Here is a 72089-nt window from a genome sequence, read left to right as displayed (position 1 = left end):
ACACTTAACCAAATTTTTGAACCAAAAACCTGCATATTTTTGCTCTCTGTCTGATCGATCGAACATTTTGTTTAGATCGATCTCAGTTCTTCATCTCACCATCTTTGACTTTGTTTGACTTTTTAATTTTAAAAATCCAAAAATATTTTTATTTTATTTTCTGTTTCAAAAATCCTAAAAAGATTTTATTTTATTTATAAAGAAAAAAAGGATTTTACTTTATTTTTTTCAAAAATCCAAAAATATTTTCTATTTTAATTTTTAATTTTTAATTTTTAATTTTAGTTTTTAATTTTTCAAAAATTTCAAAAATTCCAAAATACTTTGAAGAGAGATCATCACAGTTCGATCGATCGAACTGAACGGGAAAATTTTTTAAAAATAGAACTTGAGGGTCTCAAGATCGATTCATTAGATCGATCCAACCCTCCAAACCCTTGTCCCTCATTCTCATCACCACTGTGCACCCATCTTCATCATCTTCTCTGGCGAATCTCCAGCGAGATTCGGTGAGCGTTGACTTCTCTCTTCTCTCAGATTCCATCACCCCCTTCGTATCTTATCCACTTCTCTCATATTTTAGGTGAGATCTGAGATCCACTTTCTGACTTAAGCTTCTATTTTATGTATTCGTACTTTACATGTTAGATCCATGATATTTTGATGATGAAATCCACCATTGATGAAGCTTCAAACATTTTGTATATATATATTTGTATATATTTGTATATATTTGAGTTTTGATTTGTTTTGTGGGAGTATGGGCTTTATAAAGTGAGTAGAATTGAGGAATTGTTGTGTTGATGGGCCCACGACACTGTTCGTGAAGGCCCCGTGCCATCCACATTACAGATCTGTGACCTTTCGATTTTCATCTTCGTACAGTTTGATCGATCAAACTTCTGTCTCAGATCAATCTTGAGAGATCGATCGAACTCATTTTTTTTAGTTTCTCAGATCGATTGAAGTTTTGAGATCAATCTCACATTTTTTATGATCGATCGAACTTCACAGATCCCATACACACACTTCATTCATCATGTATTATGTTCATGCTATCTCATATATACCCAATGCCTGTGATATTCCACATTGGATGCATTTCACACTTATACTACTTAGCATGTTCACCTCCTATCACTTGTATAGATTCATGTCATATATGTTTTGTTTATCTTATTTGACATGCATGTTTCTATTTTGTGCTTTCAATTCTTTATTCTGGCACTGACTCCCCTTGCAAGTTTTAAATTATTTTTCATGCCATGACTAAGCACAAGACTGTTGCCAAGAGGCAACACGGGCCTCAAAGACGTATCAGACCTAGGATAGAGGAGTCAACAGAGCCCTCTCATATACAGGAGGAGCCATTAGAGCCTACTCCACCTTAGTCACCTTTTCATGAGGCTGAGGCTGATCATATTCCTTCTACTTCTGAGGCTCAGCCTGCGTTTGCACTATCTCCATCTCCATCACAAGATGAGGCTGAGCATTCACTATTACCATCTCCACCACACCAGCTAGCTCGAGAGTGTGACAGGCCCGCGCCTAGATATGCATATATGACAGTGGACCATGAGTTAGTTTTCGACACAGATTTCTTTTCCAGATCGGTGTTAACCCGGTCAGCTTATGATGATATTATCTAGAGGTTGTAGCTATTCTTGCCCCAGTTACTGAGCCAGTCTACCAGCGGCTAGTACGGATGTTCTTCCAAAACCTTCGACCGTCCCCACGTACCACGGCAAAGCTGGTCACTACCATAGATGGCCATCAGATTTCTATTACTGTGGACACAGTAGCTAGATCATGCCATTGTCCACACCGATGCCCTCCGGAGCTACAGGAGCTTTATCTTAGGCTATACAGGCCTTCTTATGCCGACATATTCTTGACAGGTCACCATGCCGATGGCGAGACTTTCGCCACCTGCACTTATCTTCCAGATGACCTATGGTTCTTTTATTCAGTTCTCTTTCGGAACATATATATGGCCGGGCACAAGATTCAGCGGCGAGGAGACTATCTGACAGCCCTCTACGCATTTTATACAAGCCACTGGGTATCTATCCCCGCGCTCATCTGGAGCGTGATGAGGAAGCTCTTCGATGAGTATATCAGCAAGGAGAAGCCCGGAAGGGCTAAGTCTCTCCCATTTGGTCACCTCATCACCCAGATAATGATTGATCAGCGCTATCCTTTCCGTCCTCAGGAGCACCCTGAGAGAGGTTCCTGTCACTTCTTGAAAAAGGACTGGGATAAGAGCTACAATGCTATTATCACCAGACTGTAAGACCATACAGTAGTGGCTGTAGAGGAGCTCGAGGCTGAGGAGGCAGAGGTAGCAGCAGCAGACCCCGCAGCGGACGATATACCAGTAGGTCTAGCTGCCGAGCACATAGACATTGATTTAGAGCGACCTGCAGATGACGCAGAGCAGCACTCTCCAGCTGGGTCGCCAGTATACGAGGAGGAGTAGACTCAGGATCTTTCTTCTGATTCATCCATACCTGAGGCTCCCAGTCAGACCCCTGGCTTTGGAGAGCGCCTTCAGGCTCTTGAGGATGCAGTGGTTGCTATGCGAGCTAATATTACCGCCCTCAGAGCTGATACTGTTGCCCACAGAGCTGATTTTGCTGCACTCCGCACGGATATCATGACTATGTTCTGAGATTTATCTAGGGATGTCCGCGAAGCATGCCCTGCCCGTCCTGCCTCATCCACCTAAGATTCCCAGTTTCTTCTATCTTTTCATACTACACCTCTGTGATCTATACTTCATTTTTGTCACTGTATATTATTTGCACCTGGATATGTCGGTTTTGCTCTTTTGATGTACTCTATACTTTATTTTCTTTATATATATTTTTGCTATGGATGTCATCTATTATGTTCTCATATCTATCTGTTTAACTCTATCAGGTGCATCACAGTGACTACAATGAGCGAGAATGCTACATAATTTTCAGGACCACCCTTATACCTCTCTCACTGTTTTATTTCATTTACACTTGCAGGTCCACTGTGCACATATTATCCCTTTTTGTTATCTGATGAATTTATCCGAGTGCCAAATTTTAGGACCATAGTTAATCCAAAGTTTGGGGGGGCCATACCACCCACTTTGGATACTTCAGTCCCAACTATTCTTTGCCTTAATTGCACCAGTATACTCTTTCCTTTTGTTCTCTTTACACATTGAGGACATTGTGCGGTTTAAGTTTGGGGGTAAGGTGTCTTTGTTGCATTCTACTTAAAGTTGACTTTTAAATGCATGATTGAGATTTGAGATTGATTAGCGATGATTTTGATCTTTTAAGGACTATATTGCTTAGAATTTAAAAATTGCTTGACTTGAAAGTCCAATACTCCTTGTATGCCTTATGGATGCCTTTAGGAGTAAATTTTTTAAAAGATTGATATCTTGCTTGCACTTGTGGTCCACATCATCTTGATTTTGTGATCGTTTTGAGATTCATTCTAGGATTCTACACTAGCACTAGCGCACACTAGCATTCATTTGTGGGGTACATGCTTTGTTGATTATTTATATCCCAATTGAGCTAGTAGTGCATTGAAAGCTTTCATTCTTGATAAAGGTGGATAACAACCCCTTTTCACTGAGTAGCCAGGATTCTAGCCTCATCAAGCACTGAACTTCTCGCGCCGAAAGGTGGAGGGCCCAAACTCTAGGTTAATAATTGAATACAAAAAAATAAAAAATAAAAAAAATAAAAAAAAATAAAAAGTTGTAAAAGCAATAAAAGTGAGGACTTCTCCCAAAAGATGAGAAGTGGGAAATGATTAGATAAAGGTTATTTTGATTTGTAGCCTAGTTGATTTGAGCTTGTAAGTCCGTAGGGGTGTTTGAACGCCTAATGCCCTAAAGCCATCTGGTTTGGTAGTCATTGACCTAACGCTCGATCTCGTGAATCGCTAGAAAGCTTAATAGATCAAAACACTACACCATGCTTCCATCTTTGATCCTATAAAATAAAAAATAAATCAAGTGAAAAGAATAAGCGCACCTAGAACAATAAAGCTTTAATAAAAATGTCCACTTTTTATCTTGATGATCGGTACAAGATTTGTGTGCTAGTTTGAGGGTAAGGGGTAAGGATGTGATTATTTCTTTAGTTGGCTAAGATAGCAACAAATTTGATGCCGGTCCACTCAAAAAGGATTCTAGTGTTGTTTTGATTTTCATAATCATTTTCTTGATATGTGGAGGACCATATTTGTTTGCTTGATGTTGAAATTTTGGGAGATTGCCTCGAAATGTTTGAAACAATGCATACTTGAGGTAGTTTTTTCCCAATACTTGTTTCCAATATTGGTACCCATTTTGAAAGAATAAGCTTAATGTTTGTGGGTATCATTTCTGGAAACCCTAACGAGACTTCATTTGTCCACTAGGGGTAACCTAGGGGTTTAAAAGGCTTGTTGCTTATGCTAAGTGCAATTGTGTTCCCTACGAAAGTGGCGTTATCCATTTATTGCTTTCTAGTTTGTAGTTGTTTAGTTATTCATTTCATTCCTTTACTTTCTAGTTCATTGCTAAGGACTAGCAATATTTAAGTTTGGGGGTGTGATGTGTAATGACCCGGTCATTTTCTTTCCTTTCATTTTCTCAGATTTTCATGGATATTTTTTTCCTGTTGATCTTTTCCTTTCTGAGTTCGGTTTCTTGTAACTTAGTGTCATCTTGAGTGCTTGGGGATAATTTTCGAGACTCTTTTCCTTGGATTGACGACTTCCTTTGAAGACCGAGTCATTTTCACATTTTCACTTTTGTGACACTTTTCACCTTTCGTCTTTTTCTCGGTTGTCACTTTGTTGGCATAACCTCACTTTTCGTGTTCAGATTTGATTCCGATTTTGCATGCATCCACGATATTTAAATTCCATGCTATGTGTATTTTCACTTTTGTAGAAAAGCATGCTAAGTGCTTACTTTTTTTGTAAAGGGTATAGATGCATGACTTTTTTGTAATTTTCTAAACTTTAGGGGTTTTGTGTAATTACTGTAAAGTAATTATTTAAACTTTAGGGGTTTTTGTGTAATTACTGTAAAGTAATTATTTTTCATCTTAGGAACCATTTTATAATTTTATTTGGGAGATATTTTCAAAAAGGATTTTTTTGCAATTTCTGGAAAGTGTGATAAGTGTCACACTCTCATTGGTCCACTTGTTGTGATGTGTGTGGAAACACTTTGAGGCCTTGGATGACGATATGTGGAGGGTAGAGATTTAACCACTTGTTGGCCTAGGATTGGTGCACTTGTTGGCTTGGATGGTTGACAAGTGTAGGTTGAGATTTAGCCTAGGATGGAGCCTTGGATTTGTGACAAGTGCAGGCTCACAATTTGATCTTGCATTAGTGTGTGTGTGTGTGAGGTAGTGTAAGAGCACATAGTGAGTGGAGGATCTCTAACCCCTCCACTCACATTTCATCTTCATCTTTTTTCATTTCCTCCCTCTTTTGTAAAGAAAACCCTAGCATCCATGGATGGAGCCTAAAGCCTTAAGCTTTGACCTTGATTTTTGAGAGTCTTCCATTGATTTCCAAGCTCGAACTTGGGAATACATTTTGTTTCCCTCATCTTCCTCTTCATAACCCTAGAAGGGTTTGCCATTTTGTGTTGTTTTTGCCTTGGATTCTAGAGAGACACTTCTCTAGTGAAGTAGGGAATGTTATAAGGTTATATGTTTGTTGTCTTGCATGTTTTTGATGCTTATACAACTTGTATGCATGTAGTGTATTAATTTGAGAAATTATGATTAATGGTAGTTTGCCTATAACTCATTTTAGACTTGGTAAATGGCATGGCCATGAGTTGATCTTTGATATATATTAATTTGGGTTGATTTAGATGAGTTTTCAAATCTAGAGATTAAATAGATTTAATTTGGTTTAAATTCTAGTAAATTGTGTTTTACTTGTAATCCATCTTAGACTTGATATATGGTATGACCATGACTTAGTGCTTAATATAAATTAATTTGAGATCATTTGGATAACTTTTGAAATCTAAAGATTTAATTGATTTAAATTAATTAAATTCTATTTGATGATATCTTGCTTATCTTGCACTTTTGATTTGATATATGTAAAGACCATGGTATGTTGCTTAACATATATTAATTTAAGGTTATTTGAAATCTAAAGAATTTAATCACCTTGTTTAATTAAATTCTATCTAATGGCTCCATGGGTCTATTGGTATTTTAGAGGTTGTTTCTATATTCAAATCATGGACTTGAATTTGTTATGTATTCACTTGGTTGTGTTTTGAGCATTGGACAACTTTGTTATTATATTTATATTCATGAGAATATGTTTTCTTTATAGAATATATTGATGCCATGTGTAGTGAATTGCACACTTTGTAACTGACATTATGTATGTCATTTTAGAATTAAAACTCTAAGGCATGGATTGTGTTGTTTCAACCTACTTGTGCATGGAAGGTGTTTTCATGCATTATATAAGTTATGTATAAGTTGTGAACTTATTTGGTTTAATTTTGGAATCTTGGAACATTGTTGAGTTGAGATGGCTAGGGTTTGGCTCTAGTACGGGGACGTGAGTCCTCTAAGTCTGAGATAGTGCGCACTTAGGGTGGTCTTCCCTGTGGGTTAGTGCCCAGAATAACCATTGAGGTCTCGGCAGAATTCCGAGCTTAGATGTCCAAGTCTTCCATTATTTGTTTTCGCATTCAATTCCAAGTTAACAATCATGTTTATATTGTAACTTGTGGTTTTAGTTATTGGCAATTTTGATGTTGTTAAGTACATCCATACTAAATTGATATATTTAGTTGCTTTCACACTTTTAGATTTCTAGTTGATAACTTAGAGAACCTATGTCTTGATGTGTGGTATTAGATATTCTAATTATGCTAAATTGTTATATTTAGTTGATGTTGCATTTTAGACTTCAAGTTATCAAAACCCAAAGGAAGAAAATACGGAAGCAACGTTTTAAAAACGGAAAAGAATGAATCTAGGAGCAAAATGGTCATTCCACACTAAAATGGGTGCCACCGTGCACACCATTGGAAAGATAATGAAATATTAATAAAGATAGACTCAAGAATCACTTGATTCGGGGTCCGGATGGCAAAGATATCAAGTTCTGAAGTCGAAGGAAGGGATACCCTATCCCGGTTCGAACCAAAAACAGACACTACCTTACTAAAACTTCAATAACCTGAGTCACAAGAAGAATCTAAAGCTCTAATTAGTACCATTGGAAATCTTATTTCGACGCGATCAATTTAGACTCAAGAACGGACTAATTCGGAGTTAAAATGAAGAAGTTATGATGATTTGAAGTCGGAGGTGCAGTGTTGAACCAAGACACACACACTCGTGAATAGTACCTTGAGCGCTCGAACAAGGACTTCGAGCACTCAAAAATTGCCCTAGGAAATCTGCCCAAAGTCCGAGCGCTCGAACTCCCCATTTAGAGCGCTAGAACTCCTGTAGGCTGCTCCTGAAATGTTGACTTGAAATGCAATTTTGAGGACTTTCTGGGCCTTTTTGAGAAAAATACAAAGAAGAAACTACCCTCAAAATCATGTTTTCTAGCCAACCATGCCAAAAGAAAACTTTATTTTTCAAGTAAAAATCCCAAAATGCCCTTATGCTCGGTTTAGGCTCAAAACGGCAAAAAATGTAAGTTTGCACCAAACATACTTTTGACCCCAAATACACTTCTAGGCTGAAACGAATATGCACGCAAACGTAATAAGTGATTTTGAGCGCGCAGGAATGGTCCGCAGCTCCCGAAAACGACCGACGCAAAATTCGACCCCCTGACGGCCAAAAAGGCGAAAATGAATTTGAAATGGAAATTTTGAAAACCAAAATTAGCAAATGGTTGGAAATTACCGTTTGGCCCTTGGCCGCACTTCATGCATGATTAATGAAATCCTACAGAAGAATCAAAATGGAACTCCCACACTCGATGCAAACATAGTGAGACAAAACTTAACATTTTTTCAATATTCTCATGATATTTCATGAAGTCAAAACTACATAGAATACAAATACATGTCATTGGCCTCCGGCCTCATCTTATACATGTCAAATACATTGTAAGGAGTGCACTCATGTACACATTACATGTTTAAATTCAAATATACATATTTTGACATATAAGGCTACAAATGGCTTTTCAAGCCAACCTTTACAAGAAATTAAAATCTTCAAGTCCACCAATCACCCGAGCATGACGAGAATTGCAACCTTGATTCTTGTACCTGAAATATGCCCCAGTATCGTAGAGGTGAGTAACACATAAAGCTACTCGTAGGAAATGAGCATGCATCGACCTACGTTTTACAAGTTTGCATGATTTAATTATTATGGTTCATTCCACCTAACGTCTATGTCAAAGGTGAGACTCAAGGAGCATCCTAGCTACCTAGGATCAATTCTAGCATCAATCACCTCATTCATGCAATTTTAACAACATAGGGTCATACTTACACAAAGCAACAACATAGGAGCATGCTTACACAAAGCAACAACATAGGAGCATGCTTACACAAAGCAACAACATATAGATTCTCAAGGTTATCAACTTGAAGTCTAAAATACAACATCAACTAAATATAACAATTTAGCATAATTAGAATATCTAATACCACACATCAAGACATAGATTCTCTAGGTTATCAACTAGAAATCTAAAAGTGTGAAATCAACTAAATATATCAATTTAGTATGGATGTACTTAACAACATCAAAATCGCCAATAGCCAAAACCACAAGTTAACAAGGTAAACATGATTGTCAACTTGGAATTGAATGCGAAAATAACTAGTGGAATACTTGGACAGCACGCTCAGAATTCTGCCGAGACCTTAATGGTTATTCCGGGCACTAACCCACAGGGAAGACCACCCTAAGTGCGCACAATCTCAATGACTTAGAGGACTCATGTCCCCGTACTAGAGCCAAACCCTAGCCATCTCAACTCAACAATGTTCCAAGATTCCAAAATAAGCCAAATAAGTTCATAACTTATACATATTACTATTACATAGTAACAAGTTAGCAATATAACTCTCAATTGTGCATAATAAGCATTTCATATCCATAATGCTACGAAATCCCAAGCCAAAAATATATTCATATAGAAACATACTCTCATGAATATAAATTTAACAACAATGCCCTTCAATGCATATAACACAATCTAGTGAATACATCACAAGTCTAACTCCGAACACAAAAGTGAGGTTATGCTAACAAAGTGACAAACGGGGAAAAGACAAAATAGGGAAAAGAACGAAAAGTGAATAGTATCGAAAAACGAAAAATGTGGAAATGACTCAGTCCTTAAATAAAGTTGTCAATCCAAATGAAAGAGTCTCAGAAACCATTTCCAAGCACTCGAGATGACACCCAGTGACGAGAAACAGAGCTCAGAAAAGAAAATTAAACGAAAAAAATTTATCCGTAAAATTTCAGAAAAAGGAAAGGAAGAAAATGACCGGGTCATTACACGAGAAGTTTGTCTCGGGTGACAAGGTATGTAGGTAGGACAAGGTGTCCGATAAACTTTTATGGCATGACCATTTGATTATCGAGGATCTTGTTGTGAGGATTTGTGTTTTAGGTATATGATAGTACACTTTATTGATTTGGTGACTCATGTATATGTGGTCGTTGAGAGAATTGTTGTTTAGTCATCTTGAGGTTGTTAAGTTTATTAATTGCCGAACAGTGTGGTTGGTAATCGTTTGTATGGATATGTGATGGTGTAGCTATATGTTAAATAGCAAGTGCTTCGTCTGATAGGGATATGTAGATTAGAGTTTGAGCTTGATTGTGAGATGGACGGGGTTCCTTGTCTAGGGTTTTATGTGTCTTTTAAAGGATGAGCTGAGTTTGGATGTTGTCATGTTTGGTGGTCTGATGATCATTCTTCTTTCGGACTTTGGAGCCTTGCGTGGCAGTGTAGAGTGGACCGATGTCCGTTTTGAGTTCGGTATAGAATCCAGCTGGTTTTGTGTTATGATGTAGTGAGTGATGAGTACCCTCATAGGCTGGTGAACATTGGGTTTTAGTGGCAGTGGTATGTGATTGCCTATTAGCGTCTAGTATCAAAGGCAATAAGGTTGTTGAGCTCTTAGTCCTACGGTTTGGTGAGGTGTTACTCGGGAATGTGTGTATCTGTGGGCCTCCTTCTTTAAGGAGGGTAAATTTCAAGGACAAAATCTTTTTAAGGAGGGTAGAATGTAATGTTTTTTATTTTTTCTATTTTCTGGGATTTTTTTTATTTTTTTGGGGTTATTTCCATTTTGTCTCGTTTTACGTGTCGAGCATCGTAGGGTGTGCCGGATGGGTCCCAAGAGTTGGTTGGGGCATTTCCTTGAGTTCAAGACTCTTAGAAATGCAATGATTGCTATTTCGGCATTTTTTCGTTTTTCAGGCCAAGAGTCCCAGGTGGGACCCATTACCGGAGTTATTGTGCACGAGGATTATGTTTCGGGTTTGTTACATTTCATTCATTATTATTTGATGCTTATATACATGGTTATATGTTTAAATGTGTTGTGGTATTATGTTTTAGTGTGTGTGTGTGTGTGTATATATATATATATGTTAAATGTTAATAAGATATTTTAGTAGCCGTGGGACCCGCAACTATTGTTAGTCATTACAAAGTCATTGCAAATGACCATATATGGTAATTATCAGACAATTTGTTCCTCTCTCTCTCACGTAACATGTGATGGCCCAAGTTTTTCAACCCGATGCGTTAGTGATGAACCGAAAGTTAACCCGATAACGGATCTGAAATATGAAAGCAAAAGATAAAACCAAGTCTCTAGGGATATAAATTTTCCCTAAGGCATAAGAGTGACCTTCCATGAAGTCATGAAACTCAAGGAAATAACCAGAAGTGGAAACTAGAATGAAAAGGTCAAGCGGTACCCTATGGCACCAATGACACCCAAGGGAACAAGATCTAGTTCAAATTAGACCGCGTGTGCCATTAAATAGCTTAAACAAGATAAACAAGATCTTATGGGAACAAACAAATGGAGTTAACATGCCTAGGCAACAAACCAAACCAAAACCCACAAGACTGCTCCATTTCGGTCAGCCGAAATGGAGCTTCGGTCGACTGAAGTGAGCCAAGAGATTAAGGGAAATGACCCTTCATTTCGGTCGACCGAAATGACAAACCAGTCGACCGGTTTGTGGCTCGAGACTAAAAATGGCTACTGGAATTGAATTTATACTGTGCAATTAAAACCCAAACAACCTATCGGTCGACCGAAATAGGTCAAAAATCTGAGAATGAACCTACTAAGCACAAAACTGAAAAGAAGACTTTTGAATCCCCCAAAGCATGATCAAATAGCATTATATGCAAGTGTGTGATGATGTGAACATACATGCAAGTGTAAAATAACATTTTAGACATGCTGAAACAGCCTATGGCATTATTACAATTCATTTACAACATTTAACTTGTCGAACCTCTAAGTTAGGAAAATTACATTTCATAGGCAAAACTTAAACATGCTAACACTTGCATGTCAACAAGAATGCTTCTAAAGAAACTTCAATTCTTCAATTCACCCAAAGCAAATGCAAATCTCTAATCTTGTTTCCTGTACCTAAAATATGCCCCAATAACTTTGGGGTGAGCAACATAAAGCTACTCGTAGAAAATGAGCATGCATCGACCTAACGTTTTACAATTTCATCACCTTAAGGTGAAACATGTTAAAGGGGCTCTTGCCACCTAACGGCTATGTCAAAATGAGACTTAGGGAGCATCCTAAGCTATCTTAAACCATTTCTAGCATATATCACATCATTCATGCAATTCAAGTAACATAGAAGCATGCTATACAAAGCAACAATATATAGATTCTCAAAGTTATCAACTTGACATCTAATATACAAAAATGACAAAGTGGGCCATGCCACCTAACGTCTATATTCCAAATGAATCTATAGGATCATTCCTAAGCTACATTTGAATAACAAGACGCAAATCACAATATCTATGCAATTTAACCAACATAGATGCATGCTATGCAAAACAACTAGATATAGATTCTCAAAGTTATCAACTTGAAATCTAAAATACGGAATCAACTAAATATAACAATTTAGTATAATTAGAATTTCTAATACCACACATCAAGACATAGATTCTCTAGGTTATCAACTAGAAATCTAAAAGTGCGAAATCAAATAGTGGAATACTTGGACATCTAAGCTCGGAATTCTGCCGAGACCTCAACGGCTATTACGGGGACTAACCCGCTGGTAATACCACCCCTAGTGCGCACTATCTCGACGGGGATAACTCATACCTCCCGCACTAGAGCCAAACACTAGCCATATCATAGAAATCATGTCCCAAATGACTCCAAAATAAATAGGTTAACAACTTATATACGAAATATATATACAGCACGAAACTACATTCCATGTACAAGTAGGTTAAAACCACATACTACATGCTCTAAATCCACAACTACTATAGGATGACAATGTCGAATCTTCAGAGTGCGATTCGTTACGCGCTATAATAACATTACATGTCGAATCTTCAGTGTGCGATTCGTTACACGCTATAGCAATATAATTCAATATTGAAAGCATAACTTATAAATCCATTACAAGTCCAAAATCATGCTTCAAACAGACTACCAATGTTATATACATGATTAAATCTTCAACGCAATAGAGACGGAAATTAATTACATAACCTAATTAATTTCTGTAAGTTTCAAGTCTCGATTTAATGATCCTTAATTAATACATGTTGCACAACATAGCATGGTCATTACATATACCACATGAAAAACTTAATTAGGTCATTAAAACAATATGATGGAATTTAATTAAAACAAGATAATTAAATTCCTAGATTCTAAAACAACATCGAATGGTCCCAATTTAACATATGCTAGTGTACAAGTCCTAGTCATCACAAATATTAAGTTAAAAACTTAATTAAGCCAACGGAACCTTTAAATAGATTTTAATTAATCATTTTAATTTAAATCTCTAGATTTTCATACTTAACCAAATGCTCTCAAATTAAAGTATGTTAAACAACATGCCAAGACTTAATTTAAAAGCATGCTACAAGTTAATTTCATGCAAGGTACGTCCATGATAATTAAACTTTCACAAAAGACAATTATTAAATAAGAAGTGCAATTCTTATTCAAATAATTCCAATTTAATATATGTTAACAAACATATCAAAACTTAATTTTCTAGCATGCCACAATTTAATTCTAAGTCATATAACATCATGAGAATTAAATCTTAATCATAGAAATTAATTAAATTAAATTCTAGATTTTAAACAAAAGCATGCATACAAGTTGTATAATCATGGGAAACACTTAATATAACACATAAACAATCCTAAAACATCCCCTACCTCAATTTGAGATGAAAATCTCAAAAGCAACCAAAATGAAAAAGCTCCGAATCCGACGATACTTCGGGGTTTTGTCGGGGACAATGCCGTGAACATTAAACTCCAAAGAGGACCTACCAAAATCCCAACTTGACCTCAAACCTGAACTCAAAATGTGGCAAAAAAAAAAGGGTTCTAATAAGGGTGAACGATGCGTATAGCCAAGACGAGCAATAAACACAAAGGCCCTACCATTTTTTGACAAAGGAATGAAACTTAAAAGAGGAAAGAGAAGGTGGCAGCCTCCCTTGGGCTGCCATGGGAGCTACTGGTTGTGCAAGGAGAGTGGGGAAGATAAAAAATAAAATATCTCATCCCCCTTCTATAGAAATCTCAAAAAGTGCCCCGAACGGGCCCCGCCGGGTCCGAAAAAGTAAAATTTGAGCAGATGTGCTCAAATGGCAAAACTCTATGAACAAAAAAGATTCAAAATGAGAAAATATGAACAACGGAAAAATAACGTCAAAAACCGAGTCCCGAGCAGAAAGTTATGCCCTGAACAAATTCGGCGGCAACCGGGGTTAGAAACCCTGAAACTGGAAAACAATGACCAAGAGGAAATTCTATGAGTACACGACTCGACGAAAAGTGAAAATGAATCCCGTATGAAGATCCAGGCTCCAGACAAGGTATTTTTGCAATAACTTTCGTTAATTGCACAACGGCCCCTCCAAAAAGTGAAAACTGCACTAATGACCCAGAATGAAAATATCTTCCAAAAATATTTTCTTAAAAACCCCTAAAATAAAATATCTTCAAAAGATATTTATGAAAAACACCCCAAGAAAAGAAAATAATTCCAAAGAACTATGCATCTAAGCCCCTACGGACACCGGGAGCAACTAGAGTACTTTTCTGCAAAAGTAAAGATACGTATTTCGTGAAAACCACTTAGGATGAAGATATGTGAAGTCAAAAACCAACTCCAAACACATGGAGTGAGGTTACGCCAACAAAGTGACAAACGGGGGAAAGACAAAATAGGGAAAATGACGAAATAGGGAAAATGACGAAAAGTGAATAGTGTCGAAAAAATAAAAAATGTGGAAATGACTCGGCCCTTAAAGAAAGTTGTTGTCTCGGAAATCACTCCAGAGCACTTGAGACGACACTAAGCGACGAGAAACTGAACTCAAAAAGGAAAAGATCAACGGAAAAAAAATATCTGTGAAAATCTGAGAAAGGGAAAGGAATGAAAATAACCGGGTCATTACATAGCAAGCACTCTATCTCTCTATTTTCTTCTTATTATTTTTTTGTTTTTCTACTATTACAAGCTTAGAGCCCTCTTTATTTTTAGAGATTTAGACTTTGCAATTGAAGGCAAAGTTAACGAGCTCGTCGAGGCCTTCGTTTTTATCGAAGCTGATCTTAGTTTGGAGCAGCTTACCATTTTTTAATTTTGGGGATTTTGGGCTAAATTGGGGTTTCTTGTGCTTTTGCTTTTCATTTGAGGTAAGGGTCTTCCTAATACCTCAAGTTTTTCCTTTTATTTAAGAAAATTCTACTTTTTTTTTTTTTTTTCATTAAGTAGTGTAAATTCAAGGATTATGAATTGAAATTGTGGTATGTGTATATTAGTACTGTGATTAAATGTTTAAGACATGATTTGTTTTCGTTATGTGTCAAAGGCATAATGTGAATTATTATTATTTTATATGAAGCATGCTTATAGTTGATTCTTGAGAAGGATGCTTTACTTGAAATGGTGTAGTGATAGATGCTATTGTTGTATTACATTCTAAAGTATGTTATGATCATAATTGTTTACTATGGAATGTCTTGTTTATGTCCATTAAATTGTACTTGCCATGTTGATATTATTTTGTTGTGATGAATTTGATATTAAAAGGATGTAACATGGCACATTGCATGACATGGCAAAAAAAGGGGAATTTTTTTTTAAAAGGATTTAGGAAAGGAAGTTTTACAAAAGAGAAGGTTTTTATTTAAAAAGGGAAGTTTTTTTTAAATGAATCAGATTTCGCGAGTACGGGGCTAGCTTGATCTTGAGAGAGCGTGTCCTAGTGTAGGGCATGAAAAAGTTGATACAAGGCCCGAAATGGTTGCCGGATTTGGAAGTTGGGCCGGTAGAGACCAAGTACGACAAGGGGTGTATTGCATTTCATATCATACATGGTATATTGTTGAAATGTATTATGTTGTTGGAATAAATGCTTGTTCGAAATGCAAATATTATTTTATGGACTCCCAATACATGTTCCCAATTTCTTTTATCCCTTTATGTGTTACGTGGCTCAAGGGAGTCCAAAGTTGATGCCTTAAGTGACTTCTACTGAGCCGTTGTGCTCACCCCTTATTTTTATCATTTTCAGAACATGGAAAGGAAGTGGCAGATGATGTTCCACCATAGGCCTAGTTTGGATTAGAAGATCGTTTTGCTATTTTTGTATCTAAGTCCTATTATTTTGTAAAACCTTAACTTGCTGTATTCAGTATCGTGACTTATAGACTTTTGTCATTGTAATTATGCCTCATTGACTGTAATTTAATGTAATTAAAGTACAATTCTTATATATGAGCATGGGACTATGTATAAGATATGCATTTCTATGTTTTTAAATGAATGGGATGTTACCTTGGACCATCATAGAGCTTGTATGTGACGTAGTTATGACATATTTACCTGGGTATGTTATGTAAATGGTGTCTTAAAATTGGAAAGGACGGTAATGCCCTTAGAAGACCTCGGGTTTGGGTAAGGATCCGGTTAGCGATTCGGACCCCTGGGTTCGGGTTATTACACTAGCTATCCCTGGGGTGAGACCACCGCTCATCCAACTATTTAGGGCCTAACTACCAAAATCTCGAAAACAAGGCTACCATTTGTCTTCTATCCATCACAATTCCATTAACTTGAAACTTCATCCTTTTCATCTTGCCCTTTTCACTCACACATTTTCTACCCAATGCGTGAGCTAAAATCCCTCCATGAATGCACCTAGCTAACATTAAGAAATGAATATGCCATTCAACAACATCAAAGCCACATTATATAAGTATGCTTTCGCCATAAAACTCTACAAGTTACTTCACATAATCAATTTACCAAATATCAACCATACTTATAAAACATTTATGCAATCATCTTTCATGTAAGATTGACATATTTGCATCATATAAGGCATGCTAACTATTTCCTCACATAATCATTTTAGCATAGTATTGGCACAATTTAACATACAATCATTCTTGTCACCTTTCCACATAGATGACATAAGTTATACACAACTAAACCTTATAAAGCATGACAATGACTTATACTTTCATATAATCAATCAAATTGTTACAACAAAGTAACCACAGCGTAGTATAACATAAAATCAACACATAAAAACTACTAAAAAAACCCAAGACTCCATGAATTAGACACCCCTACCTTAAATTAGGGTGAAAACCCTAATCCCACTTAAATCATAATGCTCATTTTGCGAAACCGGCTCCGTAGGATGAAAGAGGAAGCGAAGGAGAAAAGTTATTCCTCTTGAAGCAACCCCAAAAACTTCTAAGATTAGGTCGAAATCTCAAAGAGCCTCAACGGACTCCAAAATCACCTCATCATGTAGATCATGAGATGCTCTACAATATCTCTAACTAGCCCCTTTTCTAAGTCCTATCTCCAAGAAACCCGAATTCCCAAAGACGCTTAAATATTTAATTTATTTCTATCGGTGTATAAAGGAAAAAGAGAAGAACAACTTTCCCTTCTAGAGCAGTCTCAAAATCTTAGGTTAAGGGCCTCAAATCCAAGCTTATACATGGAGGTAGATATATGCACAAATATATAAAGAGAGAATGAAGGAGGAAGATGATGAATAGGGGCCAAAGTTTGCCAAACAATTCATATATATAGTCCAACACAAATTTCCTCTAATTACGTCATTTAACCCAAATTTTCGTAGCTAATTAGTCCCTTCCTCCATGCAACTTTCATGAAATTACACTAAGGCAACATCCCACCTAAAAGATAACAATAATGCCCTCCAACGGCTTTTCATTTAAGACCTAGCCATTTCCGAGCAATTGGGCGACCTTAGACCCACACGAGACCTCCCGGTCCAAAAATCAAAAAATGACCACAATGAACTCAAGTGAGTTTTCTAATGGTTCTAAACCCGAAAAACATCCTAACCAACTTTCAGAACACCCTGGCACACATCCCTGTGCACCACTAAATTAATATAAAAAAAAGGTAAAAAATTACTAAAAAATCTGGGACATCACAAGTTTTATTGGTGGGTGCAATGTTTCAAACTTTTAATCATCAATCTTGATTGAATGATTAATTTAATTTTTCCTCTACTTGCAATAATCAGTACTATTCTTGTAGTTGGAATGCAATGGGTGTTTGATAATTATATTTATGCTAAGTTCAGTATTGGCTAAATTGCTTCATCGGTATGTGGAGCCTGTATTTGTATGCTTGAAAATTTTAATAAAAGGTATTTATACACGTGAGAAATTTAATCGAATTAGAGAACATAATAGATAAAAACATCTATTATATGGAAGAAACAATGAAAAGGACATGACGATCATTTTTTACTTGATAACAAGGAGTTGGAATGCTAGAGGAGTTTGTTGGAGTGCGAATGACACCTCCCCTTGTTAATTAGGGAGCTTTTTTTTTGTTTTTTGTAAATTTTTATAAAATTATACATAGCGTTAAAATCATAAAACCCCCTTAATTACATAACACAAGTTTGTGCCCCCTCTTCCTTCCAAATCAAAGTTTGTGGCTCTACCCTTGAATGGAAGAGGTACAATGGACATGATTTGGGGTTTAAAAGGGAATCTTGGTCATTAAGGGTTTAAAATGGCATGCACGTGAGTGTTCCATCTATTTGATGGCAAACAAAAGGATTGTAGGTGATATGTAGATTCTTAAAACGTAATGGAGTTTTTAGATATTTTTCTTAGTCTAGGAGGTTATAATACTGAGTTTGAATTGTATAAGGGGGTTTTATGATTTTAACTATGGAAGTCAATTTTATCATTTCACATGTCAATTAACATCTCCAGAGTGGGAGTAAAATGATTGCTTTTTGTTAGTTATAGGAGATCACTTTTTGTTAGTTCTTGGGATTATTTATTAACATAAGAGGTTATGTGACGTTTTCAATTAGTACTGGGAAGTTTACGATTTTAATCCTTATATATATATATATATTTAGAGGCTATTTGCGGAGTTTATGTTTTTTTACACCTTTTCAGATTTTACCATTGTACTAAAGGTGGTTTGGTATTATGCATGACTCTTTTACTTTATTTATTTGTTCCTCATTAAATTGTCATCGTTGACATAAAAGATCATTTGAAACCTTTACAATGTGATGTCTGTCCTTATCCAAATAACAAAAAATCATTTGAATTTAATTTAGATTATGATTGGAATTATTATTTTTTGGATTGATAAAAAAGCGGACTGCCAACACACATTTCCTAGCATATGACAAATTATTTGTTTTTCTTTGGCATCCAATGATAGTTTTGGATTTGAATGCTCCTCTGGAGTGCTATGTCCGTACACCATTTTGTTGCCCGGTGGACCACTGTCACCACTTAGAAGTCAACTCATTTGTTTCTCACTGAAAATAAAAATTAAAGAAGGGTTACAATTTTAAAATTATATGGCGGACCAATGTCATCCCTTACAATACAATACCTTAGCATGATGAGCATGCAATTTATTATATATGTATAACTCTTTATTTTCTTTTCTTTTTTTCTTTTTTTTTAAAAAAAAAAAAAAATTCAAAGTCATTTTTTATATATATGTGAGAGTATTATTGGTGCTCACAGTTAAATTCTTTACTGTAAGTTGTGAGTGCATGAAAAATTTGTGAATGATGTGGTGTTAGGTTTTGGAGTACTAAATCAGTACCTTAAATTTGAAATTGGAAGAAATTTAATTCAACATTTTAACTAAATGGGTAAAGTTCGAAGACACCCCCTGAGGTTTGGGATAAGGCCATTCAGAGGAAAGTTTGTTTATTTTTGGACAATCACACCCCCTTGTGAAATTTGTCATCCAAACAGGGACTTAAAACATGTGAAAAACTCACTTTACCCTTCACTATTTTAATTATAAAATATCTAAATTCTTAAATGACCAAATTACCCTTTTCATATATATATATATATACACACACATACACACAAACAACCACAATAACCACCACCCCTAACCTCGACCTCGCCGGAGCTCTGCCACCGCCACCTCCTCGACCTCGCCGGAGCTCGGCCTCGGTTCGGCCAAACTCAGCCTTGGACAAGCGATTTGTTATCTTCTTACTCAAACCCAACAAAACCCAACACAACCACTATCACTTCTGTACTTGTTAAACCCAACACAATCACTATCATCACAAACCCAATTCCAGCAAATGAACAAACCCTTCTCAATTACACCGAAAAAAACAAACCCTTCTCAAACCCACCACCAAACATGTAACAAACCTCAAACCACCCCCACCGGCGAACCACCGCCACACCTCAACCACCATCACCGACGACGACTTCAAACACAACACTAACAGATCCACTGTTTTGAGCTTCAATCAATCGTCACTTCCAGTTGAAACGTCCCTTTTCTTTCCATTTCTCTTTCCATGGTTGCGGCCACTGTTTCAAGCCGATGAACCCTCTTTTTCATGGATGCGAAATTTCATACGGCAATGACATGATATTGTCTGGTGAGAACAGTAACTTCAATCCGATGATATTCCATGGCGGCATGCGTCGTCACCACCACCACCACCACCATGCCGATGGGTTCAAACACTACCACATGAGATTGATGATGAGGTGGTGGCGGCGGAATCCGTCTATCCCGACATTAATTCCGGTACCCCCACTCCTTCTATTACCGAAGAACAATCAATCAGGTTCACTAAAGGGGTTCTATTGCCTTCCTTTCTAGGTCCTGCTCTCATGCCTTTTTCCTCCGACTTGCATTTCATTTAAAAGCCTTTTTTCTTTACACAGGCCCCAATTTCTTCAATGTACATACAGAGAGAAAAGGGGAAGAGGGTGGGTTCGAGTTAGGTTTCGAGATAGGTTTGGGTTAGGGTTAATTAATTCAAGGGTATCTAAGTTAATTAAAATGTTAATTTTATATAAAAGGGTAATAAGGTCAATTCACCATCTTCAAGGTCTTTTTGTCCAGTTTTCAAACTTGAAGGGGTGTCATTATCCAAAAATAAGCAAACTTTACTCTGCATGGCCTTTCCCCAAACCTTAAGAGGTATCTCTGTACTTTACCCTAACTAATTATTCTGATTTCAAATCTAAACAATTGATTTGTTACTCCCAAATATAACATCATAGAAAATATATATCTTAGAAATGAGTAATACTACCCTACTGTAGACACTAAAATTTTAGTGGACTTTGATTTGGACAAATGGACCCATTAAATATGGGCCTAATGTTTAATTAACTTATTTAATTGGCCCAAGTTTGGTCCACTTAAATTATTTAATTAAGCCCAATCCAGATGGTTAAATAAAAAGAATAATTATTCCTAATAAAATATATTTGGAATAATTATTTTTAAGGATAATTATCATAATATATCCGGCCCGGCCCAGTTATGATATTTTCCTTATCAGAGAGGACACATGTCATCATCCTACAGATCCAAGAACCCTATAAATAGAGGCTTGGAGGAAAGGAGAAGGGGTACACAAAGTCAGAATTCAGAAATCTAGAATTCCAGAGAGAAATATAGAAACTCTCATCCCCAACATCCAAACCCAAAAACAAAGAACACCAAGCACATCAAATCGTGCCGTTCTTCATCAAATTTCGTGGTGATCAACAACAAGCACAGCAAAAGACGTGCCGTTCTTCATCAAATTCCACGGTGATTCAAGATCAAGCCTATGCAGCCCGTGGATCCAACTAACCAACAAAAAAAAGAGATTTAATCAGAGGATTAGTTCTTTCTTTTGTAAAGAATATTACAGAGGATTGTACCTCAATTTCTCAAATTAATAAAATTATATTAATTGTTCCATATTTTGTTTCTATTGCAAACTTACAAAATTTGTGTGTACAAATTTCTGGCACGCCCGGTGGGACATCCTTTGCCTCTCATCTCTTTCTCCTATCAGCAAGTTTCTTCTCTATCCGACTTTATGGCTCCCCCTAAGACTCAGACAGACAAGAAAGCCCAAAAGAACATCGCTACCACAAAGGTCGACGCCAAAGCCACCATGAAAAGTGGCACGAAGGCCAAACCAAGTGATAGAAGTACCTTGGCGGGCCTTGCACGTAGCAAGTCCCAGGCAATGGCTTCATCCAAACATCAGCAAGACTTGGTGAAAACCAATCCTGCAAAGCCGGCAAACGTGAAAACCCAACATGTCAAGAACCTTGACATTGTTCCAGAGGAGATTCCACCACCAGATTCACCTCATTCCATCCACGATGCTCGCTTTAGTGTCGGTTCACCCCCAGAGTCACCACGTCAAACTTCGGAGTATTCAATCACTTCAAGAAACGTTGACTCTCAAGGCCTATCATACTCAGATGCGGTCGCTTCTATGATGACTGGAGCTGCCACGGTGAAGGAACAACTAGCAACTATGTCTCATGCCATTGAGAACCTTACAAAGACTGTTGAAGAGAAGGACTTTCAAATCGCTACGCTAATGAACAAATTGGAAGTTCAGACCTTCGGTGAACCACCAGTACAATCTGGGCATCCTATATCTTCCACAGCACTGCCAACAGGGAATCGTGCAACTTTCACACCACCACCATCTGGGAATCCTACATCTTCCACAGGAATGCTGACAGAGATTCTTAATTCTACCGCACAAGGTACTCACATGGAGGACCCTAAACAGACGCCGGACCCCAAACAGACGCTGGACCCCAAACAGGTGGCTAGTCAAAACCAGATGCCGGTGACAGAACAGGCAGTTAGTCAAACCAATCATGCTTCTTCAGTCTCTTCATTATCTGACGCACAATTGCAAGATATGATAATGAATACAATCCGAGCCCAATATGGAAGTGTCTCACAGAGCACTCTTATGTACTCAAAGCCCTATACAAAGAGAATCGATAGTATGAGGATGCATGTAGGATACCAACCTTCGAAAATTCAGCAATTTGACGGAAAAGGTAACCCCAAACAACACATTACCCATTTTGTCGAGACTTGTAACAATACCGGAACAGAGGTGGACTTACTAGTTAAATAGTTTGTCCGCTCCCTTAAAGGAAACGCGTTCGAGTGGTACACCGACCTAAAGTCAGAGTCAGTTGATAGTTGGGACCAAATGGAACAAGAATTCTTGAACAGGTTCTATAGCACTCATCGTACTATTAGTATGATAGAGTTGACTAACACGAAGCAATGGAAGGATGAGCCTGTAATCGACTACATTAATCAATGGAGAGCACTCAGTCTTGATTGCAATGACCGATTGTCAGAAATCTCTGCTGTGAAGATGTGTATGCAAGGAATGCATTAGGGCCTTCTTTATAGTCTGTAAGGTATAAAACCTCGCACATTTGAAGAATTGGCAACACGCGCCCATGACATGGAGATCAGTATGAAATCCCACGAAGGTAAAAGTCCCGTGGCCATAGAACCACGCACGGATAAGAAAGACGGAAGAAGGGCGATAAGTCGTCAAAGACCACTGCTAAAGATTCCATGGCTATCTCAACCACCCCAATCAAGATATCTGTTAAAGATGATAAGAAGGATGATAAAAAGCCTCGCCAGTTTCAAGAGAGGGAAAGACAACGTCCTACGCTAAAGGAGTTAGAGAAGAAGGAATACCCCTTCCCCAATTCCGATGTCCCTAGCATCTTGGAATGTTTACTCAAAAGTAAAGTTATAGAACTCCCTGAATGCAAACGCCCTCAGGAGATGGGACGTGTCAACGATCCAAAATACTGCAAATATCATCGTACTGTTAGTCATCCAATTGAGAAGTGTTTTATCTTCAAGGAGGTGGTGATGAACCTAGCAAAACAAGGAAAAATCTTGTTGGACACGGATGAAGTTGTAACTTTAAATCATACTACTGCTGCTGTGACAACCTCTGTCGTGGGGAGTGCTCATTCTTAACCTTCAACTTCTGAGATGTATTGCACAACCATCCAGTTTGGCTCATTGGAACCAATCCCCATCTCTCTTGGCAAAGGGAGTGCACTTGACGTTTCAACCTTTGGAAGGGCCTTTCCTCATAATGATGAAGAAGGATGGACTTTGGTGACAAGAAAGAAACCGCGGAAGCAACGAGCTGACATTTTTCAGACTAGTTATTCTGACGGGGGGCAAAGGAAGAAGAAACTTCAATATCGCCATAAGCAGTCTGGCCATAACAAAAAATAGGTCAAGAAGACACATTCAACCAAACACGCCTCTATAAGCCAAAGGATCCAGAAGCCTATTACTTTGCAAGAGTTCTTTCTAGAAAGATATCTAGATGACAAAGCTGTGATAGCTTACATGGTTTCAATTAAAACGGGCCCTGATGGTGAGAATAACAAGGATCAAGATGAAGCTCAGACTGTAGAGAATCATGTAAAGGATGCTGCCATCATTGAAAAGTCCGATGATGATGAAGTAGTTGGAGGTACGCTGGATTCATGTTATGCACCAATTATTTTCACTGACGAAGATCTTCAGTTGGGTTCGAAGCCGCACAATTCTCCTCTTTTCGTTTCTGGTTACATAAAGGAACAAATAGTTACTCGAATTCTTGTTGATGGTGGATTAGCGGTGAATCTCATGCCAAAATTTACAATGAAAAATCTCGGCATCACAGTCGACGAGTTATCTCGTAGCTGTCTTATTATTTAAGGTTTTAACCAAGGAAGACAGAGAGTTATTGGCATGATTCGAGCAAAACTAATTGTTGGCGAGCTCCAAGCTGAAACTTTATTGCATGTTATTGATGCAAAAATGTCCTACAATTTGTTATTAGGAAGGCCTTGGATACATAGTAATGGTGTCATTCCATCGACTCTTCATCAGTGCTTCAAATTCTACAAGAATGGAGTACAAATAGTTGTAGTGGACCATAAACCATTTACAGAAGCATAATCTCATTTTGCTGATGCCAAGTTCTATATCGATCATGATACACCTTCGGAAGTGCCGATCCCATGCCATCCATCTACACAAGAGGTTCAATCTACGAAAACAAAAAAAGCGTTAAGTGATCCATTAGATGTTTCAGTGACAGACATTGTAAAGGTAGCTAAAACAAGAGGGGTCTCGATAAAAGCACATCAGACAAAACCTATTTTAAAGTATGTTCCAAAATCTCAACGACAAAAAGGGCAGTCACCTGTCATTGAGATACTTGAAACCAAGGAATTTAAATTAAAAATGTCCCAAACCAAAGAGAAAGAAGATATACAAAAGCTGAAAGGAGAGTTAACTCTTCCTCTCACCATGATTCAAAAGTCTTCGCCTTCCAAGCCTCCGTTAAAAGGGTTCATATGGCCTTCTCAATCTCTGGTCAATCATGGATCACTTTCAAAACAAAGGACTGATGAAGGATTAGATCTTAAAGCATACCAACTCATGGCTAAGTCGGGGTATGATTTTACAAATCCTGCAAACCTTGGGAAACTGAATTCAGAGGTCACCAGTGAGAAAATGCATGGCCTCAATGAGACACAAAAGAAGTTGAAAGATCAAGGGCATAAAATCATTCCACCCAAGTCTGGTATCGGTTTCGTACCTTCTGAGCCACTTCGAATTCACATCACAAAAAAGGACAAGAAGTCAAACACTTTTTACATTGGGTTTGAAGAAGTTACAGATGAACAAGATCAATAGACTATAAATCAAAAATCGGTCTTCGACCGTATTGGAGCTCCATGTGATCGAATATCTGTATTCAACAGGTTGTCAAGCCAAGAATAAAATGTTTCAAGTTCTCATGTCAGTAGTTTGCCTCATGCCTCTGTTTTTAACATAATGAGCTTTCATGACCAAGGAAGAAAATCTCCACAACCTCAACCTCGAAAGTCCGTATTTTCTCGAATTGGTACTATTAATGATGCACCGCTAAAAAGTAGCAAGAGTGGGAAGTCAGAGGAAACAAGCATTGACGTGGTGAATAATAGTGAAGTTCAGAGCCTAGTACCCTTGCGAATGAAACGTAAGACAGAGATAGATGTCACTAATGATGTTACATTAAAAGCTAGAAGGTGAACCAATGTTTTTACTAATCAAGCAAAAGAAGTGGAAGACATTGGCGAATCATCTTGTGTTACTTCATACAACATCACTATTGAAGAGGAACATGAAGCTGAACAACCAGATGACATCGAGAAAGCTCCAGTAACACTAGAAGACGGGGGGCAGGCTACCGTTGATCAACTCAAAGAAATCAACTTAGGAATTGATGATCAACCCAGACCAGTTTTCATTAGTGCATTCCTAAGCCCCTTAGAAGAAAATGATTACTTTCAATTGTTATCTGAGTATAAGGATGTCTTCGCTTGGACATACAAAGAGATGCCCGGTCTTGATCCTAAAATTGCAGTGCACAATCTTACTGTCAAACATGGGACACGTCTGATTAAGCAGTCTCAACATTTCTTCCGTCCAGAGCTAGTTCCGAGGATAGAGGAAGAACTTAACAAATTGATTGAAGTAGAGTTCATTCGTAAGGTCAAATATCCAACATGGATTTCGAGCATTGTTCCATTGAAGAAGAAAAATGGACAGATTCGAATTTGTGTGGATTTTCGTGATTTAAATGAGGCATGCCCAAAAGATGATTTTCCTCTTCCCATCCCCGAACTCACTATAGATGCAACCACAGAGCATGAAGCTCTCTCGTTCATGGATTATTACTCCGGGTACAATTAGATAAAAATGACTCTGAAAGTTGAGGAACTAACTACCTTTCGCACTCCTAAAGGCATGTATTGCAACAAAGTTATGCCCTTCGGACTCAAAAATGCTGGAGCAATATACCAGCGCGCCATGCGAAGGATCTTCGATGACATACTCCACAAGATTGTTGAATGTTATGTTGATGACTTGGTGGTTAAGACGAAAGAACGAAGGAACCATTTATAGGATCTACGTATAGTTTTTAATCGCCTCGGAAAATTTCAACTCAAGATAAATCCTCTTAAATGTGCATTTGGTGTGACTTCAGGGAAATTCCTGGGATACGTTGTACATCATCGTGGTATTGAGATTGATCCTAATAAAGTGGAGGCCATTCAAAAGATGCCGCTACCAAAGAATTTACACAAGCTTCGAAGTTTACAAGGTCAACTTGTGTTCATTCGTAGGTTCATCTCAAATTCAGCTGGCCGTTGTCAGCCTTTTAACCGACTTATGAAGAAAGACGCCCCATTCATCTGGGACCAATCTTGCCAAAATGCTTTTGATAGCATCAAAAAGTACCTTCTCAATTATCCAGTATTGGGAGCACCTGTACCTGGAAAGCCGCTCATACTTTACATTGCTGCGCAAGAAGAATCGTTGGGTGCCTTCCTTGCTCAGAATAATGAAGAACATAAAGAAAAGGCATTGTATTACTTAAGTCACAAACTTACCCCAGCGGAGCGAAATTATCCTCCAATTGAAAAAACATGCCTCGCACTTGTCTTCGCCTCTAAGAAATTGAGGCATTATTTCTTGGCTCATACGATACATCTTATTGCAAGGGCTGATCCTCTTAAATTTGTCATGTCTAAACTGGTCATTTCCGGACGCTTGGTGAGGTGGTCAATTTTGTTCAACGAATTTGAAATTATTTATGTGCCACGAAAAGTAGAAACAGGACAAGTCCTGGCAGATTTCTTGGCTGACCATCCTATTCCAGCCGATTGGGAAATTTATGAAGATTTTCCTGATGAAGAAGTCTTCGATGGGGCAGCACGAGCAGACGAGGCCGGAGCAAGAGTAGTGTTTGTCTCTCCAAAAAGACATGTTATTCCGTACTCTTTTGCACTCGCTGAAAACTGCTCAAATAATGTGGTTGAATATCAAGCCTTGATTATCGGCTTTCAAATGGAAAATGAGATGAAGATCATAGATCTTGAAATATATGGAGACTCTAAGTTGGTGATTAATCAACTTCTTTAAGAATATGAGGCTAAGAAAAATGATCCAGTGCTGTACCATTGTTATGCCTCTCATTTGTTGGACCGATTTGATAGCGTCATGCTAGAACACATTCCGAGGAAAGAAAATCGGATAGCTGATGCTTTGGTAAATTTAGCTATAACATTGGCGGTAACTGTTGAGGACTTGGTTGATGTTCCTGTATGTCAACGATGGGTCTTGCCATAAGTCTTGGAAGATAAATTTGAAGAAAGTAATTTGGTTTCTTATTGGACACAAGAGGAAGAAGACTGGAGACTCCCTATCATTGATTATCTGGAACATGGAAAGCTTCCTGAAGATCAATGCCACAAGACTGAAATACGAAGACGAGCACCTCGATTCATCTATTATAATGATACGTTGTATAGGCGTTCATATGAGGGCCTTTTCCTTCGCTACCTCGCAAATGATGAAGCCACCCACACAATGAAGGAAGCACATTCTGGGATTTGTGGAGCCCATCAGTCTAGACCAAAACTTCACTTTCGTGTCAAAAGAATGGGTTATTATTGGCCCACCATGGTCAAGGACTGCATGGAGTATGCGAAAAGGTGTCAAGCCTGTTAATTCTATGCTAACTTCATACACCAACCACCGAAACCATTGCATCCTACTATGACGTCATGGCCATTTGATGCATGGGGATTAGATGTAGTTGGTCCTTTAGACAAGTCTTCAAAGGGCTACTTGTATATCTTGGCTGCCACTTTTTCCAAATGGGCAGAAGCTACACCTTATAAACATGTGAAAAAGGAAACAGTGGTTGATTTCATCAAATCGAACATTATCTATCGATATGGTGTCCCTCAATACATTATCACTAATAATGGGACGAATTTCAAAAATAGTTGGGTAACTGACCTTTATGAGAAGTTTGGTTTCAAACAACGTAAGTCCTCCATGTACAATGCCCCTGCCAATGGTCTCGCGGAAGCATTCGATAAAACTCTTTGTGAGTTATTGAAGAACGTCGTCAACTAGACAAAGAGAGATTGACATGAGCGAATGGAAGAAGCATTGTGGGCATACCGCACTACGCACCATACACCAACTCAAGCAAATCCGTATTCTCTGGTCTATGGCGTAGAAGCAGTTCTTCCATTGAACAACGAATCCCTTCGTTAAGGATTGCCATACAAGAAGGTCTTACAAGTGAAGAAAATGCCATCTTACGTCTTCAAGAACTAGAAGCATTGGATGAGAAGAGATTAGAAACCCAAAAACAGCTAAAGTGTTATCAAGCTCGACGTTCTAAAGCCTTCAATAAGAAAGTTCAACCTCGGTCATTTCAAGTTCGAGACTTAGTATTAGCTATTCGTAGACCAATTGTCATGAATCGCAAGGGAAATAAATTTGTATCCAAATGGGACGGACCATATGTTGTTCGTGAAGTTTATACTAACGGCGCATATCTCATTATTGATAAAGACGGAGTAAGAGTGGGGCCCATTAATGGCAAGTTCCTGAAGTGCTATTACCCATGAAGGCAATGTTCCTGATCGTACGAGCTTAAACTGCACTATGCTCCTGCTCCGCATGAGCTAAAACTGTGTAGGGCCTAAAAAAAAATAAAAAAAAATTCATGTCTCTTTTGAACTACGTGATGACTTAATCCCTCGTTTGAGGGTACGTAGGTAGCTTATAATTTCATTCTAAGTTCAGTATGATGAAAAAAAAAAAAAAAAAAAAAAAAAAAACCCTCACTCCTTAACACAAGTTTAAACTATCTCCCAAAAAAAAAAAAAAAAAAATCAAGAACTCTTTGATACGAGTATAAACTGTCTAAAAGAAGAAAAAATTTGAACTACGTGATGACTTGATTCCTGTTCAGGGTACATAGGCATCTTGGAGGCATGTTCCAAGTTCAGTCCACTATAAAAATAAAAAAAAAATAAAAAAAACTCCTCAAAGTTGCAAAATGGCAAAGTCACTCATCATGCGATATCAAAAAGTGCTTATCATACCTGTCAACTTGGCACGCCACCAAAGTATAGCTACAAAGGAAAATTTGATCCATCGCCAAAGTGTAGCTGCAAACAATAATTTTGGTTCGTTGCTAGAATTGTAGCTACAAAGGAAATTTGATCCGTCAACAAAGTGTAGTTTCAAAGATTTTCGGTTCAACGTCAAGGTGTCGCTATAAAAAATGACTTGCTGCCAAGGTGTCGCCGAAGAATCCAGTTCATCATCAAGGTGTGGCTAGAAGAAATAAATAAATTTGATTTGCCGCCAAGGTGTCACCGAAGAATCCAGTTCATCATCAAGGTATGGCTGGAAGAAATAAATAAATTCGATTTGCCTCCAAGGTGTCATCGAAGAATCCGGTTTTTCATCAAGGTGTCGCTGGAAGAAATAAATAAATTCGATTTGCCGCCAAGGTGTCGCTAAAGAATCCGGTTCATCACCATGGTGTTGTTGCAACAAATTTTTGACTCACCGTTCAGGTATCGTTGAAGGAAATAAATAATAATTCTGCTCACCGCCGAGGTATTGCTGAAGGAGAAATTTAGTTTTCCGCTGAGGTGTTGTTGAAGAAAAAATTAGGCCCAAAACCAAAGTGTAGCTGCAAATAATAAAACCATGAAGAATATTAGTGGCTGGGCACCAACATTCGAGGAATGCTTCATCTTCATGGCGATCATATGAAAATAGGGAGGCAAATAGATCACCATATAGTTGTTGTTTTGATAAAAAAATTTCTTTGATAAGGGAGACCGCCTAGCATATATAAATCTCAAAGAAAAATTTCATGCGCCGATAGAACCATGAAGAGTATTAGTGGCTGGGCCCCAACATTCAAGGAATGCTTCATCTTCATGGCGATCATATGAAAATAGGGAGGCGAATAGATCACCATATCATTGTTGTTTTGATAGAAATTTTTCCTTGATAAGGAAGACCGCCTAGCATATATAAAGCTCGAAGGGAAATGGATAGCTCGCCAATAGAACAATGAAGAGTATTAGTGGCTGGCCCCAACATTTAAGGCATACTTCATCTTCATGACGATTATAGGAAAATAGAGAGGCGAATAGAGCACCATATAGTTGCTGTTTTGATATAAAGTCATGGAAACACGCTAAGACATCTTCTAACCACTCCCAATATAGTTCGATGTATGGCAATTAAGTAGAAAGTTTATAGGGAATACTCCATGATATTTCCCTCGCCTGAACAATGACACCCAATAGTGAAAACTGGTTTTCTTCAACAACTCTCTCATAAAGTGAAGAATTAAGTATCAAGGCTTCAGAGATAATACATTGTTCATTAATCTGATCAAGACAAAAGTTGGTTAGTTCGTATGTGGTCGTACATGTCCAATGAGATGAATAATATTCATTGTCAGGATTAGGTATTTGAATATATCTTCAATTGACAAAATTCTCATTGATGGAAATAGGAAAGGTCCTTTCGAATCCTGAAAAAAATAAAAATAAATAAATAAATTTTGTTTGTTTCCTTCCAGCAAGTGTGAAAAAAAAAAAAAAAAAAAAAAAAAATTGTTTTCTTTTCCAGCAAGCGTGGAAAGGGGGGGAAAAAAAAAAGTTGTCTCTTACAACAAGTGTTAAAAAATAATAATAAAAAATAAATAAATAATTTTTGTTTGTTGTCGCTTCAGCAAGCGTGGAGAGAGAGAAGAAAAAAAAAAAGAAAAAAGAAAAAAAAAATGTTTTCTCTAAGAAGCATGGAGGAGGAGGGAAAAAATAAAAATAAAAAATAAAAAATAAAAAAAAAATCATTCCTCCAGGAAGCGTGGAGAGAGAGAAAAAAATATATAAAAAAATAAAAAAATTGTTCCAGGACGCGTGGAGGAGGAAAAAAAAAAAAAAAAGAAAAGAAAAAAAAAAGAAAAAGAAAAGAAAGAACAATCATACTTATGTGTTCAAACAGATGCCACAATCCGACACAATCTTTAGAGGCTACAATCTTACAAATCCTCCAGAGCTGATTGAAATTGATGTCAAACCTTATGACTTGGGTGATATATATAGCTAAGGGATTTGTATAAATTGGAAAGTAAAATTCCAATCCAAAGTGGGATTAGAAAAGCAAAATAAAAAATAATAATAAAAAATAAAAAATAAAAAATAAAATAGAAGAAGGAAAGTTGGATACTTCGAGTCCCACTTGAAAGAGGAGACAAGTCTTGTTAAGCTTAGGACTCGAAGTGGGGGCAATTTGTAGACACTTAAATTTTAGTGAACTTTAATTTGGACAAATGGACCCATTAAATATGGGCCTAATGTTTAATTAAGTTATTTAATTGGCCCAAGTTTGGCCCACTTAAATTATTTAATTAAGTCCAGTCCAGATGGTTAAATAAAAAGAATAATTATTCCTAATAAAATATATTTGGAATTATTATTTTTAAGGATAATTATCATAATATATCCGGCCTGGCCCAGTTATGATATTTTCCTTATCAGAGAAGACACATGTCATCATCCTATGGATCCAAGAAGCCTATAAATAGAGGCCTGGAGGAAAGGAGAAGGGGTACACAAAGTCAGAATTCAGAAATCTAGAATTCCAGAGAGAAATACAGAAACTCTCATCCCCAACATCCAAACCCAAAAGCGAAGAACACCAAGCACCTCAAATCGTGTCGTTCTTCATCAAATTCCACGGTGATCAACAACAAGCACAGCCAAAGATGTGCCGTTCTTTATCAAATTTCATGGTGATTCAAGATAAAACCTGTGCAGCCTTTGGATCCAACCAACCAACAAAAAAAGGAGATTTAATCAGAGGACTAATTTTTTCTTTTGTAAAGAATATTACATAGAATTGTACCTCAATTTCTCAAATTAATAAAATTATATTATTTGCTCCATATTTTGTTTCTATTGCAGACTTACAAAATTTGTGTGTACATGTACAAAATTAAATCAAGTAAATAGTTAGATATATTTATGAGGGGTCATCCCACGTGTGTGTGTGTGTGTGTGTGTGTGTGTGTGTGTGTGTGTGTGTGTGTGTTCATTTTGTGTTGATTAATTTGATTTTGAGAAACATTACATGAATTCTTAGCGCACAATATATTAATGTGTCAAGAAAAAAGAAATTCGGTGAAAAAAGTATTTTGAACTTGAATGTTTTAGTTTCGTGAATTATAATTGATTATATATTACCAGTGATTTCACGCAATTAGTGTTATTAATTAATTATATATTAATATTACAAGATTATTTAAACATTAAAAAAACTAGAATTAAAATATATAACAATTAAAATGTCCTAAATTATCAATAACCACTGTATAGCACTTGTTAGGTTGGAATTCAGTGCTGTATCATATACAATTTCACAAAATTCCTTCCTAGTCACTTTCATGAGTAATTTAATGTTAGAATGGGACCAATTATTTATTTTTCTTCTTTAGACGAAACCAATTTGGGCCCATGAAATAGACATATTCCAATGACAACTTGCTTGATTGGGAGATCCCAACTGACTCATCTATCATCTATTTCTCATTTGGAAAATGACTATAATTGTCAACTCACCTTTTAACTTTACAGTATTACTGACTTCATGATCACTACGCAGAGGAAAATGCCAGTTCCAAATTCTTTGTCTTTATGGCAGCCCGTGAGCAGATTAGATTGGATCAGATCCATCAAAATCATATTCGATCAGAATTCGATTCATTAATCGGTGTACCCTATATTGCTTGTATATATAATTCACATTAATAAAAATTAATTTAGAAAGCCGACTAAACTAATCAGAATTCGATCTACTAACCGGTGTAACTTACATTGCAGGCATATATAATCTCTCTTATGTGAAAATTTATCTAGGAAAGTAAATTGATAGGAGGATGTTCAGTACAAATCCTTACCCTTCAACCGATCTTATTTTTCTTATAATTAAATCCTTGAAAACGTAAGGATTAGAACATAAAATATGATTAATTCTATTTTTTGAATCACAGTTTTTGCTTCTCAAATTAAAAAAATAAATTTTTTTGATGGTATTAGTTTTGATTTGTGCTTATTAGTATTTGATTACATACATGGCTTTTTATTCAGAATTTAAAATTTTGCTATATATGTGTGTTGTCTAATGGCGGGTGTTTGCATGTTGTTCCATTGCAACTTGAATTTACGGATTTGGAATGAGCAACAATCTCTCTATATCTCTAAGTAAGAATGGGTACATCTAATCCTCTTTGTATTACATAGTGACAAGAACATCAAGAAATGAACTGTCCTTTTACATTTATGTGCACGTTTTGCATGAAAATTAGAGGTGAAGTTTGATTATGACCCAACCTTTAATCAGAAAAGAACAGGCTGGTTCTGATTGAGTTGACTGCAATATTCGTTAGGGTGGTTGGACTACTCATGAAAATTGAGGAAATTCCATTTTGCAACACAATATGTTTTGACATTTGGAACCATTAACACTTACAGCTTGTGTTTCACTGGCTAATCTTTGACACTTTTATCTGATTGAACAACTCACAATGACTGCAATTGAACGTAAAATTTTATATAATAGGGTAAAGTGCTGATGGTGGTGGAGTTAGGGGCCAACAAAACTTTTGCTGGTGGAGCAAGTGTGTCGGCATGGTGGTTTTGCTAACAAATTTAAGCTTGATGATCATGATTATATAAATATATATATATATGTGTAACAAATTTTTATAACATTGAAATTAATCGTTTGGCGTTGTTAGAATGTTATATTAAAAACACTTGTACCTATCGAAATTAAGGGCCCGTATGTCATTAATGCTGTTAAAATGAAAAAGTGATCAAATTTTCTTAGAAAAAAATTTAACTGACATGTAGAACCTCTACTCATACACAGTTTTAAAAGTTAAAAATTAATTTTAGGTTCATTCAAAAGCTCTAATGTAGCTAAAATTGATAACCGTAAAAGGTGTTTTTAGTGATTACCAGACACATTTAAAAACTAAATTTTAAAATAAAAGTTCTTTTAAGTGGTTCAATAGTAATCCCAAACGCGTATGCTCTAAATCTCAACTTTCTCCTAGATTTTGGTAACAAAAACAAATTGTAGATTTAGCACTCTTTGGGGCATTACCCAATGGCTGATTTAATTGATAGAGCGCTCAACTCTCCAAACAGATATGTCCGTATTCGAGTCCCCCTATCCTAATTTGCTAGAAAATAAAAAATATTTAGCACTCTTTGCACATTGAATATATACTATGTGGAAGTGAAAAAAAAAAAAAGAAAAAAAGAAAAAAAAAGAAGGGATATTATCCTTATCATTATCATTGTCATCGTTATTATTACTAATACTACAATGACTGCAACTGTGAAGAAGAAATAGCTATATTTCAATATTGTTCCAAGGACTTTAATTTGTCCATACTTTAAATTCATAATTTTATTGATGGGTTGCATTCATGGGTCCAAGACCAACTACAACACTCAATCAATTACGCACTCAATCAATTACGTGTTGCATGGTTTTTCATCAATCACCAATAATAAATAGTCTTCGTATAGTATGGTGAGAAATTAAAATGCCAACCGTAGTTATGTCCCACTTCATTTCAAATAACAGTTGAGCATATTAATTAGAGAGAATTGATGTTAGGTGTGGTTGGTTGCCTACAAGTCTTGAATTTTCCTATTCACTTTCTCATCTTCTGATCTTATCACCTTGCTAGCTAGTACAAATTTGGATTGTTGCAATTTAAAAGATGACCCATAACTGTCAAGGTCGTTGAAATCAGATTGGTTTTAATTGCATATATACAGAACAACTGTCACTACAAGAAAAAAAGGCTTCTACGAGGGGCCAAAAACGCCGTGGAAATCTATTCACAGCGCATTCTAGGCACTCGTGTATGAGGGTTCCGTAAATACTCAATTTTTTTTACGAGAAAAAATCTGCCTCGTAGAAAAACAATAAAGTCGCCGTAGAAAATAATTTCGTTTATATATATTAAATTTTATTTAATTAACCTACGAGGTGCCGAGGCATGCCGTAGAAAAGGTTTCTACGGCGAATTGTAACTACCCGTAGAAAACTCACGAGACACCATCGCCTGCCGTAGAAAATTTTTTTACGGCGAAGTATAACTACCCATAAATAATCTCACGAGGTACCCACGGCTGCCGTAGAAAAGTTTTCTACGGCAAGTTGTAACTACCTGTAAATAATCTCACGAGGTACAAAACCATGCCATAGAAAAATTTTCTAAGGCGAATTTTAACTACCCGTAAATAATATCACGAGGCATTAAATCATGCCGCAGAAAACTTTTCTACGGCAAATTTTAGGTACCCGTAAATAATATAAACCATTCTCCCGACTTGCCGTACATGCTGTAGAAAAGTTATTTAAGGAAGATTTTCACTTATTTACGATATTTCAAGCTCCCCGTAAATAATATATATATATATATATATATATATATATATATATATATATATATTATAAATGATGCACCCTTAATTAATTCCTATTAATCATCCACTACCTATAATTCACATCACTTTCAGTTATAATTCATTTCAATTCAAAAAAACATACATATCCCATTAAATATATCAAAAGAGTTAAAACATTTTTACAATTCATCATTTATCAATGTTCCAAAATAGAAAATACATCAATTTGTCAAGAAAATCATCAATTTCTTAACACTTCTGTTGAAAAATTGATAAACCTTCTAGCACTTGAGTTTCAGTCTGCACTTGTCAAAAAACCAGCTCATTGTACAAAATCCAAGGAAGTAGCTGCAAAATCCAAGGAAGTAGCTGTAAAATCCAAGAAAGTAACTATATCACACAAGTCTTAAATTCAGAATGCTAATAAAAAAGGAAATAACAAGATTATCATTTTATGAATCAAACACAAACATTTTGCTAAGAATTTTTTCCTTAGATCTGCTTTTATATTTGAAGCAGATAATTTTTCTTAATTGAATACTAGATTTTGAAAGGATGTATGAGAACAGACAATATCATAATCTCTTTATATTCATGAACACTACAGTATCATAATATGTAGTCTCTTTATCTCATGATTATGAGCAAATCTGAAACATTCTGAAACAAATCGGAAACATTGTAAGTTTTTGGTACAACGATTATGAGCAAATCTGAAACTTTAAATACAAGTCAAGTCTTATATATATATATATATATATATATATATATATATATATATATATATTATCTCAGTTTGTTGGTAGTTTAATTTATATATGTTTTTTTTTTTAAAACTGAAATTCAGTGTTTTAACATTGAAGATGCTGTTGTAACCTTGCATTGGAATATACCTTTGCTTGTTAATTGGTTATTAATACCTAAGCAAGTGTATTTAGCCTATTGAAGACTAAGGGAGTTAACTTCTTCGGGACGTTAAAGGGAACTCGAATAAGTTTAATTCAAAACTCTCAATTTCTTTCAAAGATTCAATCTTTTAGAATTAAAAAGGGCTAGTGATATAACAAGTACCTTGATTGAGGTTTTTTTAATCAAAGATTCAATCTTTTCTCATTAAAACACTCTACGGTACGTCAAAGGGAACTCGAATATGTTTAACTCAGAACTCTCATTTTCTTTCAAAAATTCAATCTTTTTACATTAAAAAGGTCTAGTGACATAGTAGGTACATTGATTGGGTAAACCCCTCTTTCAATTTTGGTTGTTGTAGTTATTCTTCAGAAGGCTTTGTTGCTCCAAAACCTCTCCTCTTATTTTATTTTTTATTCTATACTATATTCATATATATATATATATATATATATATATATATATATATATATATATATACACACACACACACACTATTTGCTTAGAGAAAGAAGGATGATGACTCGTATCATTTTTATGGCATATATGCAGCGGCTAGTTCTTAGCCACCAAACCAACCCACCAACATCTTGACAAGTTGGAGTTTGGTTTAGGAAAGTGGACCTTCTATGGACACATCACACATGACTTGCATCTAAGCTAATGAGGTTGTTATGACAATTACCAGCCCCATCACCCTAACCCAGTTTGAGACTGGGGATATGTGTAATTATAATGGATTGGTTAGAGATATTCTCCAACCAGTGAATATTTTATCAACTTCTATATAAAATACACACTATCCACAATGACCTGTATCATTTTTATGGCATATATGCAGTGGCTAGTTCTTAGCCACCAAACCAACCCACCAACATCTTGACAAGTTGAAGTTTGGTTTAGGAAAGTGGACCTTCTATGGACACATCACACATGACTTGCATCTAAGCTAATGAGGTTGTTATAACAATTGCTAGCCCTATGACCCTAACCCAGTTGGAGATTGGGGATATGTGTAATTATACTGGATTGGTTAGAGATCTTCTCCAACCAGTGAATATTTTATCAACTTCTATATAAAATACACACTATCCACAATTAGTCTCAACAATGCAAGCAAAATTTTAAACCACCCTCCACACTTACTTACCTTTTTTTCCCTTCTTTATTCTTCTTTTATTTATTTATTTCTCCAATTTCTCTCTTTCAAGTATCAAACAAAAGAACACAAATTATTTATCTTCCTTTCTTCTTTTGGCTTCTATCTTATCTCTGTAAATTCTGTAAAATAGAACACAAAGCTAAAAAAAGGGCATAACGGACCCAACTTTGAGGAAGGAATCTGTAATTTCTAAAACGTTAAAGGTATTGCCTGTAATTTGGCCTAACCTTGAGGGAAAAAACAGATCTAAGCTTTCTCTCTATTAGACCCCAATTCATTCCTCTTTTGTCGGTTTCTTTATGGCGGTTTTAGACGCTTTTTATGTCATTTACTTGGGACTCGCCCTACCTGACACAATAATGAGCATTTGTAATAACCCTTACCCTATCCAAATACAAGGGTATATAATGAAACGTTTGTGCATGTGGAGGAAGGGAAGTGGTATGGTGTAATGGTCAGATTCATGCCGTTAATCTCTCTCTCTCTCTCCCTCCCTTTTAGGGGGTTTGAAGGGAGTGCCGGATGTTCAAATTCTTGTTAACGGTATTCCCTGCTTAGATGCAGACTATAGACTAGGACTGATTTAGAATTAAGAATAACTGTAAAATTGTTGAATTTGCATCGTTAATTTATCTCTTTCCCTCATGTGTAAATCAATCTAATTGCTTTCCTAGAGAGATCCTGAATTCTCAAGATTGCTGCATTTCTGGTATCAGCAATCATGTATATATTGTTACTTTAGAACTCTTAGCATGCATTTTATCTTGCATGGGCAATAAATAATACTATCATTGTTCTAAGCAGAAAAATGATTAACTTGGCTTCGAAAGGGGTATTGACATTTATATTCATGAACACTACAATATCATAATATGTAGTCTCTTTATCTCATAATTATGAGCAAATCTGAAATTCATGAACACTACATCTCAGTTTGTTGGTAGTTTAATTTATATATGTTTTCTTTTTAAAACTGAAATTCAGTGTTTTAACACAAGATGGTGTTGTAACCTTGCATTGGAATATACCTTGCTTGTTAATTGGTTATTAATACCTAAGCAAGTGTATCTAGCCTATTAAAGACTAGGGGAGTGGACTGTGAGGTGTTCCTAAGCTTAAATCACAAAGTTGCCCTTGAAAGCTTAAAAGCTAGGTTTTGGTGGGATTAAGCCTGCTTGTGTGTGCTTATTGCTGTAACTTGCTATGTAAAGTGTTCTAAACAATCAAGCAAGTATAATTTGATGATACAAGGCTGTGGGAGTTAATTGAAGACCTGAACAGAAGCTGCATTGTGAAAAGACTTGTCTAACCTCAATTTTGGGGTTTAAGCCTTTGTGAAGAGAAACTATTTTATCTTGCTCCTATCATTGTGCTATTCTTTTGAGTAAGTGTTTTTGAAGATACCTAGGTTGGGGGAAACAAGTAAAGGTCTGTTTTAAAGCTACATTATGAAGTTACTGGTTTAACATTGGGTACACTTCAACATATAAAAACCAATGGTTAGTGATCTTTTAATATTTTCATCACAAGTACATCTTATTTTCATCAAATGTCAATATATAATTTTTTTTATAATTTTTTTTCTAAATTAAATGATAATGAATATCTTCACATATAATAATAAATCAAATGTTTCATGACTTAGTTTTAACTCTTTTGATATATGCATATTGCTGTCATTCTATATAGAAAAGGAAAGGTGCATTTGTGTTTGTTTTGTGGGGGCCCAAAGTTTTGAAGAAATCTCCTTCCCATCAATAATTTCTATACTTCGTGATTTCTTCATTCAACACACGACTCTTTTGACTCTTAAAAGTGATGACTCACAACTTACTATTCTCATACTATTCTCAGTGGTGGTTGTTTGTTGGCGGCTTTGTGTTTGCATTTGGCTTTGTCAAATTCGGATGGAGTGGAAAGATGGTATAAATGAAGTTCTTATCATATTTTTAAATCATTAATTAATGAAATTGAACAGTCAAAGTGGTCATAGTGATGCAAAACATATCTTATATCATACATTTTGACTCCTCATAATAGAATTTTACTTCTACTCTTGTGCATATTTTTGAAAGAATTATGAAATAGAGCAAACTAAATAGATTGAATATAAAAACTCCATATAATGTTACAATTCTTTTTTTTTAAAAGCACTTTATATTATTTTTTTTAATTCACAAAATTATTTAATAAAAATATCAATCATGCACACGTAATCGATCCAAGAAAAATCTCATGACATCAACAACTTCTCCTCCACAACAATCAATCAAAACCTCCACATACGATGATCCCATACTCCCATGCTTTCAACATTTTAAAACAAGAAATAAAATTTAATAGCCTCCACATGGGCCGATGTACCAATAAGGTAATAAAGTTCAAGATACACCGCAATATTGGTCACTTAAAGGCACGTGACCCCCTAAATATGAGTATAAAAAGCATTAAAATTGTGCAATCATAAAAGAAGCTTAGTATTTGACCTTTGTTGTAGACTGGAATCATAGAAATTTTGATTCTTCTGCTCCTAATGAACTGGTAATAATCAATCCTGTCAAAAAAAAATATTTCAAAAATGTAATGCAAACAAATACATAAAAAATCAGATCGTATGACTAATTTAAGAAATATAATAATAAGTTAATGAATGACTAATTGACCTAAATAATTTTCACATATTTCTTAGGCTATACAACCGAGCTTGTGTTAGCATCACGAAGATAAAAAATTCCATTTAGGCTTGCTCGATACAAAGGACAGTCGCCGACCAAGATATCATCAATCCATACTTTCCAACAATCTGGACCAATTGGAAAATGATCTTCTAACGCATTGGGATCCATTGCTGCTATCTCAGCCTTTGCAACAACTACACCTGACCCATTCCAGTGTAACAACTCACATTTTAAACCATGTAGATCTTCTATAATAGGACTTGGCATAGCATTAGACTGAGAACCAGCGCTAGCATTTTGGGACTACAATTAATGAAAACATGGATTAAAAAAACTAGTACATTAAATTCAAATGCCATATAGGCAGAAAATAATACGTATATAAATTGTTGTAACACTTACCAACAAGGCTTTCATCTCATTCATAATCTCATTTCTCATTTCATGTTTGATTTGTTCTACTCTTTGTTCAACTATTTCTTCTACCCTTTTTGTTTGCACCCTTTGAAAACCATTTGCCTCAATTTTAGAGATTGTTGCTCCAAAACCAAGGCCTCTAACTCGGCCTTTACGTTCTGGACCAAGTACACGAGTGACTCCATCATCTCGAAGAGAGCTTGTGCCTTTAGGTTGGGTTTTGGTGTACTCTTTCATTTATTTATGAAATTCCATATTTTAAACATGTTTGTTGTTATGCATTTAAGCATGTTTATAAATGGAAATTTAAAAAATATAAGATAGGTAGGAAATATATATTACCACTGCTTCTTCTGTCGCATCGTTCAAAGCTTTCCCACCCTTCCTCATGTAACCTTCGATCCATACATCAACCCTTGTTATAGAGTTAGGTCCATCACTTTTTTTTCTCTACACAGGAACAATATTTGTGTACAGATAATAGAACATGTTAGTATTGTACAAGTTAGTATAATATTTGTGTAAAATTTGCTAATAAATTTTTTTTCAAATACTTACACGAGTGCTGCAGCGATTACAAGAGAGGCTGTGCTAAAGAGGACAGAAATGTGTGTTCTTAGCTCTATTTGAGCTACATTTGAGAGGTTGTGCTAAAGAGGACTCAAGACCAAAGAATAAGAGAGGTTTACAGAGATTTTAAATGATCATTTGAGCTGAAATTCAACCCTAAATTCAGTATAAAATGAGGGTCTCAAAGATAATCAAAGAGGGCTGAGAGTATAAAATGAGGGTCTCAAATACATATATGAGTGCTGAGGGTCTTTTTTGGAGCTGAGACAAGGGCTGAGCAAGTATAAGTTGGTGATTTACATCTGCAGGAAGCCACAAAAACAACAACTCTAGAGCTGGTATCAATTCTCAGATCTCAAACCTGTTCTATATTTAATTTCTGATGCATTGCAGCTGTATGTGAACTTAAAAGTGATACATCTTTATGTTACATGCATTATTGTTGCTTGATCATGCTTATAATGATGATACAGAGCTGTACAATCTAAGCTACATATCAGAAAAATAACCTTTATAGTTTCAGGCCTAATAAACTTAACAAATTAGGTTTTGTTTAAATTTAATGGCCTGCTGTGAGTGCTGTGACTGTCATACTTGAGTGTAGTTGACATAATTTTCATTTGAGCACCTCTAGTTTGATATTATATGAATAGGAGAATCGAGAATTGAGATGTACCACAGCAAATTTACAATTCTGTCCCTAAGAACATCACTGCTGTAGAAAATAAGTGTAAAGCTTGGTTTGGGTTGTGACATATTACTAACTTGTTAAAAACTGAGTTGTGGTAATTAAAGCATGTGTTATATGATGATTGTAAGCTGTGGAAGCTAGTTTCAATAAGGACCAGCCACAGAATTAGTAAAGTGCCCCTAAAACAGAAAAGGCTAAGACAAGACTGTGGGAATCTATTTTGAGCATCAAGAGAAGCTGCATTGTGGTTTGAAAGTTGTATCCCTATTGGTGTAGAGAATTGAAGCTAAGATTTCCTGTGTTGTATACTTTGAGCTGAAATTTCCACTAATAATGCACAATTAAGCTTCCAAAGCACATGATTAAATACAAAATATCGATACAAAATATGTCTGACACATGTACAAAATCAAACAACAAGATCCATTCATGGGATGAAAGAAGAAAAGAAAGATGGAATAATTAGTTCTACTTACCATTTCATCCTCTAGACGAGCATACCCCTTATGACTTGTTGTGTGAGGCATCTTTTGCTTCTTTCGCAATTCTTGAGATTTTTCTCTCTTTCGCTATAAACAAATAATATAATTACTAATTTCTAAAGAAGAAAGTTATTAGAGTTGTGGTAATTTGATCAATATTTTACTTACTTTGTGGTCATCAGAAAGTCGATTACTCACAAACTGTTGCCACTCATCGATTGATTGTATACTGTCAGGCTTTAATGAATCAATAGCCCCTGTATCTTCATTTGACTTATATATGTTGGTTGTAAGGCGTGTTCTATAATCACCCCAACTCTTTCCCATTCTTCTAAAAGCATCCTTTTTATGAAAATCAGGGACTTCAAATTTTTGCTGCATTTAGTGTAAAAATCAAACAATCAGTAGTTTTTGGGAAAATTTCCTATCATTAATGGCTTAGGTCCAATTATGAATGGTGGTGTGTGCTATTAAATTTGGTCATCACTTTTATTTCAATTATAATTCTAAAACTGAATCTTAGGTCAAATACCTATAATAAAACAAATATATCACATAAAATGCAAGAAAAGAACATACCTTTATAGATGTCCATATGAGTCTTTCTTTCTCAGCTGAAGCCTCTTTCCACTTTTTTGAGCTAATTGGAACATTCTGTCGTGCTATTATTCAAATGCTAGTAGAATTTTTTTTACTATTCTCACCAATTGGTTGCCCTCTTTCATTGAATTCAATCGGAAGTGGTGACTCGTTATCATTTACTACTGCATTTGCTAATATTGATGGACCTCTACCCTTATGAGGACCCTTGTGAGTAGAGGGAGTTATTGAAGCATCATTTGCCGAGGTGCTTCCACTATCATGATCGATTGGAACGCAGCTAGAACCTCTAGATTGTCCACCTAACTGTGTATGGGGAGAGTTTGAATCTCGATCTGATATAGTAATTCCCTCATTTCCCGAAGTCCTTAATGCTGCCACAATACAATTCCTCTCTCTTAGTCCTCTTTTTGCACCAACTTTAGAGGACTTTATATGAGAAAATATGCAAGATAAGAAAATAAGAAAAACCATTAAAATTTAATACGAGGCAACAAAATTATAATTTAAAATCGATATATTAATTACTTACTTCTGCGGGACCACGCATGCTGAAATTTATCTATCTTTTTCCCTCTTCAATTCTTACTCCTTTGCTCTTATAATGAGAATGACCTATTTTTAGAAACAAAAAGTTCCAGGAAAAAAAAAAAAACAAAGTATTTCAAGCCATAGATATTTCAAGCATAACATTACACATCATTTTTCCCCTGCATATTAGTGTATTGGTGATAGAACTCAGGGTCCAGACAATACAAGATGCATAAGAATGTTTAAATATAAAAAATACATATATGTTCTTGCAAATATAGATGATATTAAGGGTGTTTTACACCTTCAGATAGACCCACAAAACATGTGTACAAGTTATTTAAACAAAAGTAAAGCCTATATGGAGTAGTATTTAAAAGATAAAAAGAGTGAGTGAGGTGTAAAGTTATAAGAAGACATGTCATAAAGCACTACAATAGAATGCGAAAAACCTGATTTATGTAACATAAGACAGTAAAAGGCTATTACATAAACAAAGTCCCAAAATAAAATAAAATAAAATGACTTCCAGTAAAATCTTAATACATCTACACGGTCATGCCCTCACAATCCAACCGCACATACTCTTCATTGCCATCATCATCATCATTTGAGTCCAATCTTGATACATCTAATGGCATAGAAGACACATAACTATTTTCTTCAAAAGACTCCAAGTCATTAAAACCTCTTGGCGGCGCTTTAAGTACAGCATACCAATTAGATGTTTCATCTTCCCTTGAATAAAAAACTTGTTTAGCCTGTAAAGCAAGAATAAAGGGATCACTTTGAAACTGACTTTGACCTTCATGAAGGTTAACTAATACAAATCCATCTTCAACTTTGATGCCATTTCTAATGTTTGCCCACTCACAATCAAAGATTGGCACTTTAAATGTGTGGTAATCTAACAAAAGTATATCTTTTAAAACACCATAGTAAGATACTTTTCCTAGAACTTGAGTTGTATCTCTTGCACTAGATTGACATATAGTTTCCGCTTCAAGCGAAACACCACTATCTTGTGTGCTTCCCTCCACATCCTTGGTGTGAAATCGTTGTCCATTAACAATATATCCCGAATGTGAAATGACTTCTCTTCTAGGCCCATTTGCAAGACACATAAGTGTATCGGACACATCATTACCAGCTGCACTAATTTCATTTGCAAACTATAAACAAAAAGTCTCTATATGTTTCTTTTGCAATGCGCTTGCATTCCTTATGAGACGTCTGTCCATCTGCTTAAGCTCCTCCAAATGTTTTCTGTGAGGCAAACACTATTGGTAAGTTTTCATTGTTATTTTTATAACAAATTAATAAGTCCTGAAGATATCATACTTACCCTGTGTACGGTTCCACCTCTGCATTATTGAACAAGACATAACGGTGAGCAATTTGTAACATGCCATTCGACAAATTCCTTTCGAAATTGGACGGCCATCTATTGTTGTCTCACCTTCAAAATCCTCATTTCGAGAATGTCTCACCCCTATTTTAGAAGCTTGTTTGATGTGCTCACTACAAAATTTCACACACTCATTAGCCAAATAGCCTTCAGCTATGCATCCTTCAGGTCTCGCCCTATTTCTAGCATATCCTTTATAAACCTTCATCATCCTAAAACACATAAAAACAAAATAAATTATATATATGTTATAATATTAAATATCTAACTCCATAAAAGAAGAAAAAGTTGATATTAGTACCTCTCAAATGGGTACATCCAACGAAATTGTACTGGTCCACAAATACGAGCTTCGTGTGCGATGTGAATAGTCAAGTGAATCATAATGTCGAAAAAAGATGGAGGAAAAAATCTTTCTAACATACATAATGTCTCAGCAATTTCATTTTCCTGTCTTTCCATTGAGTTCCTATCAATCACCCTTTGGCATACTTCATTAAAATATGTGTATAGGCGAAATATGGCATTCCTTACAGCCTTTGGTAGAATTCCCCGTAACGCTACCGGTAGTAATTGTTGCATTAGGACATGATAATCATGAGATTTCAAGCCTACAACCTTGCATTCATCCAATGATATATGTGTCCCAATGTTGGAACTATAGCCGTCTGGTAGCTTTAATTGTTGTAATCGCTTACAAAAAAGCTGTTTTTCTTCCTTCTTTAGTGTATGAGGTACTGGTGGCAAGAAATGTTTCCCTTTTGAATCTTGTGGGTGCAAATCCCCCCTAATGCCCATTTCCTCCAAATCCCTACGAGACTTGAGTCCATCCTTTGATTTTCCTTTTATGTTCAATAGGGTGCCAATAATACTCTCACAAACATTCTTCTCAATATGCATGACATCTAAGTTATGGCGAACGAGTAATACCTAAAACACAAATAATGGAATAATAGTTTTTTTAAAACATATTATAAACTTAAATAAATAACATTTTATTTTAAAAAAAAAAAAAAACTAAACGACTTTCTATTACAAATACTTACCTCCCAGTATGGCAATTTAAAAAATATGGATTTTTTCTTCCACGCCACATTTTCGTCCTTTTTTGTCTTTTGTTTCCTCTTTCCAATTTTTGGTTTGATATGTAATTTTCCCTTCACTTTTTTACCCCAATCATTTTTAATATTTTTCACAGCATGAAGAATTTCAGTCCCAGACAATATTTTAGGCTTCCACCTATGTTCTTCACTCCCATCAAACCAACTCTTCTTTTTTCGAAATGGGTGAGTAGGAGATAGCCATCGACGGTGACCCAAGTAAACGGTCTTGGTGCTACAATTCAACCGCCTTGAACATGTGTCATCACTACATGTTGGACAAGCTTTTTTACCCTTTGTAACATGACCAGAGAGGTTACTAAAAGCTGGAAAGTCACTAATTGTCCACATCAAGATTACCTTCAAATTAAATGTGGACTTTGCAAATGCATCATAAATTTCCACGCCTTTCTCCCATAGCTCTTTCAAATCATCTATAAGTGGCTCCAAATACACATCTATATCATTTCCCGGTTGCCTCGGCCCTGGGATTAGTAATGTCAACATCATATTCTCTTTAGACATGAGTTCAAGTGGCGAAAGATTATATACCACCAATGTTACTGGCCAACAACTATATGCCGAACTAAGGTCACCAAATGGATTAAACCCATCAGTTGAAAGGCCAAGTCTTAAATTTCGTGAATCTGATGCAAAAGAAGGCCATTTTTTATCTATCGTATGCCATGCAGGCGTGTCAACCGGATGTCGCATCTTTCTATCCCCACTTCTATGAGTTGAATGCCACGTTAGTTGTTTTGCTATTTCAGGGGATCGAAACATTCTTCTAAACCTTGGTACTATTGGAAAGTACCGCAACACCTTAGCTGGGACACCATTTTTAACCTTCCTAGTACGCTCATTCTCTTTCCACCGCGAAGCACCACATTTTGGGCATTTAGTCATGTGCTTATTCTCTTTTCTAAACAGACAACAGTCATTCTTACAAGCATCTATTTTCTCATATCCTAAATCAAATGTCTTCAAAAAAAATTTCGTTTCATAATAGCTCTTAGGAAGTTTGTTATTTTCTGGAAGCATATCCCCAAACATTTGAAGAAGTCCATCAAAACCAGTGTCGGATAAATTAGTTGTTGCTTTGTGCTTGTATAAGGCAACAATTGCAGACATAACTGTATACTTTGTGCATTCTGGAAATAAAGGGGTCTCAGCATATTCTAACTTCTTTTTAAACTCAACCTCTCTTATTTCACAGTTTGGATCCGAAACATCATCACCACCATCAAAGAAAATATCTTTATACATCTGATACGTCTTTGGCATTTCAACGTCACTTACATCACTTCCATGTTGGGGAGATTCACTTAGATTTTCCCCGTGAAAGTACCAGATCGTGTATGATTGATCCATTCCATTTTCCAATAAATGCCTAAACACCATGTCGAAGTGTTGGTGCTTTGCATTTAGACAACAATTACAAGGGCATAAAATCTTTTCTAGATGGCCCGCATTCGCTTGCGCCTGATCAGCAAACCTCCGTGCTCCTTCTAAATACTTTGGATCAACTCTATAAAATTAAAGATTTAACATTTAATTAAACTTAAAATTAGTGTAGACAATATTAACTTTTATAAGCACACTCCACTACAAATAATAACCTGTAAGTCATGTGCATCCATTCTTTATCCATCACTATTTGCTTAATTATTTTGTCTACTAACCTATCACAAAAGATAAAAAAAAATTGTCAAAATTCTAGCAAGAAGAATATCTAACTATATTCATGATAATGTGAATAAAGGCAAAAAATGGTTTGTTCAAAGAGTAAGTGTGACAACCTTAAATTTAATTAAGTCTTCCCTATGTTTAGGACCAGAATTACATGATTTTTGATTAAATTTCTTTCTACCTATTTCATGTGTTGCATTTCAATATTAGTACATCCCTAATTGCTTGGAATTTATTTAAATGCATTGGTTGTGCATGGTTCGTTGGCAATTTATAATTCCTTAATTGTCTAGTATATAATTTTTTGATCTAGTATTTAATTTATAGTCATAAGTTTCATTTAATTTTTCTATTTTACTCATGGGATGAATGTAGTTGTTAACAAATAATAATAATAATAAAGAAATAAAGAAATAAATAAAATGGGTAGAGCCATTGAGTGATTACTTTTGGAAATGAGGGAATATTGAGATATTAATAGAATGTGGTTTAGTGGGTTTGCATGTGGCAGCATGTAGGGGATCTAGACCTAGGTGTCATTCATATGCAAAACTTGGAGACACGTTTAATTATTTAGCACTACACTTGTAACTAGTTCCCTCATAGTTGTTGATCCCAAGCCTAAAAGAAAACTTCTAGCCGTGGGTTGTTTGACAGAGAGAAAGAAGAACAGAAAGTGAAGAAAAAGAAGAAGGGTTCAGACTAAGGCTAAAAATGTAGGCATTTTACCCACACACCATCTAATCTCACCACCTCCAGTTGTTAACTTCAATTGGGTAGGGATTCTCTTTAACTCTTGCAGCCTTGAGAGTTATTTTTTTAAAGTTCTGTTTCGCAATTTAATGTTCCATGAAATTATAGTTTTTCTTGTTACAAGTACATGATTTTCTTGTAGTCAAATGCTTGATTTTAGCTAAGATATTATACATATGCTTGGTCATGATCTGAGTTTTGGTTACATACAAGTATTGCTTATGATTTTATTTCAGAACTCTACATGGTTAAATTGTTTTCCAATCAGAACTTAGCATGTTGGTAGACTGATGTATATTATCAATTTTACGCCAAAATAATTCTGCTTAATCAGATCATGTACCTAAAAGTTAAAACCTCATGGAGGCATTTGTTAAAGGCTTTCCTACTGGGCATTGTCTCACCCTTGTTATTTTTCAGGTCTTGGTGCTCAGGACGACAATGCTAGACCCGAGCTTGAGTTCCCATAGATGGGATCCTTTTGTGGTGCATCTTCTGCTTGGTGTTTTTGTGTAAAATATTAGCCTGAAGTACTATTTTGTTCATGTTTGATGCCTTATGAAACAATGTTAAGGTCGTTGTTGTTGTGCTATAGTAAAGATGACAATATGCTCTCTACTATGTGTTCTTTAGGACAGGGTACTGTATCTAGATGTTTTGTGTATAGCCTGCTAATGGTAGCATATGTACTTAGTGACTGGGCATCAGAGCTGTGACTCTTTATTTTGGGTGTACAAATTTGGACTGAAATTATCTTTCTATGGATGACTTTATGCAATATATATATTCTTAGCCTCTTTAGATCTTTGTTATGCCTATGTATTATATAAGTTGTTCATGGGGGTAAGCTCTGAATTTTCTGTTAGAGGATTTTATTTAAAGAAAAAAAAAAATCTGTTTTAAATTTCCTCTAGTACTTTCTTGGAAACGAATTTTAATCAGAGGTTGTAGTGCTTCAAATTCTGTGAAATTTTTACCATATGTTTCCCTTTGTGTATAAAGTCTCTCAAAAATTTTTTATAATTTTTCGATTGGTGAATATTTTTTAAAAAATCTTATATCATCTGCTGTTTCGTTTCTGGTCACAGTTTGGAAACTGAATTTGAGAAAAGAATTTGACGGCCTTCCCGAAATCAATAAATTATGAAAGTTTCCAGTTTTCTTATTTCAAGTGTCTAGTTTCTAAAGGTTAAGGCCCCAAAATTTTATTGGCTCTCTAAAAGACTAAGCAGGCCAAAGTTTTACACTTGGTTCCATTTCAGCACAAGCTGTGAGAGCTTTCTTCCTTCTAAAAACTGTTTTCCTTGGTGTTTTTCTAGCATCCGGGAGTGACTCGGTCACATTGTCATCTGAGTCTAGTTTCTAAAAAAATTTAGTTTGTTTCATTTCGATAATAATTGAATTTTCTATGTTTTTTTGAGGAACCGCTGCGCAGAATTTTCTTAAGTTGAAAACTGCTGTTCCATTTTTTTTTGTTTTAACCTTATTATCACGCCCTATGGTTTTGGGGTGTGACAGTAAGTTGGTAATGAAATAACTCTCACTACACTCTGAGCATATTTTAGTTTATTGATTTTGGTCCTTAATTATCTTGTTTTATTTTACTTTGGTATGGTGTTGGTGGATGAGATCTTGTGTTGTAGATGTGTGGCAGAGTTTGGGTATTTTGCCTTCTTTTTAGATATTATTTTTCGTGTATACATATATGTGTGTATGAAAGTGTAGATGTGTGGGTTGTTCTAGGTGTTATTTTCACAAATTATTTTGATATGGTGTAGATGTATGAGATTTGATTTGAAGCTAACTTATTCAAGTTGTTGAAGCTGTCAGACATGAGTTTTTGAAACGAAGATCTCCATAAAAGAACCTTAATCCTTGCTCTAATTTGAAGCAAAGTTTGACAATTCATTGAGGGAGGCATCGAAGATTGCTTGTATTTGTTCGTTCTATGAAGAAACTAGGGTTCCTATTTTGAATCCACAATTTCTTCGAATTTCAGATGGCTATACACATCAATTTGGAGCAAAAAAATCAAGGTTCGTCAATCTCTTTCTGTATATGTATCTATTAGTTTTGATTTTTTGATTAAGAGTGTTTTATATAATTTTAATTTAAGTCAATTCCTATTCAAATATGACCCTCATTGTCCGTAAGTTAGAAATGCTATCTATCTTAACAAAATTAGGACATTTTTCTTAATAGTTTCCCATGCTATCATGTAAATTGAAAAGAGCAACGAGAGAAAAGAACACAAAGAATGATTACTATACTTTGAATTGCATCTTATGGGATAAAAGGCGTAGCGTGGAAGAGCATACCTTTAGAAGAGCACGAGTCCCTTCTTCTCTAATGATAGTCCTAACACAATCAAATATACCTTTGTACTGGTTTGCTGACCCCTGCAAAGGTTGAAAAGATGAAATGAAGAAAGAATTTGCATTACTCCCCTTCTATGAAAAAGATTAAGACAGAAAGAAAAGTAAGAAAAAAGATCCATTATCTGTACCTGAACCATTAATCTAGTTTTTATGACATCAAGAGGAGTTGTTATAGCTCCAGTGATTGCACCTGAAAATATACAAGATTTGATTTTAAGAGATCCTCAACAAGTAGGGCATTAAATTGAAGCACGTTTTACATTAGTAAGAGTCAGTAACAAACTTGGTTGTCAAAGCTACGATTTGAATCAGAGGATCATACGTTCCTACCTATTTGATTTTTATTTAGTTTTTCTCTCTTCTTAAAATTTGTTGGGCCTTCAGCTTATTGGTCTCATCCATGTGACATGTCTATATTATGGACAAATATTTGATGACAATATAATAGGGCAAGCAGCCAGTTGATGAATGGTGAAACGATTACATAGTAAAGAGGTAGCCTGCTACTAGCCACAATTTACAAATGTGAATTATTAAATCAATGTTAAAATTCAAGGAATTATGTAAAGGTGTGATTGGCTCTAGTCTAAAGGGTGCTAATAAATTGGATGATTACCATGAATGTCCTTTGCAGAATCACTCTTGTCGATCAAAATTATCCATGGTTTATGAGAAATATGTGCGCTATACATGATAGATATATTCACACAGCTTCCAGAAATAAGTAAAAGTTTATACAAGTATCAATAAGTGATTAAATATGTACACACCCCTTCTGCTTCCTTTAGCCATGGTGAAATGTAATTAATATCAATCATGTGGACCAATAAAAGCTCAATCAATGAAAATCCTATCCATCGAATTAAATGCCACAATACTATATATTGTATAGTCAAGGTTGGGGTATAGCAGCGTACAGAGTACAATAAATGGATACATCACAAAATCTATCATGGCAGTAAATTTTTTCTTCAACCTAACAAATCCTGTGACCAACTGATAAAAATATTTTTATCTATTCAAGCCATTTGTTGATGATTTTTTAAAACTAATTTGCCACATTTTTAAAAACTTTTAAGACAAAAATTGTGGATTTGATAACACCTAAAAATGGGAAGCTGTGGGTATACTTGTTCGGCTATTTTAGGTATAAGGCCCACACCTCACAAGCCTTGGCTATCTCGAAATCATCATAAAGTTCCTCATCAACGTGTTTACGATCAACAAGACCAATCATAGAATTAAACTTGCTTCTTCCAATTTCTTCACTAAAGCATCAAAGAATTGAAAATAGTAAAACTAAAGTATTAAATGACATGCTTGATTATCTCATATGTTAAAGCTTGCCTACCTAAGTCATGCTGATATCCATAGTAGGAATATGCACAAATGAAAAGCACTTACATTGTTACTTCTACTACAGGAAGCTCAGATATGGATTCTACTGAATCAAGAGCATTTTCAACAAGTTCTCTCATAGTATTGTAGAGGGATTTCCCTGGCTGAAAGCAAAATAAAATGCAGAAATTGACGATTGAAGGAAAAAGAACAGCTACGAACTTGTCCTAACAGATTTCTATACAGATATCCGGAATTTGACTTTGCCCCTAATTCACTGAATTTAACAACCAACTTCAGACAATTTAAATTTGCAAATTCTCTTAGTAGGCGAATATTTATCTAGTTTTCACCCACATAGAGAAATAAAAGGAAAATTTCTAACTCCCCCAACCCCCCCCCCCCCCCCCCCCCCCCAAAAAAAAAAAAAAAAAAAGAATTTCAGAAATTTACAACAAAAAAGTTTTTCCAATCAAATTAATTCAATCGAGGCACTGGACTAGATATAAATTCGCCAATTACTCTCCTAATACTAACACCATGCTTCCATCATCACATATGAGAGATTATATATTTAATGCAACAAATAGTGCATATCAAAATTATTCAGCCACAACCTAATACAAGTACTGAAAAAAAAAAAAAAAAAATACCCTTCACAAAAAATCCCAAAAAATAGCCTCAAAACCATTAAAATTCTAACCCACAGAAATTATACAGGAGGCTAAGAAACTCACATTATCAAACCCAGCAATGTTCTTGCTCTCAGTAAAAAACTCAGCTGGTGATTCTGCAGAAAAACAAATAAATCACCCGAACCCAAATTAACACATAGAAATCTCAAGCAATACCTATATATACAAATAAATAAATAATGCAAAATTGTAGATGTAAATAATTATTTATATACAGAGAGAGAGAGAGTGAGTCAGAGAGAGACAGACTAACTCTATTTAAGAAGAAAAACAAATGAATCACCCAAACCCAAATTAACACATAGAAATCTCAAGCAATATCGATATATACAAATAAATAAATAATGCAAAATTGTAGATGTAAATAATTATTTATATACAGAGAGAGAGAGAGTGAGTGAGAGAGAGACAGACTAACTCTATTAAGAACTCTTTCCTTGGGTTTTTTAGGGCTCTTCGATTTGCCTTTCTTTGCTTCGATTGGACTTTCACTGCTCCAATAGAGAGGCAAACCAGAGGGACATCATCATCTGCATCTTTTTCGTCTAAAGAGAGAGAGCACAGAGGGAAAATTAGGGCTAGCTTCAACGTGATAAAAGGGGAGTAGAGAGAGAAAAGGGATATATAAGGTATTGACAAAAACTACGTCGTTTTTGTCAAATTTTTAATTATGTTTTTTATTAAAAAAAATTCATTGATTTTGCTATTTGGCGCTAAGTTTCCCGCTAGCGGGGAAAATTTTATTTGGAAAATGTTGCCTATCTACGGGGCAAAAAAGATGCCTTAAATGTGAAATTTATTCACGGCGTCTTTATTACACCGTAAAAGAACTTAATTTTGTTTAATAATATTTTTTAATTAAAAAAATAATTTATCTGGCGCTAAGTTTCCAGCGAGGGGAAGGCTAAAAATAGTATTGCTTATCTACGGGACAAAAAATACGCCTTAAATGTGAAATCTATTCACGGCGTCTATAATACACCGTAAAAGAACTTAAGTTTGTTTTTTTAATTCTTTTCTGTATATATTTTTAAAGTAATTTTAGTAATTTAAGTACTATTGCTTATTTACGGGGAAAAAAAAGGCCTTAAATGTAATATTTATCAACGAGCAACATTTATCCCGTGAAAAGTGTACAAATATGCCGTAAATATATCTAAATATTCACGACCTGTTTAATACACCGTAAAAAACATTTTCTACGGAGATTCTACTAAATCCTCGTGAAAACATGTAACAATTACGAGGATTCTTTTAAAAACTCCGTAAATGGTGGTAATCACAAGGCAAAATAAAGAAGCTCCGTAAATACTATGTCGTAAAAGCCCAAATTTCTTGTAGTGTGTGAAAACAAATAATTAGATTGTTTAAGATCTTAACACAAAAATGTTTGTGAGAGAATTAATGTTTTGGTTTTTTGAGTCTCCTTTCTCAACATGTTCAATTTCAATATCAACAATGTGACGATGTGCCATTCAAACCTTCACATGAGGCTTTCAGTGATGACAATGAGCTTGATGGTGATAGCACAGGCGCAATGGCTCTCTAGAAATTTCAAGCAATATATGGAGTATATATATATAGATGTGTCCTATATACCTTAGATATATATACATATTTCATTTTTCTTGGGGAAGATAATCATACTTGATGTGGATATTTGCTTAAAATAGTTTGAAAATAGTGGTTGAGAAGCCAACCAGACACCACCTACGCTGCTAGAACTATTTTTGGTTAAATCATAGGAAGAAATGACTCCGATTAATTCAAATATTTTTTTGTTTAGTTTTGGTAATTAAAAGGGCAAAATAGCCCTAGCCACCAAAATAACCAATGGGGATACACTCCAAGGCCCAAATAGGGTATAAGGGTCATCAGGCCCAAATGCCTTGTGGATAATAAACTGGACCGGCCCAAAAGGAAGATATCGCCCATCAGCTTAGGAATTTGTATGTCATATTTCCCAAAGTAGGGTAAAGGGTATGTGTACAAAAAAAGAGAGAAAGAAAGAGCTGTAAGAAAATTTTTCCATTAATAGAAAGGAAAATTCTTGCATCTACAGCTAGCGCTGCCTGTGGGAAACAAGAGGAAGATCCATTAATTTCCACACTGAACTATGACTTAGCTCTGATAGGGAACCATGATCGGAAAAGGAAACTCACATTAACAGAATGAGAATGCGCGAACCAAGCATGAAGAGATGATGCAAATCATCGAAACCCTGCAACGAGAGAACGCTGAGCTTCGATCAAGGATGGAGTGAAAGGACGTGCCACCACTCCCTCGTCTGCCAGCGGAGGTTGAGAGGGTGGAGGTAGAAGATGTCAACTACAAGGTGGACCAGACGGGATCTGTCCATGTAGATCTGCGGCACGGGAAAACAGGACTAAAAGAAGAAATGGAACGCGTAGAAGCTCACCTTCCAGGAGCAAGAGTCGACTGCAGACCACATGTTTGACGAAATGTACCAATTAGATCTGAGCAGTCACGCTCAGAGGGCCACCGGGAAAAAATGGTGGGATCTAAAGGCTTCCTCAATGATTAACGAAGTCGTTCTGACATCATCCCAGACGATTAGGTCAACATTTACAGAAGAGATCCTCCAGTCCCCGAAGCCAAAGAAGTTCACCATGCCAACGTTCACACTGTTTGACAGAACTAAAGATCCTACCGAGCATGTATACTATGTCCAAGTAAAAATGGTCTTGGACACCAAGGATGATGCCCTAATGTGTAAGTTCTTCCCAATAAGCCTTATTGAACTAGCATTTAGTTGGTTCAAGCACCTGCCAAATGGGATAGTAGGAAGTTTCCAAAGGCTTTGTGACTTGTTCATAGGCCAATACTATGGCAATCAGCAGATCGAGAAGGACATATCCTGTCTATTCACTATGCGGCAATAGGAGGGCGAACGACTCTAGGCTTTCTTCAACAGATTTAACCTAGAAATTAGCATAGTGGTCTATTGTCATCCATCTTCAGCAGTCCAAGTATTCAAGCTAGCAATGATTAGAGGAACTCAGTTTCACATATCTTTAGTGAAGAAATCAACAAAGATGATGGATGCACTAAATTCAAGGGCGCAAGGCTACATAAAATTAAAGGAGGAGGAAGTGGTCAATATGAGAAAGACTACGATGGTCACGGTGGAAATTAGGTCTAAGGCCAAGATGACCATCCGCAAAGAATCGATCACTCAACCACGAGTAGTCCCTTAGAAGGCTGAGAAGAGGCAGCGGGAGGACGAGACGATCACCCCTCTTAGGGTAACTTTGTCAAAACTATACCAGGAGAATAAGGGAAAGTTTCAATATCACAATAGATCAACACTTAAACAAAGGGATCATTCGAAGCATTGTACGTTTCACAATGACTTTCTGCACCAGATGAATGAGTGTAGGAACTTAAGAAAATGGGTAAAAACACTAATTGCGAAGGGCAAGTTGGCCAACTATGTATAAACCAAGGAGAAAGTATGCTCAACTAAGTAGGCAAAGGGTAATCCGAGGACACATCCTCTAAAGGGACAGTCTATTCAAATTATTAATGCAATTCATGGCTGACCAAAAAAGGATGATGAGACGAAAGAGCTCTACTAAACGCGCCTCAGGCAGGCTCACAAGATGAGAAGGCTTGGAAGCATCAATATGGTCTGCCATTAGGGTAACATTAATTGATTTGATCAGGTTTGATAAAATTAACCTTCTCAAGGTTCAAACCCCATATGAAGAACCATCGGTAATTAGCTTAATGGTAGCAAACTGCCTATTCAAGAGAGTCATGATAGACCCAGGAAGTAGTGCCAATATCATAACAAAGGTGGCATTCAAGCAACTGATGGTTGATCCAAAATAGGTAAATCCAACAGGAAACCTATTGGTGGGGTTTGATGGGAAGCAAGTAAAGCTTATCAGCGTTATCGAACTCCCGGTCTGTGCAGCATGAAAAACTTAAAGGAAAATTTTGTTATTGTTGATGTACAACCATCTTACAATATGTTAATGGGGAGGGGATGGATCCACCGCATGCAAGGTATCCTGTCCACTCTCCACCAGGTCATGAGGTGTCTAAGCCTAGAAGGAAATGAAGTTATCGACATTTGGTGAGACCAAATAGCTGCTAAGGAGTGTTATGCAGTGTCAATAAAATTTAACGAGAAGGGCAAAGCGATCGCTAGACTAGAGGGTCATAAATAGCAATTACAGAGCCCTCTGCCCAACCAAGTAAGGAACAAGATTGAGGCAGAGGAGCCAGTCCTTATAGAAGAATCATTAGAAATGGTACAGATAGACCCCCAGATGCTAGAAAGAACAACGAAGATAGGATCGATGCAAACTGATGAAGAGAAGAAGGAATTAACCAAAGTACTAACCAGAAACCTCAACGTGTTTGCCTGGAGCAACCTAGACAGGCCATGGGTTAGCCCCAACCTTTCATGTCATACCTTAAATGTGGACAAAAACTTCAGACCCCTTCGATAGAGGCAAATAAAGTTTGTACCAGAACTGAAGATTATCATAGTGGAAGAGGTTGTCAGACTGCTAGAAACAGGATTTGTTAGAAAAATGCAGTACCCCTTACGGTTATTGTAACTACCTGAACCTGTGGGTTCGAACCGTTATCCGGGTCCTTACCTAACCCAAGGTTACCTAAGTCATTCCTGTCATTTCTAATGTCAAAACATCACTCTCAGGTCATAATTATGCTTCACAACAACACAATACAAATTCCCGAGGCTTAGGATAGATTACTTTAAAGAAAGAAAAAAAATAAAGTGAGCAAAGCAGATATACTTCGGTCAACCAAAGTGGCGCTTCGGTTAGCCGAAGCAACCTTCCCTATACCGGTCGACTGAAATAGGCATTTTGATCGGCCGGTTGTGACTTCAACAGAGACTGAAGTCTCTGGATGGTTTGGTTGGCTAAAATGGGCAGTTCAGTCGGCGAAATGGCTTTGTGAACTAAGAACTCTACTGGAAGTGCTAAAACTGAGAAAAGGAAAAATGGCTTATTTAGAAACTTTGCAATCTATTTCAAACTTGTTCTAAAAACTCTTCAAATGGCAAAACTACATAATATGGTCATGATTATCACGTTTTGATCACATCAATAAATCCATTCATATCAGAAGTAATTCTTAGTCTTTACAATTTGTTCAAATTTACATCAAATGGTGCTAAGTTACACAGTTGAATTACAAGGCCATGTCAGCTAGCTTGAATACATTTCAAATTGAACCTTTCACAAAAGGATGGCTCAAAGATACAAAAGATAACAAAAATGGACTTCTAGCACCCCATCAAGCTTTTGGTGAATTATCATTCGCCACCTCCTTCCCATGACCTGAAAAATGTTGAATAAAAAGGATGAGCAAATTGCTCAGTAGGTGATGCCTAAGACACACCTCTTGTAACCCCGTGAATCCAAGCAATGAATAGAACAATAGGGAGCGGGATCATATAAGGCCGGGAGAAATACAACATCAATGTCAAGTCCAAATGAACAATGTTGTGCTATGAAATGCAATGCCGTGCTATATCACTCCCCATTTTCAAAATCACTTCCATTCTCCACTTTTCAAACCGTTAACATAACCCGTCCTTTGGTGACTCCTCGGAGACGCGAGAGAAGGATTGATTACTATCCCTGACCCTTGGCAACTTCGCGACGTCATTTGGGGCCAGATAGCTCAACCATGCTAGGGTGATCTCCAAAGTTCCCTCTAGGTTACATTAATGCAATAGACCTTCGGTACCTCCTCGGTTATCCGGGTTTTCTCAAAACCTTTTTGTCAAAACTTTTTCCCAAAGCCCCTTTTTCATTCATTTCAAATCACCTTTCCCAATTTCTTGCCCAATGTTATGCATGAAATGCATCATGCTTTTCCATGCCATGCTGATGAGCGCTGAAAAGTGCGCATTTAAATCCCTTAAGCTTAGGTATTCTAGAACCTTTATCTATCTTATTTTCCCACTTTAGATTGATTTTGTATTATTTCCATTTCTAGGTACTTATCCCCAAAATAAGCTAACTCAGCCAAATAAGAGCAAAAAGGAAGTAATTCTTAGATGAATCAAAGAAATGAGCAAAGTAGAGCAAAAAGGAAGCAAAAGGTGAAATTCAGCATCTTCGATCGATCTCAGATAAAAGTTCGATCGATCCAACATGATCGATCTCAGCACTTTAAAGATAGATCCAAGCCATGATGTCATTTTTAGAGATCCCAAAAGTTCGATCGATCCAACTTTATTCTCTGATCGATCGAACCATCTTGTCCTTATCTAAATGATTGATCTTATCCAACTGTACCACCCTACCAACCACTTTTGTCTTTTTCCCAAAAATATCTTCAAAATATCTCAGATTTGTTTTTATCCAAAAAGGCGCTGCCATAGAGGATTGATCTAGCTTCAATTCGATAGATCTCAACCATGTTCGATTGATCTCACCACAAGTTCGATAGATCGAACTTCCCAAATCCTGAGAAAATCTAAATTCCAACTCATTAAAAGTTGTCTCATATCCAATCATTGGAGGAATATTGGTGTACGAACCCACCTCATTTGGGGTGATATTTGACCTACCTATATAAGGAATATGAGCCACTTTTTGAGGGAGATACTTAGAGACTTTTTAGACATTTGAGAGGCACAATTTCCATATTCTTTGTGAAGAAGAAAAGAAAGGAGGAGGCTAGAGACACAAGCTTGGAGTTCTTCCATCTACCAAGAAGATGAGTAATCTCTACCATGGAGTTAGCCCTTGAGGGTTGGAAGACACCGTCCATGAGTGGCTAGACATCCTCTTGGGGCTAGAGTTAGCCCTAAGCATGCTTTCTACATCTTGATTTATGTATTTTTGAGGGGATTTGTATTGTGATACATGTTTTGACATATTTATATACATAGATCTTGCTTATTCAATGATTTGTGTGGTTTAATGCTTCCAATTGATCATTTCATTCTATCCACATGTCTATGTATGCTAGAATAGATGTTCGTGTGTTTGTCTCTAGATTTTGTGTTATTGATGCATGACTATGTGTATTAATGGTATAGATATAGAGATTGTCAAGACATAGTGCTTAATGGAATGCTCTTGTGGTTTATTTGATGGTTCATACCCATTTCTTGATGGATTGTGCCTCTCCCTTAGTTTAATTAGTTTAATTTCATGTCATTAGCTTAATTGTAGTGTAGTTGTAGTTTAGATGTTAAATGGGAGGACAATCCATGCTTGTTGTTTGATGTTCCATACTTATGAAAACAAGTAGCATATGTCTCTAATCTTGTGATGTGTTTGGATTGTGAGCTTAAAAAAAAGATTAATGGCTTAGTTTGATATATTGTGCTATCCACCTTGTTACTTAGACAATATATACTTAATTAGTCATCTATGCTTGTTGAAACAACCACACACACACACTAATGTTACAATACATGCCTTCCCCCTCATTAATCATTCATTAAGGGTGTAAAAAAACTATGCTTAGTGGTGATCTCTAAACCCTAAGATCTCTCTCTTATTTTCTCTCATTTACATTTAATTGCCTACTTTAGTTCAAATTGCATCTTAGTGTAATTCAACCACCAACCAATCTTTTGATCACTCGACCTACTAACCCTAATCTTGATTCCTCAACCTAGTACGACCCACCAATCCCTTGGGACGGTCCCTACTTACCTTAGCTATATTTTTAGTGAAAGGTAGTAGTGGCAATTTCTAAATATAAAACTTGGCCACATTCATCATAACTCTACACCAATATCTTTTGGTATCACAAACCATGGGTTTCGGGGTTGACGACCTGAGACACACCAAGTTTTTAGCACTGTTGTTGGGGATTGATTGAAGGCAACGTCGTATTTGTGGAATCAATTAGGAATTAATACTCTTCTGATCGTGTCTTTACTTTGTTTTCATTTTGGGTTACTTATTGTGTTGGCTTTTATTTGGCTAGGAGCATTAGGCAAGAAGGTGAGCAAAGAAGTATCCAAGCAAATGAGCTAAGCAAAGCAAAGGAAAAAGGCTAAAATTCTAAAAATTTGCAAGGCTAAAATTGAAAATAAATTGAAGTGCTAAAGGACCCTTTGTGAGCTCTTTCTTAACTCAATCTCTAGTTAAATTGTTAGCCCGCGTAGAGGCTTGTATTTCAATTCTTAGATAAATCGTTAGCCCACGTGGAGGCAATTTACTTTTCTTACATATTGTTGATAGCATAGGAGTATAGGAACATTGTATGTGGAGGAAGTTTGTTGATTGTTTATTTGTTATGAAGGTGAAGTGTTTGTCATTATTGCTTGTTGCGTTGCATTGTGCATGCATGGTCGTAGATCATTGAGACCCACTCTTGCCCTCTAAATTTTCATCTTGAATCCATTGTTCGAAGCCCTAGGGGAAGAGGAAGTTCTAGTCAATCCATTTCATCAATGGAAGGACATATTGAGGACCATGTGGAGGACCTTGGTTACATAGACCAACAATGCATCCTCTACCCCAATGTGCAACATGATAACATGCAAGTACCATTAGGCATGCCGAGGCCATTCATTCATCCACTACAACAACAAGGCCAAGTTCCATTAGGAATGCCAAGGCCAATCTGTGAAGGCCCAAGTTTTATAAACCCGGTGCGTCAGTGATGATCAAAAGATGACCCGAAAACAGATCCGAAATACGGAAGCGAAAGATGAAACAATGGTCTCTAGAGATACAATGCGTCTCTAAGACACCAATGCGACCCTCAATGAGGTCATGGAACCCAAAGGAAAACAAATGCGGAAGTGTCGTTTAAAAAATGGACAAAAAGGAACCTAGGGGCAAAATGGTCATTTTATAAAAAAGTGGATTCAAGTGCTATCGAGCACACCACTAGGAAGACAATGAAAAACTAATCATGATGGACTCAAGAATTTTATTATTCGGATTCCGGATGAAGGAGGAACGACAAAACAAAAAAAAAACGAGCAATAAAACTAAAAGGGGTAAACTGGTAATTATCCAGAAATATCTGGGTGCAACCGAGCACACCGTTGGATAGACAATGAAAAATTAAAAAAAAAATTGACTTGATTTGGAGTCTGGATGAGGGAGAAAGGTTAAAAACAAAATCGACGTCGCGGCGGCCCGACGAAGGCCGTGACAGCTATAGTGTCGTCAACCTACTATTACTGCAATTGAGAGTAAAAACGGGCATCTAAACGGACTTTTCCAGAAAAACTCAAAGAAGAAACCCCCACTAAAATCAAGTTTCCTATCCCGATCACAGATGGAACACAAAAAAAATACATTGTAAATTCCCCGCATGCCCCCAAGAAAATCTGGTCAGGGGGGTAAAAATTTCTCCGAGCTGCTACCCAAAGACAGGAAATAGGGTTTCGGGAGGTTTTTAAATTGCCTAAATTGAAAATACAATCTTAAAATACACCCACAAGACCCCTGGAAGTTTCGGATCGGTCGTCACACTTTTCAAAAAGAAGTCGATGAATAGTACCAAGTACATTTGCACTAAAAATCTGCAAAACCTGGCAGCAAGGATTTTGCGGACAAATATGGATTTTTTAAGGCCAAGATGGCATTTTCTGGAAAAATACAAAGAAGAAACCCCCCTCAAAATTTAGTTTTCTATGTGACCCATAAGGAAAAATTAAAAAAACACATTGTAAAATACCCAAAATGCCCCTACAACAGAATAGGGTAAAACTCCCTAAAAATGCTACTTAGAGTTTTTGTTTCATCAAGGATGGTGTTGTTTGCCAAAGTGAGTATGCAAGTGTATGCAATATGATAAAATAGATGTACCAACATGGCCTAAAGCCTCTTTACAATCCACTAACAAGTTTTAGCATACAAAGCCTCCATAGTTGATAAAAATACATTTTCAAGCAAAATATAGCACCAATTGAATACAAGTGCATATATAAACTTGCTTGGCCCTTGGCCTCATATCCTACATGTCAAATGCATTAAAAGGAGTGTACTTATGTACACTTTACATACGTAGAATCAAAGAATACAAGTTTGATACATAAAGCTACCAAATGATCCAAGGCAATGAAATCTTCAAGTCTTGAGTCCTGTACTTGAAATATACCCCAGTAACGTAGGGGTGAGTAACATAAAGCTACTCATAGCAGATGAGCATGCATCGACCTAGCGTTTTACAGTGTTATCACCATAGGGTGAAACATGTTAAAGGGGCTCATGCCACCTGACGTCTATGTCAAGTGAGACTCAGGGATCATCCTAAGCTACCTAGATCATTTCTTGCATAGTCACATTGTTCATGCAATTCAAACAACATGGAAATATGTTATACAAAGCAACTATATATAGATTCTCAAAGTCTTCAACTTGAAATCCAAAATACGAAAACAACAAGAGTGGGTCATGCCACCTAACGTATATGTTCAAAATGAATCTATAGAATCATTCCTAAACTACATTTGAACATCAAAATACAATTTATGATATCAATGCAATTTAACCGACGATGGAACTTCTAATGCAATGCACAAAGCATGCTTTCACAAAGTTACATCTTAAGCTCAAAATAGGAAATCAAATAAGGAATCACAAGTTACGATATCATCTAGTTATCAACTTAAAATGAAATACGAAATCAAACAAAGTAGATACTCGGACGTCATGCCGGATCAGACCGACAATATAGTTACTTTAGGGTTACTGGCCCATGGGTAACCTTCCTATGTGCGCAGTAGACTATATAGAGGGACAATCCCCCGTATTAGAACCAAGTCCTAGCCGTAGCCAACAACAACATCCTCAAGTTTCCAAAATCAACAAATTGTGCAACAACGTATATATATCAACATGTATATACAAGATATCAACCATTTACTAAGCACAACCCAAATTTTGGAATACTATACAATACATGCTCAAAATCTACAACTACTATGGCATGAAAGATGTCAAATACAAAGTGTGCAATTCCTTACACATAGCAACAATATATTCAATAAGGAAAAACATATTCTCATGAATATAAAAGTAACAACTATGTTATCCAATACTCAAAAGTAATCAAGTGAACATACACCAAATCCAAATCCATGATTTAAATATAAAAACAACTTCCAAAATGCAATTAAATCCATGGAGTAATAAAATATAATTTAATTAGACATAAATAGTTAAATTCTCTAAATTCCAAGTTAATCCCAAATAACCTCAATTTAATATATATTGAAGGACATGTCATGGTCATCACATATATAACATCAAATGACAATTTAAGTGATTAAATCACTTAAAACAAAATTAATCAAGCTAATTAATTAATTTCCTCTAGATTTTTAAACAATTCCAAATGCCCTTAATTTAATCTATGTTAGAGAACATGCCAAGGCCTATTTAAATACCACATTACAACTTGATTTCATGCTTGATACAACCATGTGAATTAAACTTTCACTAAAGATAAATATTAAATAAAAGTTGTAATTTTTAATCAAATGAGCTAAATTTAATATATGTTAACCAACATATCCAAGTATAATTTCCTAGCATGTTACAATTCAATTCCAAGTCATACATATCCTTAAGCTTTAAATCCTTTATAAAGAAATTAATTAAAATTAAATTCCAAGATTTATACAAAACATGCATACAAGTTGTCTAAGCATATATAATCATCAATACAACACAAATATAATCCTAAGACACCCCCTACCTCAATTTGAGATGAAAATCTCAAAAGCCATCAAAACGAAACGGCTCCGAATCCGACGAAACTCCTAGGTTTTGTCGGGGACAACACGATCTATATGAATCTCCAAGAAGCCCCATGAAAATCCAAACTTGGCCTAAATCCCAAACTCAAAATTTGGTCAGAAATGGTTTCTAATAAGGGGTAATGGTAGAGCACGACGAGACGAGCAACAAATGCAAAGGCCGAAGGATTTTCACTTAGGAAAAGTAGGTTAAAGGAGGAGAGAGAAGATGGCAGCTCCATGGGCATCCATGGCTGCCTTTTGTCGTGCAAGGAGAGGAGGAGGAAGAAGAAAATCTGATTTTTCTTCTCTAAGGCACCTATTTATAGTAAATCACAAAAAGTGCCCCGAAAGGGCCCCGCCAGGTCCGGAAAAGTGGATTTTGAGCAAACGCGCTCAAACGTAAAAAATTCGTGAACAAAAAAGATTCAAAATGAGAAAATATGAACAATGGAAGAAATGACGTCGAAAATTGAGTCCTGAGGAGAAAGTTATGCCTCGAACAAGTTCGGCGGCAACCGAGTCCAGAAACTCTGAAACTGGAGAAAAATGACCAGAACAAAATTCTATGAATTTACAAGTCAACAAAAAGTGAAAAGGAATCCCGTACGAGGATCCAGGCTCCAAACGAGACATTTTGCAATAACTTTCGTTAATTGTACAATGGCCCCTACAAAAATGGTTAACTGCGAAACTGCCCTAGAATGAAAATATCTTCCAAAAGATATTTTCTTAGATGCCCCTAAAATAAAATATCTTAAAAAGATATTTATGAAAAGCACCCCAAGAAATGAAATTAATTCCAAAGATTTATGCATCTATGCCCCTATGGACACCGGGAGTAACCAGAGTACTTTCTTACAAAAGTAAAGATACGTATTTCGTGGAAACCACTCACGATAAGGATAGATAAAGTCAAAAACAAACTCCGAGCACAAGAAGTGAGGTTGTGCCAAAAACTGACAAACGGAGATAAGACGAAATAGGGAAAATGACCGAATAGGGAAAAGACGAAATAGCGCATAGTGTCCAAAAACGAAAAATGCGAAAATGACTCGGTCCTCAAAGGAAATTGTTAATTCACATGAAAAAGTATCAGATACCAATTCTAAGCACTCGAGATGATACTAAGCAATGAAAAACCATCCACAGAAAAGAAAAGACAACGGAAAAAATTTATCCGCAAAATTTGAGGAAAAAGGGAAAAAAAAGAAAATGACCGGGTCATTACAACCTTCCCACCTTAAAGGGATTTCATCCTCAAAATCCAGCCCCAATAAAACAAAAGGCAAAACTAGGATAACTACGGAGTACATCTCCGAGTACCCCAAACAACATGCAACGAAAACAAACCCAAGGCTGAAAGACAACGCTCAAGCCAATGACATTTGCACCCACATGCTTACAACTGGATAACCTCTCAAATGAAAAATGACAGCACGGCCGCACGACAAGTCAAAGGTCACTCACAGAACCCAGCACCAGACAAAGGAACGGAAGACAACAACCGTAAGCATTTCTCCTGATGAACCATCATATCGATCCAAAATCAACCCAAAAAGAACTCCAAGATCATCACAGATCAAATCAAAGTACAAAACAAGGACAACGTGGCAGAACGAATAACGACCAGAACCCGCCCACACTTACTCGTCAGTAAGGTAGCATGACAGTATAAGACACTAATTCATAATCTATTCCCCACTAGGTCTACCTATGAAACCTCTCGATACAAATGACATCAATGTTGTGAATCATCATTACCAAAAGCACTACAGGAACTAGGCATCTTGTGAGAGTTGGGGTAGCTAATCCCAAAACTCTAACAACAATGTCATAGGCATCGTTAAGCTTAAGGTCTTAAGTCCTCAATACAACAAAACCAACAACTCCAACGCCTCAAAATACTCCTATTAACAACCTCAATCGAGAGTCCAAAGTCTAACAAGCAAAACATTATCTCCGAAATCCCAGATATCATCCTGAAACAGATCAACTACGAAACCACACTGAAATCAAACATCAGATCAAAATCCCTACTTCGGATGACCAAATCCTCGAAATACAAGTCCACTAAGTGGTACACACATCAAGTCCTGACAACCAAAGTCATAAAATGAATCTCTCAAAACCGTGCTTGGCATGGCCAAGCTAAATCAAAATCCTTTAATTTCAATTCACAATCAATCACTGGAACTACAATTCCTCAAAACTATGCCTAGCCATAACTAGGACAAGAAAACTCCATAAACAAGCCAAATCCAACGGCGATCTTTCAAAACTTCTCCTAAGGGTCAACCACATCTAGGTCTCCAAAAAAACAAAACAAGTCTCCAAAGGACATTCTTAAAAGAGTAGCTAGTTCACCTCATGAATTAAATAAATCCTCAATGATATGGACGCAAGTCCCCGTAAAATGATCTCACACTAATCAACTCACTCTGAGCACCACAACTCCTTTAACAACCATGGCAAAACTCCCCAAGGAAGGACACGAAGGAAAAGAAACCACCAGTCCTAAGAAGGATAACACCACGACTCCACCTCTGAAATGAATGACAACAAGGTCAAAGACTTCACCCCCTACATGAAAGTAAGTCGACCAAAATCCATCAAATCCTCACTAAAGACTCAAAATGACAACGATGATCCTCACGAACCAACCAACCCCAAAACTGCGCACAAGGCGACGAAGAGAAGAGACTCACTCCTTGTGAAGTCCCAACCACGAACCAAGAAAGAAGAGGAATCCCATTCTCCCACTTCCCACCTTAAAGAAGTGGACAGCTCAAGACCAAACAAATGTGACAACTCCTCTACAAGGAATCTCACAACAAAATTGGACAAACTACGTACGACTGAGGGAAACAGAAAGGAGAATCAAACACGGAAGTCATGCATATGACAAGGAATGCAAGTACCAAATAAATAAATCTACTCACATAGATAAAACCAAAGGTACATGCGGCACGTCTCCACGTAAGCACAAAAGTCATGTCACAAAAATGCAGTAACAACATGGCATCTCTAAGCATATAAAGAAGGCATGCTAAAGCCACATAACAAGAAAGCAAATGTGGATAGACCTTCACCTACTCATGCATCGCAATAACATAAATCATACTACTAACATGGTAGTAAATGAAACTGTAGAAAACAAAAGTGATGCAACAATGAACCCTATAGACATCGTGTCCTAGAGTGTCTAGGTAGAAGGAATGATCGACCCTAGCCATAACTGTCTCCAAAAACCAACGCAACAACAACCTTTCCCAAAACAAACACGAGCCCTTACCATAATGGTAAGACTCTAACAATCCATCTCTGAATCTAAAGGTGACACCACAAGTGACACTAATAATGCAATGCTCTTTCTACCCAAAACATCAATCAATCGACTTGATCCCAAAAGCGTTATCACGCAAGGAGAACTTAAATGAAATGGCTACTCTAGCCATACAATCAGATAACCAAATCGATCACTACGACTGATCCCCAAAACAACCATCATCATTATCGATTAAAAGGACTACACCTGTCGGAACAAAACCCAACGCTGATTCCATCCGAACTACACTCGTAGCTTGCCAGTACGGTAGCATGATAGTGCCATGCACCCGCCCACAACGTACCCCCCCACGAAAATTGCAATCTCAGAGGAACCTTTCAAAACAACCAAGGATCCCAAAAGGTCCAAAACCTAACCATGGCCTAAAATCAACAAATCCAGTACTACGGTTGTGCCTAATGGCTCACTCCACTAGAGCCTAAACAAAAGGTGTCTCTCCACCTACCTCAAAACCAACTCTAGGTCAACAACAACCTAAACTACAATAGAACCATGACTACAATCACCATCAACCTCAACTCGTGCCTCAATGACCAATCCCGTATCATGCCAAATATGCAACACAGTTATGTATATGCGAATCTAATCTAGCATACATCATATGTCATGCTCTTTATATTGGAATCAAAACAAGTTAAACAGATAGCATACCACGTATAGCACATAAGCACCTAAACATGTTATCAAACAAAAATATGTTATCATGAAGCATATAAGCACGTAAAACAAAGCAACAGAAATATGATATGCACCCAAAACCCGTCGTCCCAAGGTATTCAAACTTGGGAGCTCTGATACAACTTGTGACGGCCCAAGTTTTGTAAACCCGGTGCGTCAGTGATGACCAAAAGATGACCTGATAACGGATCCAAAATACGGAAGCGAAAGGTGAAACAACGGTCTTTAGAGATACAATGCGTCTCTAAGACACCAATGTGACCCTCAATGAGGTCATGGAACCCAAAAGAAAACAAATGCGGAAGTGTCGTTTCAAAAATGGACAAAAAGGAACCTAGGGGCAAAATGGTTATTTTGTAAAAAAGTGGATTCAACTGCTATCGAGCACACCACTGGGAAGACAATGAAAAACTAATCATGATAGACTCAAGAATTTTATTATTCGGATTCCGAACGAAGGAGAAACGACAAAACAAAGAAAAACGAGCAATAAAGCTAAAAGGGGTAAACTGCTAATTATCTAGAAATATCTGGGAGCAACCGAGCACGCCGTTGGATAGATAATGAAAAATTAATCAATTTAAAAAAAAATTCACTTGATTTGGAGTCTGGATGAGGGCGAAAGGTCAAAAACAAAATCAACGTCTCGGCGGCCCGATAAAGGCCGTGACAGCTACGGTGTCGTCAACCCACTACTACTGCAACTGAAAGTAAAAACGGGCATCTAAACGGACTTTTCTGGAAAAACTCAAAGAAAAAACCCCCCCTAAAATCAAGTTTCCTACCCTGATCACGGACGGAAACAAAAAAAATGCATTGTAAAATGCTAAGAATGCCCCCAAGAAAATCTGGTCAAGGGGGTAAAAATTTCTCCGAGCTGCTGCCCAAAGAAAGGAAATAGGGATTCGTGAGGTTTTTAAATTGCCTAAATTGAAAATGTAATCTTAAAATACACCCACAAGACCCCTGGAAGTTTTGGATTGGTCGTCACACTTTTCCAAAAAAAGTTGATGAATAGTACCAAGTCCATTTGCACTAAAAATCTGCAAAACCTAGCAGCAAGGATTTTCCGGACAAATATGGATTTTTTAAGGCCAAGATGGCATTTTCTAGAAAAACATAAAGAAGAAACCCCCCTCAAAATTGAGTTTTCTATGTGACTAACAAGGAAAATGAAAAAAATGCATTGTGAAATACCCAAAATGCCCCTGGAGCAGAATAGGGTAAAACTCCCTAAAAATGCTACGTAGAGTTTTTGTTTCATCAAGGATGGTGTTGTTTGCCAAAGTGAGTATGCAAGTGCATGCAATATGATAAAATAGATGTACCAACATGGCCTAAAGCCTCTTTACATTCCATTAACAAGTTTTAGAATACGAAGCCTCTATAGTTGATAAAAATACATTTTCAAGCAAAATATGGCACGAATTGAATACAAGTGCAACTATAAACTTGCTTGGCCCTTGGCCTCATGTCCTACATGTCAAACGCATTAAAAGGAGTGTACTTATGTATACTTTACATACGTAGAATCAAAGAATACAAGTTTAATGCATAAAGCTACCAAATGATCCAAGGTAATGAAATCTTCAAGTTTTGAGTCCTGTACCTAAAATATATCCCAGTAACGTAGGGGTGAGTAACATAAAGCTACTCGTAGGAGATGAGCACGCATCGACCTAGCGTTTTACAGTTTTATCACCTTAGGGTGAAACATGTTAAAGGGGCTCATGCCACCTAACGTCTATGTCAAGTAAGACTCAGGGATCATCCTAAGCTACCTAGATCATTTCTAGCATAGTCACATTGTTCATGCAATTCAAACAATACGGAAATATGTTGTACAAAGCAACTACATATAGATTCTCAAAGTCTTCAACTTGAAATCCAAAATACGAAAACAACAAGAGTGGGTCATGCCACCTAATGTCTATGTTCAAAATGAATCTATAGGATCATTCCTAAACTACATTTGAACATCAAAATACAATTTATGATATCAATGCAATTTAACCGACAATGAAACTTCCAATACAACGCACAAAGCATGCTTTCACAAAGTTACATCTTAAGCTCAAAATAGGAAATCAAATAAGGAACCACAAGTTACGATATCATCTAGTTATCAACTTGAAATGAAATACGAAATCAAACAAAGTGGATACTCGGACGTCATGCCGGATCAGACTGACAACATAGTTACTTTAGGGTTACTGGCCCATGGGTAACCTCCCTATGTGTGCACTAGACTATATAGAGGGAAAATACCCCGTACTAGAACCAAGTCTTAGTCGTAGCTAACAACGACATCCCCAAGTTTCCAAAATCAACAAATTGTGCAACAACGTATATATATCAATATGTATATACAAGATATCAACCATTTACTAAGCATAACCCAAATTTTGGAAACATATATAATACATGCTCAAAGTCTACAACTACTATGACATGAAAGATGTCAAATACAAATTGTGCAATTCCTTACATATAGCAACAATATATTCAATAAGGAAAAGCATATTCTCATGAATATAAAAGTAACAACTATGTTATCCAATACTCAAAAGTAATCAAGTGAACATACACCAAATCCAAATCCATGATTTAAATACAAAAACAAATTCCAAAATGCAATTAAATCCATGGAGTAATAAAATAGAATTTAATTAGACATAAATAGTTAAATTCTCTAAATTCCAAGTTAATCCTAAATAACCTCAATTTAATATATATTGAAGGACATGTTATGGTCATCACATATATAACATCAAATGACAATTGAAGTGATTAAAGCACTTAAAAGAAAATTAATCAAGCTAATTAATTAATTTCTTCTATATTTTTACACAATTCCAAATGCCCTCAATGTAATCTATGTTAGAGAACATGCCAAGGCCTATTAAAATACCACATTACAACTTGATTTCATG

The 72089-nt window shown here is 36.3% G+C and overlaps 2 protein-coding genes and 2 long non-coding RNA genes across 5 annotated transcripts; 1 reads left to right on the top strand and 3 right to left on the bottom strand.

Annotated features, from left to right (window-relative positions):
* Positions 1–28228: 28228 nt before the first annotated feature.
* LOC132313956 (uncharacterized) lies at positions 28229–28594 on the top strand. Its single transcript, XM_059812887.1, has one exon. The coding sequence runs from the start codon at positions 28229–28231 to the stop codon at positions 28592–28594; it is 366 nt and encodes a 121-aa protein (XP_059668870.1).
* A 7550-nt stretch (positions 28595–36144) lies between these two features.
* On the bottom strand, positions 36145–44342 carry LOC132311330 (uncharacterized). 2 transcript variants are annotated; one of them, XR_009482929.1, is made up of 7 exons: positions 44036–44342; positions 43483–43932; positions 43072–43278; positions 41503–42990; positions 40729–40943; positions 40552–40619; positions 36145–36363 (listed from the first exon to the last, which is right to left on the bottom strand). It is a non-coding gene; the product is annotated as an uncharacterized LOC132311330 (long non-coding RNA). The 2 variants fall into 2 exon arrangements; XR_009482928.1 differs by having other exon boundaries at positions 36145–36342.
* Positions 44343–44582: 240 nt separating this feature from the next.
* On the bottom strand, positions 44583–47826 carry LOC132313955 (uncharacterized). The gene is made up of 4 exons (XM_059812886.1): positions 46489–47826; positions 45744–46372; positions 45380–45654; positions 44583–45184 (listed from the first exon to the last, which is right to left on the bottom strand). Exons 1-4 carry the CDS (start codon positions 47824–47826, stop codon positions 44583–44585), a joined length of 2844 nt encoding a protein of 947 aa, XP_059668869.1.
* Positions 47827–51083: 3257 nt separating this feature from the next.
* Positions 51084–52869, bottom strand: LOC132314842 (uncharacterized). Its single transcript, XR_009483520.1, has 3 exons — positions 52767–52869; positions 51491–51552; positions 51084–51383 (listed from the first exon to the last, which is right to left on the bottom strand). It is a non-coding gene; the product is annotated as an uncharacterized LOC132314842 (long non-coding RNA).
* Positions 52870–72089: the final 19220 nt, after the last annotated feature.

This window comes from Cornus florida, unplaced genomic scaffold (assembly GCF_030987335.1).
Source record: "Cornus florida cultivar Cherokee Brave unplaced genomic scaffold, ASM3098733v1 CherokeeBrave_3.0.0_Hap2_Chr06, whole genome shotgun sequence".
NCBI lineage: Eukaryota > Viridiplantae > Streptophyta > Magnoliopsida > Cornales > Cornaceae > Cornus > Cornus florida.
This window is presented reverse-complemented; position numbering and strand designations above follow the sequence as displayed.

What these genes read in the sequence shown, in the direction of transcription:
- LOC132313956 (XM_059812887.1), top strand. Translation starts at nt 28,229, where the DNA reads ATGACGTCATGGCCATTTGATGCATGGGGATTAGATGTAGTTGGTCCT.
- LOC132313955 (XM_059812886.1), bottom strand. Translation starts at nt 47,826, where the DNA reads ATGCCAAAGACGTATCAGATGTATAAAGATATTTTCTTTGATGGTGGT. An exon ending in TGGATGTACCCATTTGAGAG is followed by an intron (nt 45,655 to 45,743) that starts GTACTAATATCA and finishes TATGTGTTTTAG; the next exon opens with GATGATGAAGGTTTATAAAG. An exon ending in GAGGTGGAACCGTACACAGG is followed by an intron (nt 45,185 to 45,379) that starts GTAAGTATGATA and finishes AAATTAGTGCAG; the next exon opens with CTGGTAATGATGTGTCCGAT.